At 44.6% G+C, this 71,078-nt stretch overlaps 3 protein-coding genes and 1 long non-coding RNA gene across 8 annotated transcripts in view; 2 read left to right on the top strand and 2 right to left on the bottom strand.

The window, feature by feature from the left end:
- Positions 1 to 14,200, bottom strand: part of LOC142856579 (uncharacterized) — a 16,147-nt gene extending 1,947 nt beyond the window's left edge. Inside the window, exons 1-4 of the mRNA XM_075984199.1 lie at positions 14,085 to 14,200; positions 1,257 to 1,383; positions 1,014 to 1,071; positions 1 to 38 (exon numbers count right to left, since the gene is read on the bottom strand). The exon at positions 1 to 38 is cut by the window's left edge and continues 1,947 nt beyond it. Of these exons, the coding sequence (XP_075840314.1) occupies positions 1 to 38; positions 1,014 to 1,071; positions 1,257 to 1,383; positions 14,085 to 14,105 (244 nt within the window). The 5' untranslated portion in view covers positions 14,106 to 14,200. The remainder of the gene's footprint in view (positions 39 to 1,013; positions 1,072 to 1,256; positions 1,384 to 14,084) is intronic.
- Positions 14,201 to 26,110: 11,910 nt separating this feature from the next.
- Positions 26,111 to 31,533, bottom strand: LOC142856581 (uncharacterized). Its single transcript, XR_012911660.1, has 3 exons — positions 31,186 to 31,533; positions 30,351 to 30,469; positions 26,111 to 29,466 (listed from the first exon to the last, which is right to left on the bottom strand). It is a non-coding gene; the product is annotated as an uncharacterized LOC142856581 (long non-coding RNA).
- Positions 27,852 to 57,409, top strand: LOC142856580 (cytochrome P450 4F6). Of its 2 annotated transcripts, none has more exons than XM_075984201.1 (13): positions 27,852 to 27,979; positions 28,295 to 28,493; positions 32,999 to 33,143; positions 38,490 to 38,543; positions 38,632 to 38,759; positions 41,079 to 41,200; positions 42,355 to 42,625; positions 42,942 to 43,008; positions 43,179 to 43,302; positions 49,865 to 49,998; positions 50,085 to 50,149; positions 50,298 to 50,380; positions 55,273 to 57,409. In XM_075984201.1, the coding sequence occupies exons 2-13, from the start codon at positions 28,296 to 28,298 to the stop codon at positions 55,277 to 55,279; spliced, it is 1,398 nt and encodes a 465-aa protein (XP_075840316.1). In that variant the 5' UTR covers positions 27,852 to 27,979; position 28,295; the 3' UTR covers positions 55,280 to 57,409. The 2 variants fall into 2 exon arrangements, with proteins under 2 accessions (XP_075840316.1, XP_075840315.1); XM_075984200.1 differs by lacking the exon at positions 55,273 to 57,409 and adding an exon at positions 50,752 to 51,501.
- A 2,328-nt stretch (positions 57,410 to 59,737) lies between these two features.
- The window catches only part of LOC142856582 (cytochrome P450 4F1), a 16,696-nt gene continuing 5,355 nt past the window's right edge, over positions 59,738 to 71,078 (top strand). The window contains exons 1-6 of one of the 4 annotated variants that reach the window (XM_075984203.1): positions 59,738 to 59,760; positions 60,155 to 60,421; positions 66,658 to 66,802; positions 69,355 to 69,408; positions 69,497 to 69,624; positions 69,799 to 69,920. In XM_075984203.1, coding sequence (XP_075840318.1) covers positions 60,224 to 60,421; positions 66,658 to 66,802; positions 69,355 to 69,408; positions 69,497 to 69,624; positions 69,799 to 69,920 — 647 coding nt within the window. In that variant the 5' untranslated portion in view covers positions 59,738 to 59,760; positions 60,155 to 60,223. Of the gene's footprint in view, positions 59,761 to 59,928; positions 59,959 to 60,133; positions 60,422 to 66,657; positions 66,803 to 69,354; positions 69,409 to 69,496; positions 69,625 to 69,798; positions 69,921 to 71,078 lie in introns of those variants that run through there. The other 3 variants (XM_075984204.1, XM_075984206.1, XM_075984205.1) reach the window with 3 other exon arrangements.

Below are 71,078 nucleotides of genomic sequence, written 5' to 3' on the forward strand. Positions count from 1 at the left end.
CATGATCATATTTACTGAGCCTCTCAACCACCAGGGTTCTGAAAAAAATAAAGAGTAATATTAATTATACTAAGAGGTTGTGGCAGGAGGAAAGCCTGCTCGAGGCCCAACTGGACTACACAAAAAGAACCTTTCCCAAAGAAAGAAATAAGAGTATTGACTCAATTTCCAAAGAATGTATAAACTTTGGGGAGGTGGTGTGGGAGGTCCTTCTGTCTATGTGTTGCTCTTATTGGTTAATGAATAAAGAAACCATCTTGGCCTGTAATAGGGCAAAAGAACAGAGCTAGGTGGAGAAAACTAAAGTGAATGCTGGGAGAAAGGAGGCAGGGTCAGAGAGATGCCATTTAGTCCCACCAGAGACAAATGCCAGAACTTTAGCCAGTAAGCCACAGCCACGTGGCAATACACAGATTAATAGAAAGGGTTAAATTAAGAAATTTAAGAGTTAGTCAATAAGAAGTTAGAGCTAATGGGCCACGCAGTGATTTAATTGATATGGTTTCTGTGTGATTATTTCGGGTCTAAGCTAGCCAGTTGGCCGGGAACCAATAAGTGGCCTCCTCCCACTACAGGGAGATGAGATGGCTCAGTAGATAAAGGCATCTGCTGGCAAGTCTGAAGACCTGAGTTTGAACCCTGAGATCTGCAAAGAGGGAAGGAGCCCATCCCTGAAGGTTATCCTCTAACCTCCACACTGTACCACTTTAAGCATGCATGCACCAATGCACACAGACACAAATAAATACACATTTAAAAAAAGAATCATTATGAATATTAAAGGGTTAAACATTTAACTAGAGGTCCTGAGGATGGCAATACAATCAAATAAGGCTCTGTAATCTTTCAGATATTATACAAACATTAACTGTATATGACACTAAGCCAGTAAGCAGTTGAACATTCATAAGGCAAAATGGTTTTTGTTATGGCATCTTTCAATATTCTAAGTGCTCAAGATTTTCTTTCACCACCAGATACTTGATGCATATCTTTCTGTAATGGTAAATTACCTCAAGTTTCCCTTATACTTCTGATACTCCTCTTCAATATCTTCTTCTTCTGTTTTCCCTAAAAGTACACCCAAAAAAATTATGCAAAGATTTATTCAAAATTACACTTTTCTGCTATAATATGATCAAGCATGTGACACAACAACATTGTTCTTTCACTTTTTAAAATCACGCAACTACACAGATGAACAAGAAACAACTGTGATGATCAAAGTAAAGGAATCTGAGTGGTTTTGAATTTACCTATGGAGATCAGGTTCATAAAGGTTTCCTTCATCACATCTCTGTAGAGCTTCTTTTGACTAGAATCCAACATAGTCCACTCTCCTAGAGTGAAGTTCACAGCCACATCCTCAAAGGTCACTGGCTCCTACAATAATCCACATACATTTACAGGAAGAATAGTGGAAAAGCACAGGTGATACATAGTCACATGACTAGTTTACTTCATGCTTTATTCCTCAAAAGTCACTGTGTATCTGGATGCCCCCTTTCATTCCTACCTTCTAACCTTTTACTTTTCCCATTCCACTTTCAGGTGTGTTTTCTACACGCAGAATACAATATATACTACTTACCCTTCTCCACTCCGGCTTAGTTATAAATGATGGTGGCTAGAGTTCAAAACATTTTGCTGAAAATGACAAGATCCATTTCTTTTCTTTTAAGATGTATTTATGTGTGTGTTTACAGGTTAGTATGCCGTGCAACTGCAGATGGCATTAGGACACACACCCCTCCCCCAAAGCTAGAATTTATGAGCTATGGGGCACATATGCTGGAAATCAAATGGTCTTCTAGAAGAATGGTTAGCTCTCATAGTCATCAGGTCATCTCCCCAGTCCCTAGTACAATACAATTTACCATAGAGTTTACATGTGTGTATGTGTACAGACATATACATAAATCACACACTAACATACACAATTTAATAAACCAACCGATCAAAATTTATCAGCTTATTCACTGATATTTTGTAATGATATTTTGCTTGTAGTCTAACCAATCAAGCTTGCCTGAAGATCAGAGTGCTGAGCTAAGCCATTAGTTAGCCATAGAGGCCAGGCAGTGGTGGCACACAACTTTAGTCCCAGCACTCGCTGATTCTCAATGTAGTTCTAGGATTGGCACAATGATTAAAGATCTTAAATAGACTGTCATGTTATGCCTTTGCTGGTCACTTGACCTTCAAAAGTATGATTATTTAATTTGCCTGCTTATATAGATTTCAACTTTAATGCTTCCTCTGCTGAGTTCTTTATATACTCTAGGTATTACTCCCTCTCAGATGTCACCTAGTAGAATACTTTCCATTCTATAAATTGTCCCTTTATTCATTTCCATTGCCAGGCAGAAGTTTTTTCCATTTGATGAAATCCAATTAGTGACTCCACGCTTCCGAGTCCTACTCTGACAACCACCCTGTACCTCCGTCTGCTGTATTTGCTCTCATCTTTTCAGAGTCCAGAGGATACACATTGAGTTAATTATTGCATGAGTGAAGGTACGGGTAAATTCCACTATTTTTTTTAATGAGTAACCAGCTTTTCTACTTTTATAGCATTAAAAACCAAAATCTTATCTTCAATACTTTTATTTCTTTACATCTTTTTTGGGGTAATTGAATTGCTAGGGCCATCTGCTTGGTGGTTCTATTTACTTGGAATTTCATCCTTTCTCTTCTACTCCTTGCAAGTTTCAGGAAATTAACATTTTTGTGAAAAAGAATATAAAATTTAAAGTCAATTAAATAGAATATAACAGCTTATAACAGCTTTATTCTGCTTGGATAAGCAGAATAAAGACTATGTGGAGCTTGCAATCATCAAAATATAATCAAATATCAATAGACAAACCAAAAAATTAGCATCACCACAACAACCATGATTCTTAAGACAGGATTATGAATCAAAACCTAATTTTTTCATAATATTTTTATTGATTATTTGGAAATTTCACATCATGAACACCAAGCACATTCACTTTCTGCTGCTCCCTGGGCTGCCCCACAAACCTTGGAACCCCTCCCCCCAAAATGAAAAGTGGAAGAAAGTTTTTAAAAGAAAAAGAAAAGTTCAATTTATAAATTTATATTGCCCAAATACTCACTGGAGTACGGTCGAACTCCCTGTGGCCAGCCTCTTAAAGAAAACAGATTCCTTCCCCACTCACATGCCCACCAGAAGCATTCAGTTCTAGAGAACTACACTTCAGCATCTTTATCACAATTTTTGTACTTTTTTTTTTTTTGAGACAGGGTTTCTCTGTTTAATAGCTCTGACTGTCCTGGAACTTGCTTTTGTAGACCAGGCTGGCCTTGAAGTCACAGAGATCTGGCTGCCTCTGCCTCCTGGGTGCTGCAATTAAAGGTGTATGCCACCATTTAGCCCCTTATAAATGGCTGTCTAGACTGTTATTGTGTTTTTTCTCGGTGTGGGGGGGTGCGAAGTGGCATGGGGTACAGGTTGTCACAGAAGCCTTCTCTGTTCCTCTTTCTCAACTTCAAACCTAAATTTGGGGGGGGGGGAATGGAAAGCTGAGGAGATGGTTTAACTCTTAACCTAAAATCCATGAGATGGGGGTAGAGATGAGATTAAAAATTAAAGGCGAAGTTAAATCTATTCAATGAAATCATAGCAGAAAAATTCTCAATCAAGACAGACATTCAAACACAAAGGGCACTTAAAACACCAAACAGATATGAGAAAAGAACTTCAGAACACACAGGAAAAATGAAGTAATATTATGAGCTGTAAGAAGAAAATGATAGTTCAGGAAAGTACACACTGGGAGGATATGCTGAAGAAGTCAATAATACATGCATCTGCATAAACTATTGTCCATGTGGGTACAGCACAACATAGAACACAGAAGAAAAGCGAAATGTACAGGGACTGAATCAGGGAATAGTTAGGAATGAAGACATAAAGCTAAGTTTTTCTAATCTGTCATGGACTTCGGGGTTTGGTGGTAAATAAGTGCATAAAATATGCCCAATACTGAAAGTATAAAATTTAACGTCAAGTTCCACAGCTTCCATCCAAATGCCAATCCTAACCATATATAAATTCATTGAGGTGCATAACTTTGGGTATGGTAATTTTGGTGTGTAATGTTTTTTTATTTGAAAGATTGTTTTGATATTAAAGTTTTATTTTTTTAAAAAATTTAAATTGAGCATAGTGGTACATACTTTTAATCTCAATTACTGGGATTAAAAGTATGCCTGCCTGCCTGCCTGCCTGCCTGCCTGCCTGCCTGCCTGCAAGGCAGATCTCTGTGAGTATGAGGCTAGCCTGGTCTACATAGCGAGTTCCAGGGTAACCAGAGCTACATACACTAGTGGGGGGGGGGGCAGGAAAGAAGATTAAGAGCTAGTTCCAGGACAGGCTCCAAAGCTACAGAGAAACCTTATCTCGGGAGGGAAAAAAAAAAGGAAAATCTTTAACGTCAATGGAGAAAGAACAATAAATAATCCAACCAAACAGAAAATCAACCAATAAAAAATCCAGGAATTAGTAAACATCTCAGTAATGACCTTAAACATAAACTAGATCCAAAACCTGGAGAAGTGGTTCATCAGTTAAAAGCATTTGCTTGCAAAGGTCTGGCTTCACCTCCCAGTACCCAAATGGTAACTAACAACCATCTGGATGGATGTCCAGTTTCTGAAGACCCAACACCACCTCTGGCTTCTGAGTGACATGCATGCATACACACAGGCAAAACACTCATACACATTGAAAATAAACTTTAAAATTAGGAACTGAGTGTGTACTGCTATTACAGAAGGCCTAGTTCAGTTCCCAGTACACATGCCAAGCACCTCAGAGTCAACTGTCATTCCAGTTCCAGTTCTGACTCTTAGGCACCCACCCATGCATGAAGACAAACACACATAAACACATAATAAAATAAAATAAATATTTAAATAATAATAATAATATAATAAAGATCTGGGCTGGAGAGATCGCTCAGTGATTAAGAGCACTTTCTGCTCTTCCAGAGGATTCAGGTTCAATTCCCAGAACCCACATGGAAGGGTTAAAGACCTAAAATCCTCAGGGAGACCAAGAAGCTCTGGACAGAAAAGTTGATTTCACTTGTTAGAATCCAAGAAGTGGCTTGGCTCTGACTGCACCTGGAGAAGTGACTGTGTTCCTGACCGGAGCCCCCCCCCCTCTAGGCCCTAGCCCCCACAGGCACATCCCATGCCCCACCCCCATCCACCAAAACCCCAGCGACCTGGGAGCAGTCTCTCCAACCCCAACCACATCTCCACCGAATCTGCAGCCACAACTACCAGAGCCTTGGCCACACCTGCACCTGAGGGAGCCACAGTGTCAGTGACCACAGAGGCACAGCCATGCCTGCCCCTGAGGGAGCCACAGTGTCAGCGACCACAGAGGCACAGCCACGCCTGCCCCTGAGGGAGCCACAGTGTCAGTGACCAAGAGGCACAGCCACGCCTGCCCCTGAGGGGGCCACAGTGTCAGCTATGCCTGCCCCTGAGGGAGCCACAGTGTCAGCGACCCCAGAGGCACAGCCACGCCTGCCCCTGAGGGGGCCACAGTGTCGGAGACCACAAGAGGCACAGCTATGCCTGCCTCTAGACAAAGAGTGACCACATAACCCACAGGCCACATCTGCACCAACTAGAGAAAAAGATATGGGTAGATGATAGTGTAAGAATATATTCAACAACATAAAGAACAGTATGGCATCACCAAAAACTAGTGGTTCTACACCAGCAAAGCCTCAACATCCCAATGCAAATGAAGTAGAACCAGCAAACCACAAAGAGAAACACACACAATACTGCCAACAACAAAAACTAACAATCACAGATCATTAATATCTCTTAATATCAGTGATCTCAACTTGCCTATAAAAAGACACAGGCTAACAGAATGGATATAAAAACAGGATCCATCCTTCTATTGCATACAAAAAACAATCCTCGACTTCAAAGACAAACATTATCAAGAGTAAAAGGTTAGGAAAAGATTTTCCAAACAAAGTTAGGCAGTAGTAGCACACACCTTTAATCCTCTAGCACTTGGGAGGTGGAGGCAGGTAAATTTTTGTGATTTCGAGGCCAGCCTAGTCTACAAGAGCTAGTTCCAGGACAGGCTCCAAAGCTACAGAGAAACCCTATCTGGCAAAAACAAAAATGGACCTAAGAAACTATCTCGTGTCCTGATCCTAATATCTAACAAAATAGATTTCAAACTATAATTAATCAAAAGATAAGGACATTTCATATTCATCATCACAGAAAAAAATCCACCAAGATTAAGTCTCAATTCTGAACATCTATGCTCCAAATACAAGGGCACCCACATTTGTAAAAGAAACATTACTAAAGTTTAAGTCACACATCAAACTCCACACACTAATAGTGGGAGACTTCAAATCCCCACTCTCACCACTGGACAGGTCTGCCAGACAGAAACTTAGCAGAGAAATAAAGGAGAACAGATGTTATGACTCAAATGGGTTTAACAGACATCTATAGAACATTTTACCCAAGCACAAAAGAATATACCTTCGTCTCAGCACCTCATGGGACCTTCTCTAAAATTAACCACATACTTAGTAACAAAGCAAATCTCAACAGAAATTAAAAAATTGGAAAACCACCATGGCTTAAAGTTAGAATTCAACAACTAATTTCAGGAAGCCCACAAACTCATGGAAATTGAACAATGCTCAACTGAATCACCCCCAAGTCAAGGAAGAAATATAGAAAGAAATTAAATACTTCCTAGAATTCAATGAAAATGAATGTACAACATACCCAAATCTATGAGACACTATGAAAGCAGTGCGAAGAGCAAAGTTTACAGAACTAAATGCCTACATAAAGAATGTATACAGAAATCTCACACTAGCAACCTAACAGCACACATGAAAGCTCTACAACAAAAAGAAGCAAATTCACCCAGGAGGACTAGACAGCAGGAAATAATCAAATTGAGGACTGAAATCAATAAAATAGAAACAAAGAAACATTACAAAGAGTCAATGAGACAAAGAGTTGGCTCTTTGAGAAAAATCAACAAGATAGACAAACCTTTATCCAAACTAATCAAAAGGCAGAGAGAGAATATCCAAATTGACAAAATCAGAAATGAAAAGGGGGACATAACAACAGACACTGAGGATATCCAGAGAACCATCAGGTCATACTTCAAAAACCTATACTCCATAAAATTGAAAAAAAAAATAAAGGAAATGAACAATTTTCTAGATAGGTAGCATATGCCAAAACTAAATTAAGACCAGATAAACAATTTAAATAGACCTATAACACCTAAGGAAATAGAAGCAGCCATCAAAAATCTCCCAACCAAAAAAAAAAAAAAAACCCAGGGTCAGATAGTTTTCAGAAATTACAGAATTCTACTGTTATTTCAAAGAAGAGCTAATACCAATACTCCTCAAATTGTTCCACACAACAGAAACAGAAGGAACATTGCTAAACACTTTTTATGGGGCTACAGTTACCCTGATACCCAAACCACACAAATATACAACTAAGAAAGAACTACAGACCAATCTCCCTCGTGAACACTAATGCAAAAACATTCAATAAAATACTGGCAAACTGAATCCAAGAACACATCAAAAAAATTATCCACCATAATCAAATAGGTCCATAAATTGAATCCCAGAGATGCAGGGATGGTTCAACATACAAAACTTTATCAACGTAATCCATCATATAAACAAACTCAAAGAAAAAAACATGATGATCTCATTAGATGCTGAAAAAGCCTTCGACAAAATACAACACCTTAGATGCTGAAAAAGCCTTCGACAAAATACAACACCCCTCCATGATAAAAGTATCAGAGGAATCATGGATACAAGGAACATACTTAATTGTATTAAAGGCAATAGACAGCAAGCCATCCGCCAATATAAAATCAAATGGAAAGAATCAAAGCGATTCCAGTAAAACCCAAAACAAGAGAAGGCTGTCCATTCTCTCCATATCTATTCAATAGTACTCAAAGCTCTAGCTAGATTAATAAAACAGAGATCAAGGTGATACAAATTGTAAAGAAGTCAAACTTTCACTATTTGCAGACGATATGATAGTACACATAAGTGACCCCAAAAATTCTACCAGAGAACTCCTACAACTGATGAACACCTTTACTAATACAAGATCTACTAAAAAAAAAAAAATTAGTAGCCCTCCTATATACAGATGATAAACAGGCTAAGAAAGAAACTAGAGAAACATTATGCTTCAGAATAGCCATGAACAACATAAAATATCTTAAGGCAATGTTTGTGGTTTCTGTCCTGCCCAGTTCCCGCAGTCATTAAGTCCTATAGAAATCACACAGAGGACTACATTAGTTATAAACTGATTGGCCTAGTAGCTCAGACTTCTTATTAACTCTTACAACTTATGTTAGCCCATTATTCTTGTCTGTGTTAGCCACATGGCTTGGTACCTTATTCAGTGAGGCAGTCATATCTTGCTTCATCTGTGATTGGGTCATGACTGCAGAAAAAGCTTTCCTCTCCCAGAATTCTCCTATTCTCATCATCCTGCCTCTACTTCCTGCCTGGTTGTCCCACCTATATTTCCTGCCTGGTTGTCCCGCCTATATTTTCTGCCTGGTTACTGGAACTCAGCATTTATTAAAATACAATTAACAGGGTACAGACCATGTCCCACAGCACTTCCCCCTTTTTTGTGTAGGAGGTCCTTCTTTGTGTTGCTTTCACTGGTTAATAAAATGCTTTGGGCCTGTTGATAGGGCAGAACTTACGTAGGCAGGGAAGACAAAACTGAATACTGGGAGAAAGAAGGGAGGAGTCAGAGAGATGCTATGGAGCTGCCTCCAGAGTCAAACATGCTGAATCTTTGCCAGTAAGCCACTGCCACGTGGCAATATACAGATTCATAGAAATGGGTTAAGTCAAGATGTGAGAGTTAGCCAATAAGAGGCTAGAGCTAATGGGCCAAGCAGTGATTTAATTAATACAGTTTCTGTGTGGTTATTTCAGGGCTAAGATAGCTGGGCAGCCGGGATGAACAAGTGGTCCCCTCGTTTCTACAGTGATGGAGGAAGGTCATTGATTAAAAAATAAAAGAAACTGCTTGGCCCTCATAGGTTAGAACATAGGTGGGTGGAGTAAACAGAACAGAATGCTGGGAGGAAGAGGAAGATGCCTCAGACAGACACCATGCAGCTCATCGCCCGGGCAGACGCGATGAAGCTCCGACCCAGGATGGACGTAGGCTAGAATCTTCCCGGTAAGAGTACCTTGGGGTGCTACACACATTATTAGAAATGGGCTAGTCCAGGTGCAAGAGTTAGCTGAGAAGAGGCTAGATATAATAGGCCAAGCAGTGTTTAAAAGAATACGGTTTGTGTGTTGTTATTTGAGGGCATAAGCTAGTCAGGCAGCCGAGAGCTGGGGTGGCAGGGAAGCGGCCTGCAGCAACCACAACACTACAGGGCAATTCTAACAAAACAAGTGAAAGACCTGTACGACAAGAAATTTAAGTCTTTGAAGAAAAAAAAAAACTGAAGATAACATAAAATAAAAAAAAAAGAACTCCCAGTCTCTTGGATAGGTAGGATCAACATAGTGAAAATGGCAATCTTATCAAAAGTAATCTACAGATTCAACACAATCCCCATTAAAATCCCAGCACAATTCTTCACAGACCTCTAAAGAACAATACTCAACTTCATATGGAAAAACAAAAAAACCCAGGATAGCCAAAACAATCCTGTACAATAAAGGAACTTATAGAGGCATCACCATCCCTGACATCAAGCTCTATTATACAGAGAGCTACATTAATGAAAACAGCTTGGCATTGACAGAAAAATAGATAAGTAGGCCAATGGAATTGAATCAAAGACCCTGATATTAATCCACACACCTATGAACACCTGATTTTTGACAAAGAAACTAAAATTATAGAATGGAAAAAGGAAAGCATCTTCAACAAATGGTGCTGCATAACTGGATGGTGGCATGTAGAAGAATGCAAATAGATTTATATCTATCCCCATGCACAAAACTCAAGTCTAGATGGATCAAAGCCCTCAACATAAATCCAATCACACTGAACCTCAGAGAAGAGAAAGTGGGAAGTAGCCTTGAATGCACAGGAGACCACTTTCTAAATATATCACCAGTAGTACAGACACTGAGATCGACAATTAATAAAGGAGACCTCCTGAAATTGAGAAGCTTCTGTAAGGTGAAGGACACAGTCAACAAAACAAAATGGGAAAGTATCTTCACAAACCCCAAATCTGACAGAGGGCTGATCTCCAAAATAGAACTCAAGAAACTAGACATCAAAAAAAAAAACCAAATAATCCAATTAAAAATAGAGTACAGACCTAAACAGAATTCTCAACAGTGCTAAAAGGCATTGAAGGAACTGTTCAACACCCTTAGCCATCAAGGAAACACAAATCAAAACAACTCTGAGATACCATCTTACACTTGTCATAATGGCTAAGATCAAAAACACTGTTGACAGCTTATGCTAGAGAGGATGTGGAGTAAGGAGACTTCCACACTGTTGGTGGGAGTACTAACTTGTACAGCAGCTTTGGAAATCAGTATGGTGGTTTCTCAGACAATTGGGAATCAATCTACCTCAAGACCCAGCAATACCACTCTTGGGCATGTACCTAAAGGATGCACACTCCTACCACAAGGACACTGGCTCAACTATGTTCATGGAAGCATTATTTGTAAAAGTCAGAATCTGGAAACAAACTAGATGCCCCTCAACCAAAGAATAGATAAAGAAAATGTGGCGCATTTATACAATGGAGTATTACTCAGTGGCAAAAAACAATGACATCTTGAAATTTGCGGGCAAATGGATGAAACTAGGAAAAAAAGAATCCTGAGTGAAGTAACTTAGACCCAGAAAGACAAACACAGTATGTGCTCACTCATAAATGGATATTACACATAAAGAATATGAGGGATTGGGAAAGTTGAGTTGGGGGAAGTTCAGAGAGGGAGAGCAAGGAAAAAGATAGCTTGATAGAGAAAGCCATTATGGGGTTAGCGAGAAACCTAGCACTAGGGAAATTCCCAGGAATCCACAAGTATGATCCCAACTAAGAATCTAAGCAATTGTGGAGAGGGTGACTTAACTGCCCTTCCCCTGTAATCAGATTGATGACTACTTAACTGTCATCATAGAACCTTTATCTAGCAACTGATGGAAGCAGATGCAGAGATCCACAGCTAAGCACTGGACCGAGCTCCTGGAGTCCAGTTGTAAAGAGGGACAAGCGATTAAATAAGCAAAGGGCTCAAGACCATGATGGAGAACCCACACACAGTGCAAGCTCACTGAGCCTGAATTGACAGCTGGGGAACCTGTATAGGACAGAACTAGGCCCTCTAAATGTGGGTGACACAGTTGTGTGGCTTGGGCAGTGGGGCCACTGGCAGAGGAACCAGTATTTATCCCTTTTGCAGGAACTATTTTTTGGAGCACATTCCCTATGGAGAAATTAGATTGCTCAACCTGGATGTAGGGGGTGGGACTTGGCCCCGCCTCAAGTGATGTTACAGACTCCGCACTGGGAGCCCTCACCCTCTCTGGCTCACAGTTAAAGAAGAGATAGAGGCTTCATCGAGGGAAAAGCATGATAGCACCAGCATGGGATGCATCTCACTACATCCGCAGTCAGGAAGCCAGACCAGGCTATGAAACTTCAAGGCCTGGCCACTCTTGTCTTCCCTACTCAGTCTGCTTCCTAAAGGGTCTAGTCTATCAAACAGCTGCATCTACTGAAAAACTAAGTAAACAAACACATGAGGCTGTGTGGAAATATTACACCATTCATGTAGTGATAGGAGCGGTGGGCTATGTTCCTGGCACCCGGCCGCCCGCATGGCTAGCTTTATACCTAAAATAATTATACGGAAACTGTATTCTTTTAAACACTGCCTGGCCCATTAGTTCCAGCCTCTTACTGGCTAGCTCTTACATATTGATCTAACCCATTTCTAATAATCTGTGTAGCCCAAGAGGTGGCTTACCAGGGAAGATCTTAACCTGCAGCTCTGTCAGGTGGGAGAATCATGGCAACTCCTGACTCAACTTCTTTCTCCCAGCATTCTGTTTTGTTTACTCCACCCACCTAAGGGTTGGTCTATCAAATGGGCCTAGGCAGTTTCTTTATTAATTAACCAACGAAAGCAACAGATTAGAAAGAAATCACTCCCACATCACATTTAAACCAATATACCAACTCAAGTAGAGGGGGCCAGTTAATGATAGTGACTGGCTTGGCCTTTAGTAGTCCTGAGAGTAACACCCTAACTCACACACACCTACCTCCTGTCTGCTTCTATTTTAGGATTTCCCTGTCAGAATCTGAGGAAAAAAAAAAAAAGGCCAACTTTTAAAATTGAACTACAAGGCTGAGGATGTGGCTCAGTTGGTACAAGGCCCTGGATTCCAAGTGTTGCATTAGGCCTGGCTTGTTGCTTCCTTCATTCCTGTAGGTCCAGCACTGGGGAAGTGGAGGCAGGAAGATCAGAAGTTCCAGAATAGTAGGCTACCTCAGAACTTAACTAGAAAAACAAAAATGCTCTGAACACCAAAATCAACTTTCAAAATGTTTTCTGTAGCAGGTAGAAAACAAACATGTTGCCTTTCTTTCTGACTGACAAACCCAGATTTCCAACCGTCAGAAATCACACTGTCCAGAGTTGGTGAAATCACTTAGCAGTTATGAGTACATATGTCCTTCCAGAGGGCCCAAGTTCAGTTCCCAGCATCCACAAAAGCTACTGACAACTGCTTGTAACACCAGTTCCAGGAGATCCATGCCGTCTTCTGGCCTCAGCAGGTACCCCCACACAGGCAGCAAACACTCACACAGCCATAAATATTTATATGCATGCATTAAAAAAGTTTTTAATTTAAAAAATAACAAAGAAATTACACTGTCTACAAAGACTTAACCACTTGAAGATAACAGGAAGAAACTGAAGATATTAATATTTTCCCCAAGGACTATAATCCTGGTGTTCTGTTTGGTTTTTGTTGTTGTTTATTTGTCTGGGTTATATGAAACAGGGTCTCACTGTGTGGCTCTGAGATAGGTCTGTCTCTGCCTCCATTGGGATTGAAGAAATTTCTCCCACTCACATACATTTGCAGAAATAGCTTAGGGCTAGCTATACAACAGAAATAAAATTATGCACAGTCGGGGGAGAATCACGTATAATCCCAGGACTGTGGAGGATCTCAGTTCCAGGCTAGCTTGGTCTACATAGCTAGTTGTGGGCCAGCCAGCGCTAAACAGTGAAACCCTGTATGAAAAAAAAAAAAGAATTACATAATCCCTTACTCCCTGGGCTTTTTTCAGAGCTACCATGGCTGGAAAGGTTTCCCAAAATCTCACATACTGCGTCGGAAATGATCAGTACAAATAAATTAAATTTCGGAGTAACTTTAAATTTCTCTCCTTTCTCCTTGGGTGATTTTTGTCTACACAGAGTCAAGTCACTGCTACATAAATCCAGCTTTATTCGCACAAAACAAACTCAGGAAGAGGGGTGAAGGTACAAGCCTACGGTAAAGCCTTCGCCTAGAGTGAGACCTGAGATCGCTAGCACCTAAAAAAGAAAAGGTTTAAGGAGAAAAAAACAGGTGACCACAGTGTAAAACTAAAGCAGGGAACAAGGAAACGAAAAAGTGCAAAACAGCGTGCACCACCCACGTGCCCTCGCCGCAGAGTCTGCACTCGGCGTCACCGACCCGCCAGAGCTGCAGCGTCCGCGGAGGCGCAGGTTCGCGGCGCAGCCTCATCGCGGGAGCACTGCGGACCAGGAATGCTGCAGGGAAGGGACAGACCTGGACTGGATGCCACACTCACGACTGCCGGTACTGCTTTCCACCATCCAAGCGCCCTGGGGACGAGGGGCCACACTGGGCTGCACAGTGCCAGACTCGGCTGCACAGCACCAGGGAAACCGTGTAAAGCCGCAGCAGTGTCACAACCCCGCCGCCCGCCACTCCAGGAGCCCGGGCACACTCACCATGTCCTGCTTCGGATGCATCCAGGTGTTCCCCACCTAAGGAGCCCGCAACCAGGACAGAAGCCCAGGAACAACTCTCCTCCCTTCGGCTACCCGGAACTCAAATATGGCGGCAAGGGTGCCACCGTCCATTATCCGTGCTCCTCATTGGTTAGCTCAGGGGAGTAACCGTATCGCTGATTGGTGAATAATACCGAGCCCAACTCCTTAGAACTGAGTTAGCACGTCCAGCAGCATTTACCAGCCCAGTGGCTCTTTAAGTGCAGATTGCAATTTACAGCCCCGTCTCTGGAATAAACCTGGTTCAAACTAGAGGGTTCCACATTTAAGAACACGTCCCAGGCCGGGCGTGGTGGTGCACACTTTTAAAGCCAGCATTCGGTCAGCAGAGGAAGTCTCCAAGTCCCCCGCTACCTTTGTCTACAGAGTGAGATCCAAGCCAGCCAGAGCTGTCTAGCAAGCCTGCTCTCCTCCGCACACACGCTCACTCATCCAGGGCTTTTGAAAGACTTATTAGTTTTTATTTTAACTTACGTTTCTGAGTGGATGGATCCGAGTTTGAGTGTGTGAGACTTCACGGAGACCAGAAGAGGGCATCAGATGCCGTCTCGCTTTTCCTTTTTTTTTTTTTTTTTTTTTTTTCCACTCATCACTTTGGCTCCGGCTCAGATTTCCCTGGCTAAACTGAAGGAAACCCGCTAACCACAGCGATCCTCTTAGTGATGCGCCCTCATAGATAGGATCTCAGGCGTGTATAGGGGACCTCTAACTTGAGTGCTGGGATACGAACTCAGTGCAACTCTCCAACTTCATCATCCTATTGTGCTCAGTGGGGCCTTCCTGTTTTTCCACATACAAATAGTGTCACAACAGCCTTCTGGAATAAATTCCATCTTAAATCGTTTGCTCCTCAATCAGAATAAGCCAGAAAAAGACATGACATAGCACACCAACACTGATTCTTTTAAATTCCTCTACGCAATAACTTTGATTGTGTTCACTGATGGCATTTTAGAAATCCCTCCTCCTGATATTGTCTTTCTCTTCCTTAATAAACTTCCCTTTATCTTCATATCATCTTCTATTTAGAGTCATCATATAAGGGCAAACATGTAATATCTGTTGACTTCCTCCAGTTCCATCATTTTTCTGCAAACAACATTCTTTGTGGATGAATAATTCTTCACTATCCATAATTACCACATTGTTTTATCCGTTTATTCATCTATTGACCTAGGCTGGTTCCACTACTCGGCTGTTGTACTTGATGCTGCAATAAGCGTGTGTGTGCAGGAATCTCAGTTACGTGGTAACATTTATTCTGTAGCGTGTATAGGAGGCTAGAGCTGGATAATGAAATAATTTGATTTTTAGTTTGGAGATGGATGCTAAATGCCCCCCACAAAGTCCATGTGTTGAAGGACATGATCCATAAGTGCTGTTTGGAGGTGATGGATGTGTCCTCGAAGCAAGTATTGGAACTCTAGCCCTCTGCTGAGGACCCAAGCATTAGCCTTTATCTCTACCTCCCTGCCACTGTGAGCTGAACAACTTGGCTTTCTCTTTGGGCTTCCCACCGTGCCTCTCGGCTTTACCTAAGGCCTAAGCCAATGGGACCAGCTGACAAGGGCCTAAAACCATGAGCCAAAATAAGCTCCTCCTTTTCCCAAACTGTTTTTCCTGGGTGTTTTGTTTAAGCAACTGATTTCTGACTAAAATACATTTTACTTATTTATCTGAAGGTATGTAGCACATTTATATCGAGATATAAAGCCCAGGTCCACTTTAAATATATGCTCCTTATGCCTCAGCCTCCCAGATGGGGATATAATTCACGTGTGCCATGCCTAGCTTCTTTCTATCTTAGCAGGTTTATTTTAAGAACTTGGTCCATGTGGTTATTTGACAGACAAGTCCAAAATCTGTAGAGCCTCTGGCTCCAGGCACAAACAAAACAAAACAAAACAAAAACAAGATGTTCAGGTTGTAGGCATCTCTCCAACAATCCTTTCTGTTTGCTGCACATGAGTGTGTATGCATGCATGTGTCGTGTGTCTGTGGGAACACGTATGTGTGAACATACATATGTGTGCATGTATGTGGGGTATGATCACATGTGAGAACGTATACATGTATGTGAATGTGTGCAGGTTGTGGAAGCCTGGATTTTATGTCAGGTGTCTTCCTCCAATGCCCTCCACCTTGTACAGTGGAGTAGGATCTCAAATGAACCCTGAGTTCACAGATTTGTCTAAACTTGCTAGCTATCTTGCTGTGGAGATCCTGTCTCTGTCTCACACTGGGATTATAGAAGAAGGGGGAAACAGAGGAAGAGGCTGCCATTCCAGCTTGGTATTTATGTAGGTGTTGGGAATCCAGACTTCATTCCTAAATTTGTATAGCAAGAGCTTTACACACTGAGTCAATTCCCAACCCCTTGTGAAAAGGGATGTGGCTTCAGACATATGTAGTCTTCAGACGCGGGTCTGGAGAATACCTTCGCGGTTAAGAGTTTCCCTCTCACACTTCCGTTTCTTCATCTCTAAGATGCGAATAATACTCTGCACTTAAAAGTTATGGGAATGATGCCATGGAGTCATGCTCCTTGCATACCAAGGAGCTCAGCAAAGAATACTTTCTACTCTGCCACACAGTAGTCCTGGAAACTCAGCATGTTTATTAGTTCATTTTTTTATTGCTGTAAAAAAATCATGACCAATGCAAGTTAGGATAGGAACGGTTTTCTTGGTTTACAGTTAGAGAGGGCTATATATCCACTACAGCAGGGAAATATGACAGCAGGCATCAGGTATGGAGGGATATTGCTGGGTCCTAACATCTTCCCCAGGCGAGGGGGTGAAAAGCTGCGACATTAACGGACACAGGTGCTGAGAGTCACATAGAAGGTTTACAGCAGACTTGTTTTTTAACAGCTTGGAAAAACTTAGATACCCTCCCAGCACCCAGGGGTTCTCATCCATTGACCGTTGGCATTTCATGCTGGTCTCTCATTGGCTAGACACGATCAGAACCTCTGACAGCGCCTGTTGCTAGGCACTCAGGAAACACCACTTGGTCGCTCCTTATTGGTTAGGCACAGATAGGACCTTTGACAGCTCCAGGAAGACTCCAGTTTGGCTCCTTTTGGCCTGGTAGGCCTTAACTTCCTAAAGAGGCTAGAGTAGAAACTGAGAGTTAACATCTTGAAACCCATGTACGAAGCCTAGAGAGCAAACACAAAATGGCTTTTAAACTCTCAAAGCCTGCCTCCTGTGATATATGTCCTCCAACAAGGCCACACCCAAGGCTCCACAGACAGCATCAGCTAGGGACCTAGCATTCAAATGCCTGAGATATGGCACACATCTCACTGAAACCACTACATTAATGTCAAGCGTATTAATATCTCTTTCTAATTACCACACCATTTAAAGTCACTGGCTTTAAATTGGGCAGGGTGACAACACACACCTGTAATCTCAGAATGTGGGTGACTGTGCCAGATTTATGGGTTTCAGGCCAGGCTGGGCTATATAACAATACCTTCTCTCAAATAAAGGTCTCGGGCATAGCTCAGTAATAGGGGGCTTGTTTAGTGTGCACATGTTCTTGAGCTGTACAGACAACACTAGCAAAATAAAAAAAGAGGCAAAGCAAAACAAATAGAAAAAGAACTTTACAACCTTGCTGGGCCAGCTGGACTTTTCCTTTGTCTCCTTTCTTCCTTGATGGGAGTCTGGGTTTTCCAGCAAGGAAACAAACTGTAGGGCTCCAAGAGAGAAGGGGCAGAACATTTAGGATCTCTTCAAGAGCTTAGCGTCAGAATTAGCGTTTTTACAACACTCCTCAGTCCAGAACAAGTAAGTCCCCTTTTCAGCCCAGGTTCCCCGCATGGAGAGACAGCCCCACCTTCCAATAAAAAGAGCTGCAAAGACTCATTGCAAAGCCAGCCTGGGCAACACATTGAAACGCTGCCTCAAAATTACAATTCTTTTTTGAGTAAGGATATCTTCATGTAGTTAGGCTAGCCTCAAGCTATTCTCTACCCATCCCTCCCCCGCCAAGCACTGGGATTACAGGAGTAAGTCACCATACCTATCCTTATTTCCATTTTTAAGTTGATTAGTTTGTGATGCAGTCTTGTTTTATTGTCCAGGCTGGTACCAAACTGATGGGTTCATACAATCACCTGCCAGTATTTCTGTCCTGTTTTAACCTGAACTGGGCAAAACTCAGGCAGAGAGAAGGAGGTCAGTCTGGCTGATGGCACAGTGTGTGAGGATGCCAGCTCTTCAGGAACAGTTCTGCTGTGCCAGGCAGGGAGCATGCACAAGGCAGTGTGACCTTCTTAGAGGGCCACAGGGAGTCACAGGGCCAGGTACATTCAGAATGTCCAATGTAGTGACCATGGAACCTTCCAGAGAGGCTGGAACTGGGGATGGAAGCCCTGTTTCCAATGTTTTGAAACTGTTAAGAGTTTGAGCTTTGCTAGGCAGGGGTGGCGCACACCTTTAACCCAGTACTTGGGAGGCAGAGGCAGGTGGCTCTCTGAATTTGAGGCCAGCCAGGTCTACAAAGCAAGTTCCAGCAAAGCCAAGGCTACACAGAGAAATCGTGTCTCAAAAATCCAATAATTAAAAAAAAAAACCCACAAACACTTGAGCCTTAACCAAATGTGTTAAGTCAAAGCCTTTGGAAGCCTGATATTTTGAGGAGGAAGAAGGGGAGCACAAGTAACATAAAAATAAAGAATTATTGCCAACAATATACCATGAACCAAGTGAGAATTCAGACAAAAGACTGAGAGATGTCTGCAATCAACACACACATCTAAAATAAACAAACAATTTGTAAAAATCAACAAGTAAAGCGCATGAGACCCGAGAGAAGAATAAACAAAAGATATAATCTAGGACAGCAATTCTAACCTTTCACAGCAGTCACCTAAGACCATCAGAAAACACAGATGTTTACACTGCAATTCATAACAATAGAAAAATTACAGCTATGAAGTAGCAGCAAAAATAATTTTCTTTTTTATGTTTTTGGGGTCACCACTGTAGCACAATTAATAAAAACTCAGAGACAGAAATTGGGGTTCAACTGAAGATCAGAAAAGCAAAGCAGCCAAGACACTAGAGAGCTCTTACCTCTTTGAAATCTTCAGACTGAAAAAAGAGCAAGTTCCTTATAGCCTTCTCTAGTGCTGGGATTAAAGGTGTGCACTACCACTGCCTGGCCTCTATGGCTGACTAGTGTGGCTGCTTTGCACTGACCTTCAGGTAAGCTTTATTTATTAAAATACAAATGAAATATCACTACATTTCCCTTTTTGTCTAAAATAAGACAAGGCTCTAACTAATTTAAGAAAAATGCTATACAATAAGTAAAATAACTATATACAATATATTACAGGCAATAAATACATCAACAATGTATACTCCACTTGCATTTGACAAATTCAGAGAAAATATTCTTTATCTATCCTATCTTGGTGAGTCCAAGTCTTGTACCGAATTTGATTTCTATCATAACTTGATATCTGCTTCTGATAAACAAGGAAAGCTCTAACTAACTAGATGGGAATGTGTTACACTTGTAGAGTTGCAGACATATCCTGACTTATCGGGAAGCCAGGCTAAGCTTACAGCTGCAATAGGACAGCTCTGGAGGGATAAAGCCATGATGGTACAGCTCTGGAGACTGGAGCCACAATAGGACAACAGCTCAGTTCTGGAGGCTGGAGCCACAATAAGACAGCTGTGGATGCTGGAGCTGCAATAGGAAATCCCAATGCTTCAGAGGAACTTTGGGTGACTGTCCAGGTAGCCAGCTGTTCCTTTCATTTATCACATTTTTTTGAAAGTTGCTTTCTTGCACTTCCTGCATACTCAGTTAATATTACTTCTTTCTTGGGTCTCTGAGGGAGTTGAAGACTAGATATTTGTAGTTATTATAGGGTAAAGGGGAAACCTGGAGCAGGAAGCCTATGTCTATCAGACCTTCAATGACAACTTCTTTTGCTCAAATTTTTAATTGTTGTCTTTGTTCACTTATAAAAGTTTGTCAAAATACTTGCTTTTTATGATTTCTCCTGAATTTTTGTTCTCTCTTCTATTGCTGTTCTATTATCCAGAGCAGTATGGCTTCTTACAATAGGCTTAGGTTCTTTATTGCTCTGGGAAGGGGTTTCTTCTAAGATGGCAGGAAATGACTGAACGAGATTTGGCATAGGGGCCTACAAAGAGGCCCCTTGTGGAGTTTCCTGACAGCAAAGGAGTACCTTGAATATTCCTTGTTGACCTGCAGTCATTAGTTCAATGCCAGCCTTTGCCACACCTTCTGCATAATCCAGAAGGGAGAGATGTTCTGAATAAATTATTCATAGGAAAAAGCTTGTTTCTAGGAACTTCCTAGCTATAGTCACTTTAAAAGGTACACAGGTACTCCATTGTCACCGTGGACCAGGCTCTAAAACACCACTAACCAACTCTATCCAGTCTTTAGGGATAATTCTATAACAAAATGACCATGAGTTCAACATTTGCTTCACAAAAAAAAAAGAGTGCATGCCATATGAGGCTATTGCTTCCTTGAATCTCCTTAAATCTAACTTTGGCACAGGAATTCAGTTAACCATAACAGAGCCTCTGCCATCTGGCAACTCCTGTACAGTTACTGGATATATTAAAGTTGGTTGTCTAAAAACCTTAGGCTGTTCCTCCCTATTCTTTTTTTTAAAAAGATTTATTTACTTATTATGTATACAATATTCTGCCTCCATGTATGCCTGCACACCAGAGGAGGGCGCCAAATCTCAGTATAGATAGTTGTGAGCCACCATGTGGTTGCTGGGAATTGAACTCAGGACCTCTGGAAGAGCAGCCAGTGCTCTTAACCTCTGAGCCATCTCTCCAGCCCCCCTCCGTATTCTTATAATGCTGAAATTGGCTCTACATTAAATTCCTCTGTCTGGATTTGAATATCTCTGTGATCTGTTTTATTTGGTTTTTCTAAGGCCTGTATCTTAGCACTCAAATAAATCAATTTTTTTAGTGATAAGACAAAAATTAAAAAGCTGATAATATTTACAAGTGACATCACATAAATCCCATGTAAATTAGACGTCCTGTCATTTAATAATTCCATTTTCAAACTGTCTATCATATCATCATACAAAGACCTAGATTCCTCCATTGTAGTGGTTTTTCCAATTTTTTTAAATATTTATTTATTTATTTATTATGTATACAATATTCTGTCTGTGTGTATGCCTGCAGGCCAGAAGAGGGCACCAGACCCCATTACAGATGGTTGTGAGCCACCATGTGGTTGCTGGGAATTGAACTCAGGACCTTTGGAAGGACAGGCAATGCTCTTAACCTCTGAGCCATCTCTCCAGTCCGGGAACCCAGCAACGCCAGGACAAGGGAGGAGGCGGGGTGGTAACATGAGAAACCTGACTTCTGCCTGTTTCTGGAGTGGGGACTGGCTGGGTGTGCTGAGAAACCTGAACCAATCTGTCTAATTTTGCCCCTCTCCCAGGTCTATAACCCCTTTTTCTTTGACCCAGAAAACCCGGAGAGGTCCCTTCTCGGCAGGCCCCAGGTGAAGTCAGAGGGTTTGGGGTGTCAGGATGTTGTCTGAGGCTGCTGGTGAGGACAGACGGTGGGTGGGATGGTTGGGGTTCCGGATCTCCTTCTCGCCCTCCACTTAGATTACCTGCATAAATTTAGGGAGTCGGGATTGGAAGGTGAGGGGTGACCGCATCAGAGTTCTTCCCTCCTTCTGCTAATTATTGTGGAAGTCTGAGCTACATTATGAACCTACAGTATGCAAATGTCAAAATGGAGTCTCAGGTAAGGCTGTGGCGGACGGTCAGTTTCGGTCCGAGGACGCCTGTCTGGGTCCCAGCGCGGTCAGAGTCCCCACCGGGGCTCTCCAGCAGGAACTGCATAGGACAGACTTTCGCCAGGAGCAAGATGAAGGTGGCGCTGGCGCTCACACTGCTATGCTTGCGCGTCCGGACCGACAACAAAGAGCCACGCAGACAGCCAGAGCTGATTCTGAGCGTGGCGGACGGGCTGTGCTTGTGGGTGGAGCCGCTGAGCTCCGACACGAAGTGACCAAAAACCTGGCCTGGGGCAGCCTCACCTACTCCCTTACCTCTCTGGGATCCCAGAATCAACAGATACTCCAACCTCTCCGAGCACCTGCAGGGGGCGCTGCGAACCACCCGCGCCTGGATGAGAAGAGGCGGGACTGGTACCTTCCAGCCGCCTAGAGGGCCACAGGGCTTTCTTCCTGAGCTCCAGGGTAGATTACTCTGTAAGATCTACAGTAGATATCTAAACAGAAGAAACAGATCTGAGGTTCTGTCACCGAAGCAAACACTGCATTTTTCTTTTGTTTTTGAAACAAGGTCGTGCTTATGTAGCTCTTTGTGGCCTGGAACCGACCTTGTGGATTCTTATTACCCCAAAACTCTGGAAATCCTGAGAGTGTGCTGAAGCAGAATTCAGTGAAATAGTCTACCCCACTACCCCTCAAAACACCAATGGTGTACCCTCACTGCCCATACAAGAGCTGCCTTAACAACATTCTACGGGACCAAACCCAAAATTCATCTGCCCTTTTATTTTGCTCCAAGGTCAAGACCTCTGGGTGATGTGTAATGCCCCCATCTTGTTCTGATGTGGATGGCTGTGGTCCAAAAATCAAATGTAGTTACCACCTCAACGTATCCACAAGTCGATCATGGTCATTTAATCCGGTCTCATAAAAAAAAAGAAAGAAAAGAAAAAAAGACACCTTCATTAAGAGGAAACAAAGTGGGCATATTTTTATTTCTGAATAGTTTTGGTGCTCCATGTCCTTTGTATGTTCTTATGAATATCATAATCAACGTGTCTGTCCATACAGTGAGCTCGCCTGGGACTTTGATTGATAAAAAGATTTTTTTGTTGTTGTTGTTTTTGTTTTTCAAAACAGGGTTTCTCTGTATAACCCTGGTTATTCTGGAACTCACTCTGTGGAACTCATGTGTTCCTGGCTGGCCTCTTATTTTTTAATTACTTTAATTATTTTATATTACTTGCATGTATGTAAGTGACCATGTGTGTGTGGTGCCCATGGAGATCAGAAGAGGATGTCGACTCCCTTGGGACTGGAGTTGCAGGTGCCTGTGAGCCACTGTGTGTGTTCTGGGAATTGAATCCAGGCCATCTGCAATAGCTGCAGGTGCCCTGAACCCTGAGCGATGTCTCTGTGTGTGCAGATATGCACTGCTCGTGGTCATGTCGGAGATCATCAGGTGACTCAGCGGATCAATGTCTCTTCCTACTGCTGTGCCTTTACATGTTCGCTGCTGCCATTCTTCTCTGGTATTTGGCATGATGTGAACTGACGTTGGGAGATCCCCACTGACCTTAATATAGTGTAATTATCTCCTGAAAATATCCCATTCTACTGGGCATTTTTACAGGAGGATTGTTATGAAGATGATTTTCTCCTAAGCTATACTGTTTAACTGAAGCAACAATTTTTTTATACACTAATAGTGTTAATTTAAATAGGATTTTTGATTATGGGGGTCTTTAATAAATATAATAGGGGATTATGAGAGTGGTTAGTTTAGTGGGGAAATTAATATAGGAAAAGGTAGACTAAAATGTTGCCCCTGTGCTGTGTGATAATACTTCTGTATGCTATAAACTTGTATGTATTTCTCTCATTGGTCAATAAAGAAGCTGCTTTGGCCTATTGCAAGGCAGAATAAAGGCAGGCTGGGAAGCCTAATGGAAATACAGGGAGACAAAAGGGTGGAGTCAGGGAGAGATGTGAGCAAGCCAGCAGAGAAGCAAGATGCATGAAAACAGATAAAGCTGCAAAGCCACGAGGCAAAGTGTAGATTAATAAAAATGGGACAAATATTTATCCCTCGGGCATGAACTGGCTTTTTGGAGCCTATTCCCTATGGAGGGATACCTTACTCAGCATAGATACAGGGAGGAAGGCCTTGGTCTTGCCTCAAGTGATGTGACGGACTTTGTTGACTCCCCATGGGAGGCCTCACCCTCTCTGAGGAGTGGATGGGGTGGGTGAGGGGAAGGTGGGAAGAGAGGAAGGAGAGGAGGGAGAAGGAACTGGGATTGATATGTAAAATAAAAAAGATTGCTTAAAAATAATAAATAGAAACAAAAAATAAAAATGGGTTAATTTAAGTTGTCAGAACTAGTTAGTAATAAGCATGAGTTATAAGCCAAACAATTTGCAACTAATATTAAGCCTCTAAGTGACTATGTCAACTATTGCTGTCACAAGCTGCCATGACCAGCAGCGACTTGGGAAGGAACGGCTTTACTTCCATTTATAACTGCAGTTCACACTCCAGCTCTGAGGGAAGTCAGGACAGGAGTTCAAGGCAGGAACTGAAGAGAGGCCATGGGGGAGTTCGGCTTACTACCTTACTCCTCATTGCCTTCTCAGTCTGCGCTCCGTCTGCACTCCTGCACACTCTAGGACCCACCTGCCCAGGGATGGCATTGTGCTAGTGGGCTCGGCTCTTCCCACATAAGTCTAGCTTGTGTCAAGGTGACAGAAAAATAAAAACAAAAAATTAAAGAACAACCAGGTAACCAGGTTAACCACCATATCTGGTGTGTGTGTGTGTGTTGTTGTTGTTGTGGTTTGAGACAGGATTTCTCTGTGTAGCCCTGGCTGTCCTAGAAGTAGCTCTGTAGATTATAGACTGGCCTCGAACTCAGAGATCTGCTGCCTGTGCTTCCCAGGTGCTGCCCAGTCATGCCTGGTTTCATGTAATTCCAGACATTGAACCTAAACCCTGTACATGCGAGTCAAGTACTCTCCCGATTGAACTGTATCCCTGGCCCTAATTTTATTTTTTTGATTTGGTGACCTGTTCTATTTACTTTTAGCTGCTGTGATGAAACATTGGCCAAACCAACTTGCGGGGCGGAAAGAATTTATTTGAGTTACATGTCCCAGTCACTGCCCAACATTTAAGGAAGTCAGGACAGAAACTCAAGCAGAAACAGAGCTGGGAACTCTGCAGAAAAGCTGCTTGCTGGATGGCTTCCCAGGCCACATCAGCCCTTTTTTATATCTCACAGGACCCTCCCACTGTTTTATGCCCCACAGTCCCACAATGGGCCGGGCCCTTCCACATCAGTCAAGAGTGACACACAGATATGGCGTCCTGTGCTGCAGGCATCTCCTCAGTTCAGCTTCTCTCCTACTAGAAGACTCTATTGAGGCCAGTCGACAAACACTAGTCAGAACATTCCTCAAAGGCTCCTGTGCTGCAAGCAGGCTTGTTCCCAAGCCAGAAGTGCTAGATAGAGGGTGGGAGCTGTCAGAGGTAGAGCCCAATAGGTGGAAATTGGGTTTTCCCCTGCCATTATTCTCTGTTTGGTCATAGACCCTAAACCTATAAAAGCTGCTCACTATGGCCTAAAACTTCTGAAAGGGTGAGCCAAAATAAAAACATATCCCGATAAATCATTCACTTCATACACTTTACTACAGTAACGGAAGGGCTGACTGTATTAGTTACTTTTCTCCCGGTGACAAAAAAAAAAAAAGTTGTCAAAAAGAGCTTAGGGAAAGACTGGACTTGGGGGTGGGCCTGCAGGGAACCAATGCAGTCCTGGATGTGTGTGGTGTTGATAGAGCACAGCCTCATCAAGGATCCCGAGGCCTCAGACTCACGGAAATGGCGAAGGTCAGAGAGATGACAAAGCCTTCCCCGGCTCCAAACATGAGTACTGACTGACTATTAAACTGTAGCTAAAACCAGTGTGTGCAGAAACTGCCGATCACAGCTCCCCCCTCCCCCCAGGTGGATGTTTACCCTCCCAAACCTCCCCCTGTAGAAAAGTCCAGACCTACACCAGCTAATCCCTTCTCCTCCGGCAGTGCATCATAAATGCTCTGCCCGCTCGCGGTGGAAAGAGAACTGGCTCCTATAAATTGTTCTCTGACCTTCACAGGTGTGTCTTGGCACACACACACACACACACACACACACACACACACACACACACAAGAAAAAAAACGTAATAAAGAAAATTAAATACAAACTAAAAAACCCTCCTATAGCCTTACCTAACTGTCTTTTCCAGTAGATACCTGGGTGGTGCTATTCAATTAACACAGAAAACACAATCGCTTTTCAGTGGGAGAGGAAGCATGGTTGGTTTTTCCACTATGCTTGGAAGGGGGCTGATTTTACAAGGCTACATTTCCCAAGAGTCCCTTCGTTTTAATTTTTAACGATTTTTTAAATTAATTCTCTGGGAATTTCACATCATGCACCCCAATCCCACTAATTTCTCAGTCCTTCCATATCTGTCCTTGTAACTTCCTCCCCATAAGTAAGGAAGAAAAAGCATCTCGCCAACCCCTCTGGGCACGACCTGCTCCTGGATCAACTGCAGTTTTCTCTCAACTCCATCCATCACAGTTGTGGCGTCTCCAGTTCCATTGTCCATGTGTCCTTCCACCTCTCCAACGTAGCTGAAGGATTTCCATAACTCAGCACAACAGCAGGTTATCTATCTGAGAGGAGTCTCATCCGGGTCCAGTACTGACGGTGTAGCAGAAGCCAGAGGCTTCGAACTCACTACACTAAATGTTTGCAAGTAAAGCTGTTTGGGTCCTAGAGTCTTCTGCGTGACACGCGGCAGCTTCCAATGCCGCTATGACCAACGAATATATGAAGGGACCCTTCTTTAAGAGTTCCTTTTCTAGCTTGGGATGATTGATGTTTTTCAGGGTAAGTTTTTGTAAGGGAGGAAAGGAGGAAGGGAAGAAGGGAGTAGGGGAGAGAAGAAAACCAGAGGAGTAAGTAGAAGGAACACTCAAGAAGAGAGACTGACTGAGGGATTTGGCACACTCCGAATCCAATCTTGCCTTCAATATGCCCTCAGACTTGTGTGGACCCCTTCTAAAATACCTTTTTTTTTTCTTTTTTTGAAACAAATTCTCCCACATATCCCCGGCTGGCCTTGAAACTGTAATCCTCCTCGTGGCTTCAAAAATTATCTGGGCCCCAATACTTAAGGAGCGTCTGTGACACCAGCCCAGGCCAAGCTCTGCCCACACTTCCTGCACTTCCTCTGCTCGTGGCCCCGCTTAGCCTGACCTTTACCCCAACGCTTTCCCGCGGACCTCTGACACCTCAGCCTCCAGATGGGTTTAATCTATAGACTCTGACCCCGTTGAGTTTAATCCATAGACTCTGCCCCCTCTGGTTCCAGCAGGGCTGCATTATTTGTTAAAGCCCTGGGAGTCTTCGGTCAACCTAGGACCTGGGGTGCAAGAAGGAAAAACTGATCTCTGCCAGGCTGTGCAACTGGTGGGCGGGAGCGGCGGTGGGGGGGGCGCATTTCGGAGCCTCCTGGTTCTGCACTGAGAGATGCTGCATGCTCTCCCCTCCAGCCCGCAGTGCAGAGGAACTAGAGAGGTGTTCTCCAATAGGCCTGGCTTGAATCTGGTACGGTGGACCCTGAACTTTGGTGTTTGTGTTTTTATCGGCCAACCCTTGGCCTTGGGAGGGCAGGTACAGTTGTAAATTTGGAGTCTCAAGGCGCTTCTGTCCCTGGTTGAGACGGAAAGTGTTGAAACCTGAGGATCCCCGGGGCTGCCGGAGCCCGAGACTCCCGGCCTGTTTCAGTCTGTTTATGGCTGGACCCGCCCCACTCACATTGGCCAACTGCCAAGGCCCTGGTTGCAGCTGGGCCTGGTAGGGATTGGCTGGCTCAGTCCAGCCCCAATTCCCCTCGCAGCTTAGCTTCCGGCAGGTCAGACGCCAGGGACAAAGACAGTTCAGAGAAGACAGGAGGTCCTGGAAGAATCGCTGCTCTTGAGAGAAGGTGCCAGGCTGGGAGGCCACAAAAAGGGTTCTGGTCCTGAACTCTGCCCAGGGCTGGGAGGGCTGCAGGGTGTCTGCTGGCCTTGGAGACTTCTGGTTTCCTGGTCATTGCACCCAGGGCCTGTGCTTCAGGCTGAGCTATTCTACAATGCAAACTGTTCCTGTCTGCTGTCCCTCCCTCTCCTGTCGTTTCTCTTCTCTCCCACTGTGTGGTCCTTGCATTTCATCCCACTCTGCCCCCCAGTCATTCCAGTCTACAAGGCTATAACCCTCTCCTGGGCCTCAGAAGCTCACTCTCTGCCCATCTGCCCTGCAGGATGCTACAGCTGAGCCTGTCCTGGCTGGGACTGGGGTCCACGGCTGCCTTCCCATGGCATCTCCTGTTGCTGGGTGGGGCCTCCTGGATTCTGGCCCGAATTCTGGCCTGCATCTACGTCTTCTATAACAACTGCTGCCGCCTTCGTTGCTTCCCTCAGCCTCCTAAACCAAACTGGTTTTGGGGTCATCTGGGCATGGTGAGTGTGGCAGTAGGTGGGTCTCGGGTGTCAGGATAGATGTGTTCTCAAGGAGTGAGGAAAGGCGCTTATAGAGAGGTCTGGAACACCAGGACTTTAGAGAAGTGAGGGAGGGCCTAGGGAGCACCTCTCTCCTCAATCCCAGCATCCCTTGGTTCCTATCCACTCCAAGCTCTGAGGCTCTTCTCTCTCTCTCTCCCTTCCCTGACCCCAGTCTACTTTAGGTCACATTATACCAGGACTCATGGTTTGAGGTCTCTTTTATATAAATAAATATATACATTTATATATTTATACAAATCTGTCCTCCATAGGAGCTCCCAGGGAGGGGAGCACGCAGCATGAACATCCCTGGTCCACTTAGTTTCCACTGATGGATTTGAGGCAGCAGTGCAAAAGTCTGGCCCCTGCCTGGCCCATCCTCGTCCTTAGGCCAGTACCTCTCTGAACTGCCATTTGCCCTTTAGTAATAAGCTACGATCCCCATGTCCACCTTCAGGGATTCTAAGGGGTGGAAGAGAGATGTGAATAGATCTTCAACTGCTCAGTCCCTGCTCTTTCTGATCTTCCCCTCCCCTCTCAGGATGCATCAGTGGACTCCCTTGTCCAACCTGAGCACTTTGTTTGTTTGCGGTACTGGGATGAAGCAAGCTTTTCATCAAGGACCACGCTGGCCGCCCCCATACTAGCTACCCTTCCTAGGAAGGCTCCTTCCTCTGCATCCCCCTTATTCCCAGCACTCCTTACTCCATGCCGCACGGTGACTATTGCAGAGTCACACATTTCTATGTCATCTGTAATCACGGGCACCATCTCCAATGCCATTGGTTCACGTGGTGCTTTCTCTCCATACAGACAAATCTTCATCCAAAATCCTTCTTCGCCCTTGGCTTTCCAGGCTCCCCCAGGACCCTCTTCCTTTCTGCATTGCAGTCCAGTTGCTTCCTTCCAATCCTTCTGACTAAGTCGAGTCCTGTAGGAGAACAAACCCGGAAATATATGTATATACATACATACATATGATATATACATATATGCATATACATACATACATACACACATGCATATACACAATACATATACATACATTTATATACATAATACACATATACACAATACACACATATATACATACACAAACATATACACATACATATGTATACATATTGTATAAATCATACAGGCATACATGTATGCATACATATGCATATATACAATGCACATATTCATATACACATACATAAATATGCACATACACATGCATACATATACATATATACACACATACATATATACATACACACATGATTTGCTAGAGTGGTTCCCAATCAACAGTGGCCATCCGCACACTGGAGAGAACACAACAGTTACACATCTATAAAACTGAAGGCTTCCGTAGTCCCAGTCTCATGCTCAAAGGTCTGAAAGTCTCATAGAAAATTTCTGCTCTTCAGTTCACAAGGGAATGTCCAAGAAGCAGATGTTGATGTCATTAAAGATGGATGCACTCATGTGGAAGAGGCAAAAGGCAGGCAGGCAACACTTTTTTCCTCAAACATTTTTTAATAATTTATTTTTATTTTATGTTCCTTGGTGTTTTGCCTGCTTGTATGTCTGTGTGATGGTATCCGTTCCCCTAGAACTGGAGTTACAGTTGCGAGCCTCTGTGTGGTTGCTGGGAATTGAACCTAGGTCCTCTGAAAAACAGTCAGTGCTCTTAACCACTGAGCCAATTCTCTAGCCTCCGTCTAGCCCCTCTTCAATATTTTTATATTCAGGCTATCCATCAGAAAGTGCCACCCTCTCAAGATCTTCTCCCCTCAGTGTGTGTTTTTGGAAACATCCTCACAGACTTACCTTGAGGTTCGCCTCTTAGTTTCAGATCTTATCATATTTGCAATCAAGATTAAATATCACACGTCCACTCCTTATCATCTTGACCCCAACCACATATCCTTCTGTCATGGTTAATTTATCTAAAACAATACAATAATAAAGTCATAATTCCACCTGATGTAACTATCCTACACACAGCCAATGATACGTTAATTCTTTCCTCTCCCCCAAATAGGTTGAAAACCTCTTGAGGAATACTTAGCCTTTTAGTAGAGTAAAAACGATAGTACAGGTTTGCAATACTTAATTACTGATATTTCTTTTCTTGTTTTTTGTTTGTTTGTGGTTTTTGAGGCACAGATTCTCTTTGTGTAGCCCTAGCTGTCCTGGAACTTGCTCTGTAGACAAGGATGGCCTCAATCTCACAGAGATCCACCTGCTTCTGTCTCCCAAGAGTGGGGATTAAAGGTGTGTGCCACCACTGCCTGGCTATAAATCTGTTCTTCACAAAGTAAGAAAGACCTACTCATAACAATTGTAATCCTTGATTTTTTCTTTTACTTGTGACACAGCATTGGCTATGTTTTAAAAGATTTATTTTTAATTATATGTGGGAGGGAACATGCATGCATGATTGCAGGGGCCTGCAGAGTCCAGCAGAGGGCGTCAGATCTAGAACAAGAGTTACAGAGGGGTGTGAGGGGCATAACATAGCTGTCTTATTAGGAAGCAGAAGATAGGATTAACTGTTGTGACCCACTTCCTGAGCATATATAACTTAAGTTCCCAACAGGACTCATGGTCTGCAGTTTCCTGCCCATTAGGTTTTCCTTTATCAATATTTAGAAATCTTTACCTTGAATGAATTCAGCCAGCCATAGTTTTCCAGGTCTTCTTCACAGCAATGTTGGAGAATATGATAAAACTGGAGACTCCCCCATCCCCGCCCCACCTCCAGCATGTCTCCTTCTGTGCGAAACCTCCCATCTGCTTGCTCTGTCATCTCCTTGTGGACAGAGTCATCTTCACTGGTTGTCTCCTGTTCCCTCCCTACTCTTGTGATTCCCTGAATGGCAGCCCCATGTCATCTCTCTCCCCACTGCTCTCCATGGCAATGACGTCCAGGAGTCTCCTTTCTTGGTTCCAAGAGACACCCACACTGCTCTCCCCTGAGCTCTCTGCAGGTCCCTCTGTGTCTGCTGCTGGTTTCTCCTTCCCCTGACATTTTCACACAGAGTTCACCGAAACCCTAATCCTTCCTTCTTCTCAAGTTCCCAAGGCTGCCTTCTTGCCCGGGAGTCCAGCTCCTAAACTGGCCATCAATTCCCTCTTGAAACGAGGTCTAAGTTCACATCCTTTCTGAGCTGGGGATCAGGGAGGCAGCTGGTGGCAGGAGCGCTGCTGGGGTTGGAATAAAATTAACTGTGAGAGCACTCTGAATGGCAACAAGTGACAAGGTGTTGAATGTGGCGGTGGGGAGAGATGAATTGGGAAGAATTCAGTGGAAAGAATCCAATAGACACAAACAACAAATAGTAGAACAATGCATAATACGTGATTTTAATAAATAATTTACTAAGTGAAACGTCTTCAGATAACATTTTCATACATATTTCATTTTGGTTGGTTCTCCCCCACCTCCCCACAGTACTCTTATACTCTTCCCACTGGCTCTGTTGTCTTCCCCATTCCCTCCAGTAAAGCCTTTTCCCCATTCTCATGGTCCTCTTTCCGGTTTCCCAAACTTTTCTCATATTTACTCCTACTTAAGCACATTTATTTAATAGTGAAAGGCTAGGATCCACAGAGAACACACAGTATTTATCTGAGCCTGGACTACTTCACCTAATACAGTGTTTCTTGGTTAGATTCATTTCCTGGCAAATTGTACAGCTGAATAAAATTTAGTTGTGTGTATTCCACATCTTCATTAGCCAGTCATGTGTTGATGAGCATCTAAGCTGCTTTGTAGCAACAGGCTGCTTGTTCATCTTGGCCACCCAGAACCAAAATAACCGCACAGAAACTGTATCAATTAAATCTCTGCTTGTCCCATTAGCTCTAGCTTCTTATTGGCTAATGCTTACATATTAATTTAACCCTTTTCTATTCATCTGTGTATCGCCACATGGGTGTGGCTTTCCAGGTAAAGTTCCATACTGCACCAGCGGGTCTACATGGCTTTTCTCTGACTCTGCCCTTCTTTCTCCCAGTATTCAGTTTAGTTTTCCCCACCTACCTCTATTCCCTGTGCAGGGCCTGGTGGGGATGTTTCTTGTAGTTCTAGGGTTCCATTCAGAAATTTCTTACACCTGCATTATCTGAGTTTCAGTTCTAGATACTATTTCTTAGCCCTGTACCATTTACCATCACATGTCCTTGTAACAACTTTGTTATCTATCAAGTGTCATATCTATAAATCATTTGTGTGGATTTTCCTATTGATTCATCAAGCCACTGTTTAAGGTAAGAAACATAAAAATGGAGAGAGTGAGATGTCAGAAAGAGGCATGTAGATTGAAAGTTGAATATTGTAAGAGAAACATGGATGAACTTGAGGTGGCTTAGCAAGAACCATAGATTAGTGATGCGAGTAGAAGGGATGAGAGAGGTTGGGAGTGATTGGCAGAGACCCTTCCAGGACTACCCTCTGATTTCTCATTTCCTAGATGAGGAGCAACGAGGAAGGCATGCAGTTTGCAGCACACTTGGGCCACTACTTCCGTGACATCCACCTCTGCTGGTTTGGACCTGTCTACCCTGTCCTGAGGCTCATCCACCCGCAGTTCATTGCTCCCCTGCTCCAGGCCTCAGGTATCTCTCCCAGGATCCCAAGCCCTGGCCTCTCCCCTCCTTCTTCTCCCAGTCCTCCTCACACGTACACAGACCAAGCTGAGCAGGGGGTAAAGCCGTAGGGAACAGATGTCATGACTCTGTCACCTGTCTTCTGGATGACTGTGGACCCCGTCCTGGGTCTCCTGGGGTTTTGAGGTCTGTCTAAGTTGTGAGTGATGGACATCCAATCTTATCCAACAAAGGGAATCTACTGTCTAGGGGTGTAGCTCAGAGACAGAGCACTTACCTGCCATGTACAAGATCTGAGGTTGCATGTGTAGCACAGAAAAGGAAAGTAAAGGCTTCTATTGTTGTTGGGGTCAAGGAGGGAGATATTCAAGATCTTCAAGCACGACTATGCAAAGGGAGTAAACAACAGCTCCAGGAACCTTCATTTCTTAGCTCTGTTTTTTTTTTTTTTTTTTTTTTTTTTTTTTGGTTTTTCGAGACAGGGTTCCTCTGTGGCTTTGGAGCCTGTCCTGGAACTAGCTCTTGTAGACCAGGCTGGTCTCGAACTCCCAGAGATCCGCCTGCCTCTGCCTCCCGAGTGCTGGGATTAAAGGCGTGCGCCACCACCGCCCGGCTTTAGCTCTGTTTTTGTGGTGGTTTCACAGATAACTCTTAGAAACTCAGCACCCTTCAAAAAAACCGTGTAGTACTGGGCAGTGTTCTAGCGGCCTTCCAATTGATTTTGGTGGTAGGACTGGCTACTTCCTCTAATCACGATAGCTTGATCACTGAGACTCTGGGCAGGATGGCCACCTTTCCAAATAGTGGCATCAGGATCTGGAAGGTGTGGTGAGGTTGTTGACCTGAGAGAACAGAAATGTGGAGGCAGACAGCACGAGTTGTCCATCTGTTATAGAACACTGACGCTATTTCTGTTCATCAGTGCAAACGACGACGGTGCGCAGAGTTGCTCGTTTGAGTTGCTCTTTACTCGGGTACCTGGTGACCTAAGGAGGCACTAGTTTGATTAGTTCCTTTTCTATTGCTGGCTTAAAACACCATGACCAGGACATTTTGCAGAAAGAGGGCTTTATTTTGGGCTCACAGTTCCAGAGGGATGGGGCTGTGACCCCGATGTTGCGGAAGTACAGCAGCAGGCCCGCACGGTGACCGATGCTGAAAACTGAGCGCTCTTACGTCACACCACTAACAAGAAGCAAAGAGAGAAAACTGGGGGTGTTGAGAGACTTGTACCTCCAGTGACTCACTCCCTCCAGCAAGGACACATCTAACTTAACCTGCCCCAAACAGTGCCACCAACTGGGAACCAAGAATTCTAGTGCCTAAGATATGAGGGACATCTCACGTAAAACACCGCCTTGCTAAAAAGCTGGGTGTGGTGGTGCATGCACTTGAATTTCCTGTACGGGGGAGGTGCATCCTGGAGCACACTGGCTAGCTAGCCCTGTCAAATTAGTGAGCCCTAGATCCCAGTGAGAGACTTTGTCTCAAAAACAAACAAACAAACAAAAAACCAAAGTAGATGCCTCCTCTTGAGATTGACTTTTGATATCCACATGCACAGACACCAGCCCCTCACTCCCATGCATACATCTCCCAAGCAAGCAGCTTATATAGGGAAGGAGAGAAACAAGACAGTCAATATTTCCAGATCTCAGGTTTGCCCCTTTGGCCTGGGGTTCAGGGTATTAAATCCTGTATAGCTAGGCCAAGACATTCACTTGGATGTTGAGTTTTGTTAGTGTCTGTGGTCTGTGTTGCATTCTTTTTTACTGTTGCCTAGGCTGAGAGCAGTTACTTCAGAATGAACAAGTCATTAACTGTGTGTGTATACAGATCTGTTTACAATGTGTAGATTTTTTTCCTCAATATGGAGTGAAAATATTTCCTTATAATACAAAATATAAAGTCCCCCTAACCAATCCTTATATTTGTACCACTTTTCACTACTAATAAAAGTTGTTACATCTTAGCTGCGTGGCGGTGGCACACACCTTTAGTCCCAACACTCAGCAGGCAGAGGCAGGTGAATCTCTGAGTCTGAGGCCAACCTGGTCTACAAGTGAGTTCCAAGACAGCTAGGGCTCCACAGTGAAACCCTGTCTCAAAAAGCAAAACAAACAAAAATCCCACCAAGTAGTTTTTGCTGCCCATATATTCTTGAATGGAGAGTGGTCCACTGGAGACCGTCAGATCTTCTGTGATGTGTTTAATTCGCCTGGTTTTATCTTTTACCATTTTGAGAAAATCCAGTCATTTTATCTTCAGTCAAAATCTTATTTTTCCATGCAAAAAAAATTTTCTTTAGAAATGCTTTTTAAATTTTCTTACCAAAATATGCATTTCTATTTTTTCTTGCGCATCTATCTCCCGCTAAACTGTTTTGTGGTCGTTACGCTTTGTAGTTTTATTTCTTCTCTCAGTATCATGAGACCCAGCAACATAACAAACAAATTTGTCAGCTTCTTAGGAAACTATTCCATCTAAATCACATTTATTACATAATGTAACAGATTAAGGTCACTCACCCACATTTTATTGAGCTATAAAGTTCCTGACTGTGCAAGACCCAAGCAGATGTCACTGCTGCTCAAAATTTTTTAAAAGTCTGTTTTACATGTTTTTCTTTTGTCTCACTAATGCTTGAGGGTTACAGAATCTTACTTTCCAGCAGAGGCTCACAAGCTAACAGAGCCTTCGATGATCTTGGATAGGGAGCCATATTGTATAAGCAAGAAGGCATAAGGGAGGGGGCCAAAAATCTTTATGCCAACCCTGTAATTTCAGCATGAGATACAAAAGGTATCTGCTACCATGAAAACTGTGGGAGAGGGAGAGCAAACATCTGGCTTTTTACTGAAGAAATAAAAGGCAGTGGGTATCCAGTAGTGCAGACTAGGCTGTTGGGTCTACCCACCACAGGTCGGACTCAGAAAGTTTGTTTATTCATTATAAAATATAACATATAAAATAGAGGCTGTAAATCTGCCACTCATTGATAATCAGAGTCTCTAAGGCCATATAAATTTTATCACAAACTGTTAAAGATACAAAATGATACATAGAAACGATTACTTTAGGATGGGTGAGGTAACTTGGTGACTAAAAACACTTATTGCACAATCCTGATGGCCTAGTTTGACCCTGGCACCCACGAACAGTAAAATATCAAAACTGACTGTACAGATTTGTCCTCTGACCTCCACACGGCTGTCATGCATGCACACACCCGCACATCACACATTACACATGCACTCACAATAAAAATAAAATAAATTTTGTAAACAATTCTACTAATTCAAAGCGTAATCTTTAAAGGAAACAAGGCAGGAAATTTACATCTTTTGCATAGAACTTCCTGAAATGAAAGCAAAATAGTGAGACTGTAAACTCATTATGTGTACTTAAGGTAATATCTTTCTGTTTATTGGTTAAATAACTATAATTGTAAAGTAGTATATGACAATGAGAGAAACAGCTAATGGCCACCACCAACCCCTGGAATGTAATACATACAGTGGTCATAACTTTTACAGTGAAATATCATTTTCATTTTCTTTAAAAGATTTATTTATTATGTATATTGTCAGTATTCTGTCTGCATGTATGCCCGCAGGCCAGAAGAGGGCGCCAGATCTCATTACCGATGGCTTTGAGCCACCATGTGGTTGCTGGGAATTGAATTCAGGACCTCTGGAAGAGCAGTCAGTGCTCTTAACCTCTGAGACATCTCTCCAGCACCCTCATTTTCATTTTCCTATAGCAAGCTTAATCAGGCCAGTTGTCAGGATGCTCCTCCCTGAGTGGTTCCCACTAGGAGTGGGGTCCGTGTAACCCATTATATCAGACAGAATTGTGAAGTAGATCAGAACAGTAGAGCAGAACAGTGCCTTTAAACCAGATGCCTCATGGGCCATAACCTGGGAGAGGGAAGAAACTGCGCTAGAGCACACTTTTAAACCAGAAGCCAAGCGAGCTGTCACCCAGGAACAAAGCTGGAAGCACAGCAATTCAGTTCACTAAGTGACAGTGACAAGGAGTGCCTGGAGCAGGGACAGCGTCTAGGCCGTCATTGAGATTTCTGATGAGTTGGTAACTACCTGGAGAGGCCTGAGCCATCCAGGCAGAGCTACCAGAGGAGGTAACCAGAACACTGAGGTTCATACGGCCTGTCATTGTGAATGCCAATGATTGGAAATTATAATTTAATCTTTAAATCATACTTTATTCAGAGAGCTTGCAAGCAGAGAAGGCAGGGAGTCCTACCCGCCTCCCAGCTCAGCTCCAACCATCACATTGTACAGCAGGGGTAGGAGATGACGGAGAACAAAAGACCGTCCTGTGAGAGCTCAGCCTTTCTCCTCTGGCCACAGGCTCGGTCGTTCCCCTGGGGCTCATGATGGCGATGCTGCTTTCCCTGTCGTGCCTTGCACTTTTCCCTTGTTGTTCATCTGGACCCAGACGTTTCCAAGGATGTGACAAGGACTTAGGGCCAAGGACTCCCCATCCTCAAAGATACCACAGGATGCTTGCCCATGTGCCCTCCACTTAGGGTTGCCACTGCCCCCTCCAGCCCCAGGGTCAATGAGACAGGACTGGACCCATCAAAGCTATGGTGGAGCTTCCCCTGCAATGCTCTGCACGCTGTCTTCCTCTCAATCACCCCCCAGCTTGGAATCCCTTCATCTCAGCTGGTTGGAACAATGACGAGTCACTGAATAGTGAGGGGTCCTTCATATACCATTGTCTTCTCTTAGCCTCAGCCTCCTCCTTCAAGAATTCTCCATCTTGCCAGAATGCTATTGAATGTGATGGGAGACAGGGAATATCTGGGAGATATCTACGTCACACTGGGGACATTAATAGGACTGTATTTAAATTTTGTCTGAGGTGTATCCGAAGGGCACAATTTGATCATGTCAGACTAGTTTGTGCTGTGTCAAGGAAGACCATGTGTGTGGTGTGCAAGACAGGCCGTGATAACACATGCCATATGTCCAAGTATGTGTCAGTGAGATCAGAGAGCTGCAACAGACACTGTGTCCCAGGTCTCTGGGAAAGCTCGTGGAGTGTTGTGCTGTGTTCAGACATGGAGTGTTGTGTCAGACAAAGTAGGAGCCACATGAAGGCGTGATGGTCATGTGTGCCATGTTAACCTGACCTTTGCTCTACCTGTTGCTATGCCTGGTCTGGTCCCTTCCTGTGCCCCATCCCTGCCCTGCATCCCTATTTACTTTGTCTTCATCCCCTTCTTGTCATGCTGAGCTGGAAGGGGAAATGCACAGCCCTTGCTGAGAGTTCCCACCCCTCCTAAAGTCCATTGCCATGGGCCCTGATTGTTCTCCTTTGTGTCAGCTGCTGTTGCGCCCAAGGAAATGACTTTCTATGGCCTCCTGAAGCCCTGGCTGGGTGAGTAACTGAAGGCGAGGGTCAGGGGACTCCCTTGAGTGTTAAAGGGGGGCACTACCCTTGCCTATTGTCATGGCTTCCCTACCAGGGGATGGGCTCCTGCTGAGTTCAGGTGACAAATGGAGCCGCCACCGCCGCCTGCTGACGCCTGCCTTCCACTTTGACATCCTGAAGCCCTATGTGAAGGTTTTTAACAAGAGTGTGAACATCATGCATGTGAGTTTCTTGAGCATGGGGTCCTCCTGGAGCCATGTAGAAAGGAATTTGCTTTCATATGTAATCTGCAGGCGTGGGTACCACAAAATTCCCTTTCCAAACTTCAGTTTTCTTTTTCTTTCCTTTTTTTTTTCTTTTTTAGTTTTTCGAGACAGGGTTTCTCTGTGCTGCCTTGGCTATCCTGGGACATGCTCTGCGGACCAGGCTGGCCAGGATCTCAGAGGAACTACCCCCCTGCCTCTGCCTTCTGAGCGCTGGGATTAAAGGGATGCGGCACCACTGCCAGGCAATTTTCTATCTGTAATGGGGAACTAATAATCCATTCTTAAAGGGTAGCCAAGATGACACCATGGAGTCATGCTCCTAGCATACGAAAGGGGCTGAGAAGGACCTGTATCTAGTCACAGGAGCTTTGGGAAGTCAGCACGTTCATCTGGCTATTGCTCAGTAGGTCTTTCTACAAACTACACTGTAACAGGCTTGTTCTTTTAGGCCACCAAACAGCTCCCACATCAAGACACAGAGACTTGTTGTTAGTTTTAAATGCTTGTCATAGTTTTGACACTTTTTTGGCTAGCTCCTTTAACTTAATCTGTTTCTCTTTATCCACCTTTTGCCTTGGCCTTTCTTACTTCTGTATATCTTACTTCCACTGCTTTTGTGTGTCTGACTGGCTGGTGTCTGCTGCCTTCTTACCCTAGGCATCGCTCTTGCTCTCTCCTCCTTCTCTTGTTCCTTTAGAGCCTAGATTTCTCCTCCTATTTATTCTCTCTCCCCGCAAGCCCTACCTGTCCGTTTCTCCTGCCCAGCTATTGGCCATTCAGATCTTTATTAGGCAGGCAATGTGAAACAAATGCAACATATCTTCATAATTAAACAAATGCTGCACAAGCAAGTGTAACACATCCTTGCATCATTAAAAACAGATGTGACACACCTGTACACAGTAAGAGTAATATCCAGCCACATAAACAAGTGTAACACATTCTTGCCTACTTAAAATAACAGTCTACAACAACATACCACTCTAAACTCACTGGCCTTACACTCTGCACGGTGACAGATATCTTTATCCCAGCACTTGGGAGACTGGGGCAGAAGTATAGTGAGTTCATGGCTATATAGCAAGACCCTGTGTTGAAAAAACCAGTTCTTGTGCTAGACAGTCTTCTGAGCATGCACAAAGCCCTGGTTTCCATTCCAGTATTAAAAAAAATATATAAAACATGGTTTGGGGGAGTGTTTGTTTTCATGTATGTGTGTTTTAGGTTGGATTTTTGTTGTTGTTATTTTGGTTTGTTTTTTTTTGTTTTTTGGGGGGTTTTTTTTGCTTTTTAGGGGGCAGTTTTAGACAGGGTCTCTATATCTCTGGCTGTCCTAGAACTTACTGTGGAGGCCACGCTGGCCTCAAACTCACTGAGATCTGCCTGCCATCTGCCTCCCAAGTACTGAGATTAAAAAGGTGTGTGCCAGCATGCCTGGCTAAATAAAAGAAAAAACAACAACTTCACTGGCTATTCCCTAAGGAAGTCTGGGTCTTCTAGCATGGAGAGGCTGGGTTCTGAAAGAGAGAACGAGGAGAAAAGCTCAGTAACTCTCCAAGCTTAGAGTCAGAGATAGCACACCATCATTTTTAAAACACTCCTCAGGTCCGAGCAAACAAGCCCTGAGTTCAGCTCAGATTCAAGACATGGAGAAACAGTCCTACATCCCAATGGAAATGCTACAAGGGCTTGTGGCAAAGACTGAGGGTGGAGGAATCATGAAAAAATGAAGACATTTCTGAACCTCCTGCCACTATGCTAACAAGGATGGCAATGACAACAGACATTTATTGATCACTTACTAGCTACAGAAATATTATGGCAGTTCCATGATCTAAGTCATATGATATAATTTCCACACTGCTCTAATGTAGAGATCACTATGACGACGACATTATGGATGGTGAAACTGAGGGCCAGAGAGGTCAGGGAGCATGTCAAAGTTCACCAGCAGTAAGAGAGTAGAAGCAGGGAAGCAAGATGTTTATGTATAAAAATCAAGTCAATTTAGTTATTACTAAAGGTTTAGGTGGTGGGACTGAGGAGAGGGTGATAAGCTGAACAAAGGTGCACAGAGGTGGACGCGAACTCGGATCCTGACTTCCAGGCCTGCATGTTTGTCTCATACAGTAACACCGCTGTTCTCACCCAAGCCTGGCCTACCCTGGGGTGGAGTGCCCAGGGCCAAAGACCAGAAGGCTGGCTCAGAGCAGGGTAGGGGACTCTATTCAAGTTTTGGAAGATTCAGCCCATCTCAGTTTACTTCTCTGTCCAGGCCAAGTGGCAGCACCTGACTGCCAAAGGCAGCGCCCGTCTGGACATGTTTGAACACATCAGCCTCATGACCTTGGACAGTCTGCAGAAATGCATCTTCAGCTTCGACAGCAACTGTCAGGAGTGAGTCACTGTCTTTGTCGGGGAACCTGAGCATGGACCAAGGCAGGAGGCTGGGGATGGAGGGACTGGCCAGAGGGAGAAAAGGTGGGCTATAACTGACATTTAAGGACAGTGAAAAGAAAGAGTGACCCTTTCAGATAGGTGGGGTTGTTTAGATAAAGCAGGGAGCTGGAGACATGCGTTGCCATTAACAGGCAGTTTGGAAAAAAGACATCTGAAAACGAAGTTGGGGGGTTCAATTTGTTGTTGTTGTTGTTGTGACGAAACACCTGAGCAGAACAGCTTAAAGGAGAAGAGGTATGTTTGAGCTCCTGGTGTCGGAGGTTTCAGTGCTTCCTGGTGGGGAAGGGGGTGGGAGAGCACCTCCCATCATGATGGCGAAGAAGCGAAGAGTGAAGATTGCTTGTGCTTGCAACCAACCTTCCCCTGTTGTCTCCGTGGGGCCCCAGCCAATGGGATATGCTGCCCACATGCTGAGCAGGCTTTCACCCACTTAGTCTGCCCTGAAATTGCCCTATAGATTCACACTGAAATATGCTTCCTTCAACTCCTCGATGTGTCTTAATCGAGATTAACTGTTCTGATCCCCATAAGAAGAAGGGAAGTGGGCACAAAGTCCCACCCTAGCTAAAAAGCTATTTCCATTGGTATCTTCTGGGAAAGGGAGAAATCAGTTTTCTTCAATCGAGTGACACTGGGCATATCTACCACACTCCAGGGCAGACCTCATGCTCAGCACAAATCAGACACCATTTGTGTGTGTGTGTGTTCTTTGGTTTCATTTGGAGTTTTTTTGTTTTGTTTTGTTTTAAGAGAGAGGAAAAAAAAAACAAAGTTGGATGGGTGGGAAGATTCAAGAAAGAATTGGCAGAGGGGAAAGAATATGATCAAAGGTTAAAAAATTATTTTAAAAAAAGATTTAACTGTCACCAGGCAGTGGTAACCAATTCCTTTAATCCCAGCACTCAGAAGGCAGAGGCAGGCAGATCTCTGAGTTCTAGGACGGCCAACTCTACACAGAGAAATCCTGTCTCAAAACAAAGGCGTGTGCCACCACCGCCAAGCAAGAGGGAGCTAATCTTAGCCCTGGGTCTCTGCCTGGGCAGGGGGTTTATGTGTCCTAAAGTTTGCCTTCTCTCTGGCCTGCCCTACAGGTCTCCCAGTGAATACATTGCTGCCATTTTGGAACTCAGCTCCCTCATAATGAAACGGCAGCGCCAGCTCTTCCTGCGCATGGACTTCCTGTACTACCTCACTGCTGACGGGCAGCGCTTCCGCAAGGCCTGTGACCTGGTGCACGACTTCACAGATGCTGTCATCAGGGAGAGACGCCGCACCCTCCATAGCCAGGGTGTTGATGAATTCGTAAAGACCAAGGCTAAGTCTAAGACTTTAGACTTCATTGATGTGCTCTTGCTGGCCAAGGTGGGCTTTTCTGGGGTCTGAGTTGCATGGATCCTAATGTCCAATGTTAGCTAGAAGTTGAATTTAATCTAGAGAGTACTAGGGAGTACAGTGGTTGTAAAAAGGAGGAAAAGGTTAGAGATAAGTTTTAGAGGTGACTGCTGGATGCTGTGTAGAAGAAGCAAATAACAGTAAAAAGCCAAGGACAAAATTGTGTGGAAGGCCCTGGAGATAATACAAGGGAATCCTGTGTGCACAGTGAGTGTCAGGCCTTGTCTCAAGACAGGCTTATTAGTGTTCAGTCACTGTATGAGCTGTGGTCTTGCTTTGTCTACAGGATGAACATGGAGAGGAGCTGTCTGATGAGGACATTCGGGCAGAGGCTGACACCTTCATGTTTGGAGGTGAGAGTCCCTATGTAGGGTTACAGAAAGGGAAAGATCTCCTAGTCCCAGAGTCATCTGTCAGGGGAAACCCAGGATCTCTCCATTCCTTGCATCCACCGGTTCCCCAGCCTTCCTGAGGACCTTGCTGCCTAGACACTGCCCAGCCTGTCTTCCTGTTGATCCTGCAGGTCATGACACTACAGCTAGTGGGCTCTCCTGGACCCTGTACAACCTTGCGAAGCACCCAGAATACCAGGAGCGCTGCCGGCAGGAGGAGCTGCTGAGGGACCGTGATCCAGAGGAGATTGAATGGTGAGCGTAGGTCCTTGTGATCTGTTCTATAGCCCTTCTCTTTGGCTCTGCTCCCCAGATGGAGAAGAGAATCTCCTTTGGTTGATTTTTCCATTATTGCTTGGTGTACATAGAAGCTGAGCTCAGGGAGATGGCTAGCAAAAGAAAGACTGTGCTTAGTGACGGAGACCTCTCAAAGCCCACAGTTAGCTGGGCAGTTGTGGCGCACGCCTTTAATCCCAGCACTTGGGAGGCAGAGGCAGTCGGATCTCTGTGAGTTCGAGGCCAGCCTGGTCTACAGAGTGAGTTCCAGGACAGGCTCCAAAGCTACAGAGAAACCCTGTCTCGAACTCTTCCCCCCAAAAGCCCACATTTACCACCTCACTAATTTGCTAGTCAAAATTAGCAAACTTTTATAAATCATCTGAGTGCACTGTAGACAGGGGATCCTGGGAAGTGAGCTGCCTTGAGCTTCTGAGACCTCAAAGCTCTCAGCTCCTTCTCCAACACCATGTCTGCCTGCACACCACCATGCTTCCTATCATGATGATAATGGACTAAACCTCTGAAACTGTAAGCCAGCCCCATTGAAATATCTTCCATTATAAGAGTTGCCATGGTCATGGTGGCTCTTCACAGCGATAGCTACCTTAAGACACTAGGGTGACCTCAGATCCATCTATTGGACCCTGAAGTCCAATCACTGAGGAGGAGTTGCCCCAAGAGACCACCTCTCACACCATGATCTGTACTTTAGTTGATGTAAAAGCATGAGGATTTTATTAATTCTGTCACAACAGGGTCTTTCAGCATTCGAGAAGCCAGAAAGACCCTGAATAGCTGGTACAGGCTACTTTGGGGGTTGTTTTCCAACTATTGAGATTGGCTTATTCAAATGGCTATTAGCAATGATTGGTCTGAGCCATGATGAGAGAGTGGTTGCTAGATCAGGCGGGGTAAAGGGGAACATCTGTGAGTCATCCTAACCATATCTGAGGAACTGAGTCAACATCTAAGGGTTATCTTGCCCCAATTCTAATAACTGAGTTCTATCTGGAGAACATCCACAAGGACAATCCCCAACATTCCAGTGTAGTAATAAGAGCGGCGGGGCTGCGTCCCCAGCACCCCGGCCGCCTGCTAGCTTATGCCCGAAATAACAACACACAAACTGTATTCATTTAAACACTGCTTGGCCCATTCTCTTCTAGGCTAATTCTCACATATTAATTTAGCCCATTTCTAATCATCTGTGTGTAGCACCCCAAGGTGCGCTTACCGGGAAGATTCTAGCCTACGTCCATCCTGGGTCAGCGCTTCATTGCGTGTGCCTCAGAGAGCAGAGCTCTCACCTCCTCCCGGGAAAGGGGAGCATGGCGTCTCTCTGAGGTGTCTGCTCCTGAGAGGAGAGCTGTCAAGTCTGAGCTCACTTCCTCTTCCTCCCAGCATTCTGTTCTGTTTACTCCTCCCACCTATGTTTTAACCTATGAGGGCCAGCCAAGCAGTTTCTTTATTTTTTTAACCAATGACCTTCCTCCATCATTCCAGTATGTGCATGTGTAGTTCCCAGAGGAGGGGGAGCACTAGTGCTGAGAGGCCTCAGCTTTAAGTTCTACACATCCTCATGCCCCTTCTTGAGTGCTGGAATTATAAAATCATGTCACCGTGCCCATTCCTAGATACGTTTTTAAGTTGGTCAGTTTGTGGTGGGATATTTGCTATACTGCCCAGGCTGGTACCAAACTGACGGACTCAAGTGATCATCCTGCTTCAGTCTGCAGAACGGCTGATCTTAACTGATGAAGCAAAATATAAAGGAAGCCAAGCTGCTTGATAGCACAGTGAACGAGGCACTCAGAACTTCTTCAGTTTAAGGAGACATCTTTGCTATACCAGAAAGAAAGCATGCATCAGACAGTTTGACATGCTTAGGGGTCAGGGAGAGTAATGTGCCTGGATGCTTAGAAAATGCATGTGAGGACTAGGGAGGTTCCTCATGAGACTGGAGCTGGAAATGCAACATTTTAAAACTATTAAGAGTTTGAGCTTCCCAGTGGGTGGTGGCACACACCTTTAATCCCAGCACTTGGGAGGCAGGAGGGGGCAGACAGATTTCTGTGAGTTTGAGGCCAGCCTGGTCTACAGATTGAGTTCCAGGACAGCCAGGGTTACACAGAGAAACTCTGTCTCAATAAATCAACAAATAACTTGAACTTTAATCAAAGGTGTGTACACTGAAGACCTTTGGAAGTCAATGTAAGATCCAAGATAAACATGAGTGGGAAAGCCTTGTGTGGAAATTCAGGCTGCAATGTCAGAACTATGGAGACTGCTGCAGATTATAGTGTGTAGACTGGGCTACAAATAAGACTTTACTCAAGGTTAAAAAAAAAAGAAAAGGAAAATGTGTGCTGTGCTGTTTAAGGCAGCCAGAATGTATCATGATTTTATCAAAACATTCCCAACTTAATGAACGTTTGCCTAGCTTCCAATCTTTTTCTTTTATTTATTTATTTATTTATTTATGTATTTATGTATTTATGTATGTATTTATTTATTTATTTATTACTGTGTACTTGTGGGTTGTGCCTTACCCTCTGAGCCTTCTTGCTGGTCCTTCAGCCTTTCCATCTAACAAACACAATGCAGCGAGTATCTGTGTACTTCAGTTCAACCCTGTGTATAAAGTGTGAATACCTGTGCAGAACAAATTCCAAGACTTCAGTTGCTAAAGTCAGACCTTTAGAATATGAGCTGTTAAACTGCGTATTTAAAAAATGCTTTGGGATTAGAGAAGTGGGATCAGCATCTAAGAGCACTTGCTGTTCTTGCAGAAGACCAGATTTTGGTTTCTAGCACCCACGCTGGGTGATTCACAACTGCCTGAAACTCCAACTCCAGGGAATCTGTTGCCTTCTCTGGTCTCTGCAGGTACCTTCATGGACACACACACACATACACACACAATCACACATACACATAAATAATTTTAAAACATCACTCATGAGTTCTATAACGTAGTAGCTCTTGGAAAATCCCCTTCCACACAGAGACCCGGAGAGTGCTCACTTCTTTGTGTCTTCAGTATGTGTGTGGAACTTGGAAGTGTTTGTGAATCTGAAAAGTTGTAGCTCACTCTGCTACATGAATAAATACCACTGTACGTGCTAATGGTGTTAGACATGGCATTCATCTTTTGATCAGCCGTGCATATGTCTTTTTCTGTGACAAATTACTTTGTTTTCCTATCTCTGGAATTTTTATGGTTTTTATTTTTCTTACTGATCAATACATTTTAAAAATGTTTTTAATTTTTGTTTTGAGACAGCTGTCACTATGTAGCTTAACAGCCTATACAATGAAATGTCTCTCTGTACTTAGTTCATTCACAGTCAAAAAACTCAAAGAAAACAATAATATACATAATCTAGACTCTCTGTGTATTTTTCATCTTTATGTGGCTTATTTTTCTTATGCTATTACTTTTTCTACAAGTTTAATATATTTTTTTATAATCTTTACTCCTTTAACCTATGACTGTCTGTGATCTTTTATATCATAACTGTCTCTACTCTTTTTTCTTTCTCTCTCAAGCCTGCATACATTTATTCAACACTGTGACCCATTTATAGGTTTTTTCATCTGAATCTGTCTTTATTGCATATCTGTAATTATATTCTGACCAGAAGCACCCTTTTTATTTATTATTGCTAAGCAGGCATGTCTAGGACCAATTCCATGGTCCTGCCTGCTTGCTCCACACAGTCCAACATGGTGGAAGTCCATTCACTGCCTCTGAGACTGCTGAGTGGGAGCCACACTCACCACCTCAACTCTGGTAACCAGTTGGCCCATGCTGCCACCAAGTGACTTGCAGCATGCTGACCACAAACCCCATTCAAGTGCTTGGCCTCCTAAAAAAAAGCCAGAGTTTGTTCTGGGAAGCTTCCATTTTGAAACTGCATGTTTTTGGAGTATTTTGGTTTCTTTTTTCTGGTACCACTGAATCAGAAAGACCTCTCTTAAAGGAGCCATGGTGTTCCTACTTGCCGCAAGCAAACAGAGCCCATCCAAGGGAAAAAATAATGCTCTCTCAGGTTTTAAAGATGTAGTCACCCACATTGGCACCAATTTGTTGGGGGGGCTGCTTGTTCATTTCCTGGCCACTCAGACTCCAGAAATTATCATACAGAAACAATATTATGTGCAACACTGTTTGGCTAATAGCTTAAGCATATTTCTAGCTAGCTCTTACTTTCTAAACTAACCCATCTCCATTAATCTGTGCATCACCACAAGGTCATGGCCTACCAGCAAAGTTTCAGCAGCTCCGTCAGAGACATCTGTCTCCTGTGGCAGCTACATGGCTTTTACTGACTCTGCCAACTTTCTCCTAGCATTAGGTTTAGTTTTCCTGCCTAGATGTATTCTACCCATAAAAGACTAGAGCAGCTTCTTTATTTATTAATCAATAAAAGCAACACATATATAGAAGAAACTTCCCACACCAATCTAACAATTATTTAACCTTTAATTTTTATACATTTTCATATATGTGTATGGTTGCATGAGTCTCTGCCGTGTGTGTGTGTGTGTGTGTGTGTGTGTGTGTGTGTGTGTCAGAGATGACAGAAGAGGGCATCAGATACCTTGGAACTTGAGTTAAAGACCGCTGTGAACCAGTTAACGTGGGTTCTGGGGACCACACTCAGGTCATCTGGAGGAGCAGTGTGAGTGCTGTTAACTATTGAGCCATCCTTCCAGCTTGAGAATTTTAAAAGTATGTGTATGATGTGTGTAAGAGGGTGGACATGTGTGTATGGGTGTTTGCATGTATGCTGACAAACGTGTGTACATGTGTATGGAGGACTGGTGCTGACATCCGATATCTTGGCTTTTCTCCACTTCCTTTACCTACGGTCCCTCTCTGAACAGAGCTCTCCTGATCTGCCTCTGGGTCAGCTATGACCTCCTGGTTGGAGAACAAAACTTCACTCTTCATGCTTGCATGGCAAGCATTTTATCTAATGAGCCATTTTCCCAGCCCCCGAGAACTCATGACATATTCAGTCTCTTCCTGGTTCTTCTTTATTAGAGATGGAAAAATCATTCTGGTCTTATCAACCATCTATAACCCTAAGAATGTTTAGTTTACTGCTTTCTCTTTTCAGTGCCAGGGATGGAGCCCGGGCCTTGGACACAGTAGGAAGTGCTATTGCTTGAGCTTCATCCCCAGCCCTAGCTCATCGTACAGACCTTGTTTTTGGGTCCCTGGGCTACCATCTGTCCATTATAGGTAACCTCTGTACATGTCTACATCCCCAGGATCAATGCATGCGTCCCCTCTACCACCTCACACCTCAGCCAGTCTTCATACCTTGTTAATTCTTACCTGGAATAGATGTGAAATAACATCTCTGTTAACTCGTAATCTGGTGTATTTACCCCTCCCTCCTCCTTCCCTCCCTCCCTCCTTTCTTTCTTTCTTTCTTTCTTTCTTTCTTTCTTTCTTTCTTTTCTTTCTCCCTCCCTTCCTCCCTCCCTCCCTCCCTCCCTCCCTCCCTTCTTTCTTTCTCTCTTTCTTTCTTCCTTCCTTTCTTTCTTTCTTTCTTCCTTTCTTTCTTTCTTTCTTTCTTTTCTTCCTCCCTCCCTTCCTCCCTCCCTCCCTCCCTCCCTTCCTTTCTGTTTGTTTTTTGAGACAGGGTTTCTCTATGGAGCCATGGCTCTCCTTAAAGTCACTCTGTAGACCAGGCTGGCTTCAAACTCACAGAGATCCGACTCCCTCTGCCTCCCCAGTGCTGGCATTCCCCATTTTCTTTGGTTACCACCTTGCTCATCTTCTTGACAAGCTCATATTCTGTTGACCTGTTAGCCATTGCATAGCCTAGGCTGGGCTTGTCCTCCTTCTGCCTCAGCTTCTCTGCAGGAATAATAGTCCCAACTTGGACACCTCTTTTTAGATATATTATGCTTGCCCCCCTCCCCCGAATTCTTAGTTTATACCCTTTCTCTACTTTTCTCCTAGGTCATATGTTCTTTATCTGTTGATTTTCAAGATTTCCTGAGTGTGTGTGTGTGTGTGCGCGCGCACACTCTTTATTTTACCAGATATTAACTTCTCATGTATTCACGAGCCTGTCTAGAGTGCACTAATATCCCTTTCATTCCAGCACTTAGAAAGTGGAAGCAAGGGAATCAAGGTTAAAGGTCACCCTTCATTACATAACTAGTTCAAGGTGAACATCGGACCTGAGAAAAACTAAAGCCAAGGGGATACAGAGAGGGCTCAACAATTAAGAGCCCTTAACTATTTTTCCAGAGAAATCTAGTTTAGATCCCAACACCAACAACAGACAGGTCACAACAACCTATAATTCCACCTCCAGGGAATCTGACTCCCTCTTTTGGCCTCCACAGACATAAGTGGAAGACACATGCACACTCATAATTTAAAAAAATTAGTTATTTTTTAAGAACAATAGTTTTGGTACAAAACTGTGTATGGATCAGTCTCACCGAGTGGCAGAGAGGCTGGGCAGGGCTTAGGTCTTGCTCCTGGTTAACTATGTGTTGGCTTCCTCAGGGACGACCTGGCCCAGCTGCCCTTCCTGACCATGTGCATCAAGGAGAGTCTGCGCCTGCATCCTCCGGTTACAATGATCTCCCGATGCTGCACCAAGGATGTTGTGCTGCCAGATGGTCGGGTCATCCCCAAAGGTGCCCTCCGTATCAGTGGGTCTGGTTAGGATGGTGGTCCCCAGAAACAAAGTGGACCTTTTCATCATTGTCCCCTTACTCGACAGGGAATGTCTGTGTCATCAGCATTTTCGGGGTTCATCACAACCCTTCCGTCTGGCCAGATCCTGAGGTGTGACCCTGCCCTTTCCCCAACTCTGGGACCTGGGGAAGAGGCCTACCTGGGAAACCATCTGGCTTTTTCTATGTTTGTCTTTTCTGCGGCCAGCAGAATGTGGCGAGAGACACGACCCTTTAGCATAGTCTTGCCTGGTTTGCAGGTCTATGACCCCTTCAGATTTGACCCAGAAACTCCACAGAAGAGGTCGCCTCTGGCTTTTATTCCCTTCTCTGCGGGGCCCAGGTAAGATCGGTGATCTTGGGGTAAAGCGGGGGCGGGGATATCTGGGTCCGATGGTGGGTTCAGGGGACAATTGGGTCAAGATTCTGGGTCTCCTTACCGACCTTTGCTTGGATTGTGTGCAAAAGGCTGCAAAACCCGGGGTTGCAAGGTCAAAGGCTCTGTACTCGGAGTCCTGCCCTGGTCTGAGTTGGCACTGAAGCTATGCCCCAGTAATACTGAAGGCCATGCAGGGTCCCAGGCACATCAGTGCCCTTCTGCCTCTCACACTGACCAGGCGCATCAGAGACCCGGTCAGATTGGGTCCGAGGGTGTGTCTGGCTGGGGAGTGCCTGCCTGGGTCCCGGTGCAGTCCCCACCCTGTCCTCCCGCAGGAACTGCATAGGACAGACTTTCGCCCTGAGCGAGATGAAGGTGGCGCTGGCGCTCACACTACTGCGCTTCCGCGTCCTGCCCGACGACCAGGAGCCGCGCAGGCAGCCGGAGCTGATCCTGCGCGCGGAGGGCGGGCTGTGGCTGCGGGTGGAGCCGCTAAGCACGGGTACACAGTGACCTCCACGCCTGGCCTGGTTCCACCCCACCCACCCGCTTACCTCTTTGGATTTTTGACTAAGTAGAACTGTCTTCTATGCCTGGGCGGCGAGCACCAATTAAGAATTTGACGCTAAGATCCTCACTGTCTCTTGCTGATGCGTGTTTTCCTGGAGCTCAAGCCTAGACTCCATCCTATGAGAGCTACCACAGGTGTTTTGAGTAGGAGAGGGGAACAGTCTTTCCGGCAGAATTGAGTCTCTGTGGTCATTGAGGCAAACCCTTAAATTCACTACTATTTGCCAGCCCCTGGCATCCATATACCCAAAGAGTCTGGAATGTTCGCATGGAAGCTCCAAGCCCCCTTCTCTGGTGCTGCCTCAGTCCAGACTCCACTCCTGAGAAAGTCCGCCAAACGATGACCTCCTCCCCAGGGATGCTCAAAACTACTTCCACAGGGTATTAAAACGCGCCCCCCCCCCCACCCCAGAGAACAAACACATGGGTTTTCAGTCTTCCTTTCCTGTCTCCTCTCTGCGGGGCTAGAAAGCCATCCCGGAGCGTGATATCTATTAAACCTGGGCTTTTTCTAATTTGGCCTGATTTGGATTATTGCGTTGGCGGAGAGGCTTATTGGGATGCAGAAACTTTCCAACTACGTTTCCACCTTTTTATCCTCATTCGTCAAACTTAGCGCGATCCTCCTGCTTCTTCTGTCTTCTTGATGCTGCACTTACAGAAGTGGATCGCTAAGCGAGACCAGACTTGATAAGGGACAGTTGTAGATTCGGAAGACTATTGTTCCTCAAGCTTGGAACACTGGAGGATGGTGTTAAATAATTTTCAGGGCTTGTGATAGCTAAAGCAGCTAAAATTTAAATGAAATCATACTGACAGGCTACCCCGCTTGCTTTTGTCTTTTCAGCAACCTTGCTGAAATAGCAGTCTCTCGCTGTTTGCAGGAGGCTCTGACAAGCTTACCTTATCGAATCATTTCCGGGCTTTGACTTCTCTTTTCCCGTCACAAGACCATTAAAACTGAAGTTCAGGGGCTAGAGTTCAGAGGTTAAGAGCATTGGTGGTTCTTCCAGAGGTCCTGAGTTCAATTCCCAGCAACTACACACATGGTGGCTCACAGCCATCTATAATGAGATCTGATGCGCTCTTCTGGTGCTCAGGTAAACACGGAAACAGAACCTTGTATACATAATAAATAAATTAAGTCTTAGAAAAAATTAAGCCTTGGCTTTTGCTCTAGGCATGCTTAGTTTAAAAAAATAATTGAATTTCAGCTGGGCATGGTGGCACATGCCTATCCTTCCCCCTACTCAGGAGGCTGAAGGAAAGGATCATTAGAGACCAATGATTGAAGTCAGCCTGGGCTACACAGTGAAATACTGTCTCAAAGCTGGGCTCAGGTCTATTGGTAGGATGGTTGCCTAGCGTGCAGGAAGTCCTGGGTACCAAACCCAGCATCCCATAATCATGTTACAAGACTAAAATTTAGTACTTGGGGTCTGGAGGTAGAGGTCAGAAATTCAAGGCCATCCTTGGCTACACAAGTTCCAAGCCAGCCTGGGATACACAAGCACTGCCTCAAAAAAAAAGTTATTGAAAATAAGTAGTTTTACCACACAGTGGTTGCACACACCTTTAATCCCAGCACTTGAGAAGCAGAGGTAGGCCTGGCCTACAGAGCAAGTTCCAGGACAGCCAGGCTGTTACACAGAGAAACCCTGTGCCGAAAAACAAAGATAGATAGATAGATAGATGATAGATAGATAGATAAATGATAGATAGATAGGTAGATAGAAGATAGATAGATAGATAGATAGATAGGTAGGTAGATAGAAGATAGATAGATAGATAGATAGATAGATGATAGATAGATAGATAGGTAGATAGAAGATAGATAGATAGATAGATAGATAGATAGATAGATAGATGATAGATAGATAGATAGATGATAGATAGATAGATAGATAGATAAATGATAGATAGATAGATAGATAGATAGATAGATAGATAGATAGATGATAGATAGATAGATAAATGATAGATAGATAGATAGATAGATGATAGATAGATAGATAGATAGATGATAGATAGATAGATAGATGATAGATAGATAGATAGATAGATAGATAGATGATAGATAGATAGATAGGTAGATAGAAGATAGATAGATAGATAGATAGATAGATAGATAGATAGATGATAGATAGATAGACAGCTTTTTTTCTTTTCTAATGTGAGAAATGGCTTTAGAGCAAAATTCTATTTCAAGTCCATTTAATTTTAGGTTTCTTCCCTTTTCTAAATTGCCTTTGGTTTTTTTTTGTTTGTTTGTGTTTTGTTTTTTAGGGGGTTAGTGATGGGGTTGGGCCCAGAGCCTAACACATTCTCGCCTATTGAGCTACACTCCCAGCTGAGTCTGTATTTTATTACCTTTTCATGTCATATATTCACTTAAAGAATTGGAAAAGTATTCACGTTTGAGAGTTAAAAACAGCTAGAAACATAACGAAATAACTTACCATAAACAGAAACAAGTCTCGCACGAGGTTGTTTATATGTTTGTTTACAATTATTTGAGACAGAGCCTCACTGTGGAACCCTGGCTCACCCGGTACTTGCTAGGGAGAACAGGCTAGCCTCAAACTCACAGACTTCACCTGTGTCTGCTTCCTTGGTGCTGGGATTAAGTTACATGCCTCCACACGCCGCCATTATTGCTTTATGTTAAAGTACATTTACATGTTCATTTTCGTGGGGGAGGGTGCACATGCCACCGTGCATATGTGGAGGTCAGAGAACAGCTTAAGGGAATCAGAGCCACTGCCTAGAACCCTGAACTGATGCAAGCCAGCAGGTTTGGAACAGACTGCCTTCCCTACCGACTCACCCCACAATCCCGCAAATGAAATTTTAAATGGTCTTAGTACATTGGTGACTCTACTCTTTGGTGTATCGCAGTGATAATTACCTTTGACTTTATGCCTTTCAGCCCGCACTCACCCACATCTGAACTTAGGGAGCATCGCACAACAAGAAAGATCTTAGACTTTGAGCAAATAAAGGAAATTGGTGAACTCTGGGTAAAACTCCCTTGGGAATGTTGCTGTGTGCCCTTTGTCTGGGAGAATAATAGAAACTTTGTATTTTGGTAGTCACTGGGTGGACTGTTTCAAGTGACTGCAACTGCTAGCTAGCTTTTGGCCACCATACTCAGTATTCCCATAATATTTATTTATTTAGAGATTATAATGTAGTTATAACACTTCTCCCTTCCCTTTTCTCCTTCCAAATTCTCCCATATATCCTTCCCCACCCTCCTTCAAATTCATGACCTCTTTTTCATTAATTGCTACTATATGCATATATGTATATTCATATATATTCCTATATATCCTGCTAAGTCTGGACGGTTCCTTGTGTGTGTGTTTTCAAGGCTGTCTGTTTATTTATGACAGGTGTAGTGGTGCAAGCCTTTATCTCATCACCCAGGAAACTGAGGCAAGTGAGTCTTGTGAATTCAAGGCTAGTCTACACAGCAAGTTCCAGGACAGCCAGGACTATATAGAGATATCCTGTCTCAAAGGAAAAATATTTATTTTTATTTTATGTGCTTGTGTACACTGAATGCAGAAGCATACATGCCAACAGAATCCAGAATTGGGCATTGTGACCCCCAGATCTAGAGTTACAGACAGTTGTAAGCTGCCTTGTGGTCCTGAGGACAGAACCCTGATCCTCTTCCATATCAGCAAGTGCTCTTAACATCTGAGCTGTCTCTCCAACCCCATGATTCTCATAACTGTATAGTGTGTTACTTTTATTTTCAAATAAATTTTGGCAGTTCTGTGCCCTTTGAGTTTTCACATAAATGTCATAATCAACTGAACACAGTAGTACACACCTTTAATCCTAGCACTCAGAAGGCAGAGGCAGGTGGATATAGGGAGTTTCAGGACACTTTGACCTACATGGTGAGAACCAGTCTCAAAATTAATTAATTTCAAGATGGAAGTGTCTACCTCTACAAAGAATGCTGCTTGGATTTTAAGATTTTTTTAAATCAATAGGTCAATTTGAAGAGAATCAGCATTTTAACATTGTTGAGTTATCCTATCCATGAACATTGTATGTCTCTCCATTTATTTGGTTCTCCTTGAATTTCTCGCACCAGTTTTCATTATAGATGTCTTGCACATATTTTGAACAACCGAGTGCATTTTTTATGGTGCCCATCAGTTTTAAAAAAAAATGGTCCTTTTCACCAGGAAATACTCCATTCTTTGCTTTATGGTGGAGCAAACTGTTTCTTAGAGTAATTGCTACATTTCATTTCCTGCTCTGAACAGGTTTTGAAGATTCTGCCTAGCATCGCAATGCTCATGAAGAGTTGGGGGACCGGGTTTTGCCGATCCCTGACCTCCTACAGATGCCTGTGTAAATCCTGGAAGACTCTCGGCAGGGCTAGTGAGGGTCCCTTTTGTCTCCTGACCTTGGAGAATGCTCCCTCTGTAGGACAGTTTGAGAACAGCAGGCACAAAAGAGATGGGTTCAACGTGTCCCTGACTGCGGTGGGGATTTGGGCAAGGCGCACAAACCGCCCTTCTGAGGGCTCTAGAGGCAGCCTCCTGATGCTCTTGCTAACTGAACTGAGATGACGGTGAGCAGGCAGAGGGAGGTGAGGCCGTTCCTAACATCCTACAGCGTCAGGAACCCTGACTCTACCCACATACCCTCTCTGGTAGCCGCTCTGCTAGGAGTCTGACTCTTCAGCACTTGCTCTCTGGAACCAATCACAGAGTAAGTCTGGACAAAGTCCAGGGTGGTTCAGGGGGATCATGTGATCTGGGCAGAGGCTTGTTAGTTCTTCTATTAAATAAATGTCTTTTCTCCTCTGGATGCCATCACTTGCGTCTCCCCCTGTGACATCAGGACTCTGGTCCAGACTGCTGAGGAGTGCACGGTAGGAAAACTTACCCCTTGAGGTTGCCTGAATGCAAGAATGGACAGACACACTTTATACTATCATGGTCATCACAGTCCTTTAGAGGAACAGCCAATACAATGAGAATATGTTCCTAAGGGTGCAGCATGTCTTCCGCAGTTCTGGCTGAATCTGTATGGCGCAGAGGCTGAGGAGTCTGAATGGCGAAGTTGAGAATTTGTACTTGCTCAGTCCGGGAAGCTGGATGCCTCCACAGTTCAAAACCTGGAGGGTACCTGAAGAACCATCGGTCTTCAGTACACATTGGAAGAATGGCGAATCTAGATTCCAGTGTCCACAAACAGCAGCAGATTCCAAATGGATCCACTTGCCAACAAGGCATGAAGGCGGGCAGGAAAAGGCAACACTGCTTGTTTTCCTTCAGGTCTCTCTATATCGAGGCTGCAGTCAGAAAGTGCTGCCTTCTAGGGGAGGACCTTCCTCTCCAGTTCATCTTTCCAGAAAGTAGCCTCATAAGCCTGTCCAGAGGAATGCACTACGGTCGTCCAGTATACAGTAAGCATATTTTATGTAGAAGATGCTGCATAATGTAGTACTTTCCTGTACCGGTTGGTTTATGTGTGTCAACTTGAGACAAGCTAAAATCATCAGAGAGGAAGGAGCCTCGGTCGAGGAAATGCCTCCATGAGAGCCAGCTGTAGGCATTTTCTCAACTGGTGATCAATGAGTGGGGCCCAGCCCATTGCGGGCCCATCCCTGGGCTGATGGTCCTGGGTTCCATAAGAGAGCAGGCTGAGCAAACCAAGGGAAGCAAGCCAGTAAGCAGCACCTCTCTGAAGCCTCTCAGCAGCTCCCATCTCCGGGATCCTGCCCTGTTTGAGTTCCTGTCCTGGCTTCCTTCAATAATGAAAAGCAATGTGGAAGTGTAAGCCAAATAAATGCTTTTTCCCCAACTTGCTTTTTGGTCATAGTATTTTGTCGCAGCAATAGAAACCCTAAGACATTTCTCTACACGCTCCACTTTCTGCACATAAGACTTGCCCACAGCAGCTCCTGTAGGAATCACCAGGCTCTTCCATCACTCCCTCTTCTTGGCCCTCCTTTCTTCTCCTCAAAGACCCTCCACGGACAGCTGCCTCCCCAGCTGTGAGATCTGCAGTCAAGAGAGCTGGCCATCCCCACAGTCAGATGTAGAAAGAGGACTCAGTGTCCCCTTTCTGCCCTCTCCTCGTGGACGCCCATCTCCTCAGAAGCCTTTTCAGTTCCACCCCACATGTCCCGCTACCCCTTGCCCTGCAGCTCAGCCCAGCCCAGCCATGTTCTGGCAGCTGGGCTTATTATCTTTGCAATCTGACCTGGGTAATCTCCAGCAGGGCTGGATTCTTTATTCCTGATCCTTTTTACCTGAGCCCTGGTCTTCTTAGACTCCAAGCCTTGGAGGAAGAACGTGAATTTTCCCAGGCTGTGAGGCTGTCAGGCAAAAGCATCGCAGAACCTTAGTGACACGCCAAGAAATGTTGCACAGATCCTTCCATCTTGCAAGCTGCTCTGGCACCGGGATTACCTGATCCTGGTCTCCTGGGCCTCTGAAATTCTATTCTTTTGCCTAATATGTCCTGTCCTTATAAGGTCATGGGTGTTGGGCACATGGTAACTCTCAATTACCATTGCCCACACCTCCATTCGTGTCCCCCATCCCAGAAGGGAGTGTCCAGGTTCTGAGGATCAAGTGCTTTACAACCCCAATTGCCTTACCTTTAAACAAGGCCAGCCCTACCCCCATATCTTGGCTACCTTCCCAGGCCAGGAGCAGGCAGTTAGGGCTGGCAGCGATTGGCTGGTGCAGTCTAGCCCCTCATAAACCCCTCCAGGTAAGAAGTCAGGGACATCTTTACCAAGCTGCTGGTGGTGGGTCTATAGGATCCTCTCAGGGTAGAGTGAACACAGCTGGAGGGAGCAGGTGGTCCAGGAGATGGGGATCGCTAGGCAACTGAGTCACGAGTCATACCCATTCAGTTAGGTCTGAATCCGTCTGTCTTTCCCATGGTGTCACAGTCTGATCTCCCTCTGTTCCTCTTCCTTCTCCTCAATATCATCTCCTCCCCTCTTACACCTTCCCATCCATTTCTATGAGTAGCCCTCCTCCTCTCTGCTCTGTCTCTAAAGACTAAGCGGTAACTGCTCCTGTCCACTGTCCCTTTAAGTCCTTGTTCCTCTCCTGAGCTTTTTTTTAAAATATAAATTAGAAGCCTGGACTGTAGCCCAGTGTGTAGAGTGCTTACCTAACACGGAAGAGGCCCGGAGGGAGGGTCCTACAGAGACGGCAGCATGGTTAAGAGCACTGGCTGCTCTTCCAGAGGACTGGGGTTCAGTTCCCAGCACACGCATAGCAGCTCACACTTGTCTCTAACTCCAGTTCCAGAGTTTCTGACCTCCTCACACAGACTTACCTGCAGGCAAAACACTAATAAATATAAAATAAAAATAAATTTAAAAAAAGAGGGCCCTGGGTTTGGTCTCCAATTCTGCAAAAACTGAGCACTCTGGAGCACACCTGTAATTATGGCATCAGGGCTGGATTAGGACGTTTAGAAGCATAAGTCATCTTTAGCTACATAAAATAAAACACTGCCTCAAAATAACAAAATGTACAAGTTATGATCATACAGGAGAGTGGATGCAGCTAAAGTGTTATTTGGGCTCCAATTTAGAAACAGAAGAAGTTGGTCTGGGTTTGGGAGTGCATATCTTGTAACCCCATCACTCAGGAAGCAGGGCAGGTGGATCTCTTTGGGTTCAAGGCTAGCCTGGTCTATAGAACAAGTTCCAGGACAGCCAGAACTACACAGAGAAACTGTCTTCAAAAGATCAGAAAGAAAGAAAAAGGGAGAAGGGAAGGAAGGGGTGGAGGGGAAAGGAGGGAGGAAGAAAAAGAAAGAAAGAAAGAAAGAAAGAAAGAAAGAAAGAAAGAAAGAAAGAAAGAGGGAGAAAGGAAGAGAGGGAGGGAGGAAAAAAGAGAGGAGAGGAGAGGAGAGGAGAGGAGAGGAGAGAAGAGAAGAGAAGAGAAGAGAAGAGAAGAGAAGAGAAGAGAAGAGAAGAGAAGAGAAGGACAAACAAAGGGAACCAGAGAGATGACTCAGGAGTTAAGAATGTTTCCTGCTCTCCCGGAGGGCCAGCTCCAAGCACCCATGCCAGGTGTCTTACCAGCACTCAAGCTATAGGGGAGCAGATGCCTTCTTCTGGCTTCTGCTGGCATTCACGCATGCGAGTTCACACTTACCTTTCCCTGGATCTCATATCTGCTCAAGCTCTCTCTCACTCCACACGGGACACCATACTGCCCAGCTCTAACCACCCCAGTCTCAGCTGTATTCTTGATCCCTAGCTTTGGACCTGGAAACCTCAATTGGGATTTCTTTGTGTGCCAGAAAGTCTTGTTTCTGCTGAGAAGACAGGACTTGCGCTCCACCAGGCTGAGCAACTGGTGGGCAGACTCTTTAGTTCCACAGCCTTCTCACTGGAAAACAGTGCCTGCTATCCTCACAGTCCTTTGGGCAGAAGCTCAGGAGATGATGGGGACCAGGCTGGTCAGATTCTGATTGTGGATTCCCAAATTCACCCTTTTACTTAGTGTACCACATCCACAGAGGAGCTGGAATGCTGGGAATATGTAACTCAGCATCAACCTTGTCCCGCAATAGTCCTAAGATTCATGTTTTGCCGGTCTATGATGATTCGTCTCTGCACCAAGCTAATTCTACCCCCATCTTGGCCACTTTCCCAGGCAAGGAGGAGGCATCCAGGCTTGACAGGGATTGGCTGGTTTAGAATGGCCCAGCCCCCCAGCCTCCAGAAGCCAGGGGGAAAGGAGTACCAGAAGAGGAGTGGAAAGGTATGGTAGATTGCTGTTCCTGAGAGGAAGTGTCAGGCTGGGGGGCGGTGACGTTGTAGGGACCTAATCTGGAGTAGGGAACGTACAACCCAAGGGCAGGGCCGGGCAGGGCAGGGCAGAAGCCAGCTGGCCACACACAAATGCCACAGGGAGCCAGCTGGCCTTGGGCATGATAGCTTCTGAATAACCAAACCCCTGGTTAGTTTTGCATAATTTAGGGAGGTCTTAAATCCTGATCAATCTCTCTTCTCCTTCTGTTTTGCTAGCCCTGGCCCTTCCCCCCATCACCGTGCTCCTCCTTCCCTTCCTCCTCTTCTCCACTCTTATAGCCCCTTCCCCTGCACTTCCCTGGATCTTACTCCTCCTCCTCCTCCCTGCTTTGTCCTCTGTCCAGTGTCTCTGGAGATTCCCGCGTCTTTCCTGGACCTCTGTTCTTCACTGTGCTGTTGATCCACCCAGCAGGATGTCACAGCTGAGCCTGTCCTGGCTAGCACTGGGGCCTGAGTGGGCCTCCCCATGGCAACTCCTGCTGCCCATTGGTGCCCTCTGGCTCCTGGCCCGAATTCTGACCCAGATCTATGCTGTGTATGGGAGCTACCGTCGCCTTCGTTGTTTCCCTCAGCCTCCCAAACAGAACTGGCTTCTGGGACATGTGGGCATGGTAAGTGTGGCATCAGGATGGGGAATGTCAGAGTGGACAGTCTTTTAAGGGGCCAGAAATGGGGCTCAGCCTGATGGAGTGGGTTAGCTGATGATCTTGGGTATGCCTTCCCTTCTCGTCTCTCTGGGCTCCCACTCCAGTCTGCTGTGTCATTTCCAACTGCCTTCCTCACACTGGGGGACACTGAGAAGTTCTCAGGATGGGATCTACAGAGTGAAGACCCATGACCTCTTCTCAGTGTCTGCTTGCTAGAGTTGAGGTCTCCGGGGGGACTGTGGCAGTTCCTTTGTGTGAGCCCATCTCTGTCCTACAGTTCTGTAGTATTGATCTTTGATCTTTGATCTCTCTCCCTAACTGCTCAGGTGGGGCACAGCTGGGCTATAGCAGAGTACAGGCTGACTCCCCACCTCCCTCCCTGGGCCATTTCCTCCTTATCATGTTCTTCTATAAGATAGACCAGTGTTATCTGTTGTTGTGTTACCTGGATAAAATCTGTCCACTCATCCTCCATGAACCTTCCTTGACCCCACCCTTTACCCCACATTTTGAACTTTGAGTTCCATCTGCTCTCCCATTTAGGTGGCTTAGCTGCCATAGTTTAGCTTGCAAATGGCCCAGTGTGGGCTGTGCACAGAGGTTCCAGGTGCTCTGAGACTGGTGGCCAACCAGTGGGTGCTGGTGGGTGGCAGTTGCTATCAATTCTACTCCCCCGGAACCTGGCAAGGCTGGAGGTCCCTGGTGTGTGGCCCTTTCTCCAGGGGAAGAACTGGAGATGTTGTGGCCCAGTCAGGACATAAAAGGTCATAGGTACACAACCTAACTTGTCCACTGGGCCTGAAATGTACACTTGGGCCTTGGGCATGTCCCTGGGAAGAACAAAACAGAAAGAGACAAGGGTTCCCTTCATCACTTCAAAATCGAGACACAGGTTCACTTATGGCAGAAGCTGTGTCACTTTCAGAGGCTGCAGAAGGCGCCTGCTGATGCTCCTGCAAAAGTGACTTAGTTATGGTTCTCTGAAGAAGGGGGACAAGTAGTACACACACACACACACACACACACACACACACACATGCGCGCAGAGAGAGAGAGAGAGAAAGAGAGAGAATGATACATCAAGGAGTGATGGGGACATTCTGAGAAATTTGTCCAGAACTGGTATTGCCATTGTGCTGACATCAAAGCCTACTAACACAAACCTGCTATGTGTGGTTTTCTGTGCACCTAGGCTATCTGGTACCAATTGTTGTACAAATCTGCACATCATGGTGCTTTCCTTAACATTGTAGGCAATTTGTTATATCATGGTATTTATGTATCTGAATGTATCTAAACATAGAAAAGTATAAGAAAAATAATAAGCAATAGGGATTCTTTTTTTTTTTTTTTTTTTTTGGTTTTTCGAGACAGGGTTTCTCTGTGGTTTTGGAGCCTGTCCTGGAACTAGCTCTTGTAGACTAGGCTGGTCTCGAACTCACAGAGATCCGCCTGCCTCTGCCTCCCGAGTGCTGGGATTAAAGGCGTGCGCCACCACCGCCCGGCGCAATAGGGATTCTTTAGCTTCATTGCAGCCATAAGAGATAAATTCACCTGTGCAGTCTATCTTTGACATAGGATCATGCATCTGCAGTCATGTGTACACACATACATATGTATACATATATATAAAGCAGGGTAGAATAGAGGAAGTCCATTGCATTATGGGAATTGGTTTATGTCTTTGTGAAGATGGAGGAATACCTCACTATGCCATCTGCAAATAGGAATCCAGGCTATGACAACTCAGTCTTGGAACAACAATGTGAAAACTCAGGGGTGTGAAGGGGTTCAGGTGTAAATACTTGAGAGTTGTACAGTAATCTTTTTGTACACTGTGAAGATGTGTCACCCAGATTGGTTTAATAAAAAGCTGAATGGCTGCTGAGCAATGCTGGTGCATGCCTTTAATCTCAGCACTTGGGAGGCAAAGACAGGTGGATCTCTGAGAGTTCGAGGCCAGATAGGTCTATAGAGCGAGTTCCAGGACAGCCAGAGCTGCAACACAGAGGAACCCTATCTTGAAAAACAATAAATAAATAAATAAATAAATAAATAAATAAATAAATAACTGAATGGCCAATACCTAGGTAGGATTTGGGGGGCAGAGAAGACACTGCGAAGAAGGCAGAGACGTGAAAGGACACAGCAAGAAGGTGGACACTACGGAGACGAGGCCATAGTCACAAAACAGAAAGTAAATAATAGAAATGGGTTGATTTTCTTTTCTTTTCTTTCTTTTTTTTATTGAGAAAAGGAAGAAAAAAAAAAAACAAGTTTCCACCTCCTCCCAGCCTCCCATTTCCCTCCCCCTCCTCCCACCCTTCTCCCCCTCCTCCCACCCTTCTCCCCTTCCTCCCCCACCTCTCCCCCTCCCTCTCCAGTCCAAAGAGCAGTCAGGGTTCCCTGCCCTGTGGTAAGTCCTAGGTCCTCCCCCCTCCGTCCATATCTAGGAAGGTGAACATCCAAACTGGCTAGGCTCCCACAAAGCCAGCACATTGCGTAGGATCAAAACTCCGTGCCATTGTCCTTGGCTTCTCATCAGCCCTCATTGTTCGCCATGTTCAGAGAGTCCAGTTTTAACCCATGCTTTTTCAGTCACAGTCCAGCTGGCCTTGGTGAGCTCCCAGTAGATCAGTTCCACTGTCTCAGTGGGTGGGTGCACCCCTCGTGGTCCCGACATCTTTGCTCATGTTCTCCCTCCTTCTGCTCCTCATTGGGACCTTGGGAGCTCAGTCCAGTGCTCCAGTGTGGGCCTCTGTCTCTATCTCCATCCATCACCAGATGAAGGTTCTATGATGATATGCAAGATATTCGTCAGTATTGCTATAGGCTAGGGTCATTTCAGGTTCCCTATCCTCAGCTGCCCAAGGAACTAACTGGGGACCTCGCCTTGGGCTCCTGGGAGCCACTCTAGGTTCAAGTCTCTTGCCAACCCTAAGGTGGCTCCCTTAACTAAGAATTGTGCTTCTGTGCTCCCCTATCCAACCTTCCTTTATCCCAATCCTCCTTTTTCCCCAAGTTCCCCCCATCCTCCCCTTCTCCCTTTCCTCTCCCCATCTCCCCTTACCCCCATCCTACTCCACCCCCAAGATCCCAATTTTCTCCCTGGCAATTTTGTCTACTTCCCATAGCCAAGAGGGTAACTATATGTTTTTCCTTTGGTTCACCTTCTTACTTAGCTTCTTTAGGATCACCAATTGTAGACTCCGTGACCCTTATTTATGGCTAGAAACCAATTATGAGTGAGTACATCCCATATTCATCTTTTTGGGTCTGGGTTACCTCACTCAGAATAGTGTTTTCTATTTCCATCCATTTGCATGCAAAATTCGAGAAGTCATTGTTTTTTACCGCAGCGTAGTACTCTAATGTGTAGATATTCCACACTTTCTTCATCCATTCTTCCATTGAGGGGCATCTAGGTTGCTTCCAGGTTCTGGCTATTACAAATAATACTGCTATGAACATGGTTGAACAAATACTCTTGTCATATGATAGGGCATCTCTTGGGTATATTCCCAGGAGTGGTATTGCTGGGTCCAGGGGTAGGTTGATCCCGAATTTCCTGAGAAACCGAAACACTGATTTCCAAAGTGGTTGCATAAGATTGCATTCCCACCAGCAATGGATGAGGGTACCCCTTCCTCCACAGCCTTTCCAGCAAAGGCTATCACTGGTGTTTTTGATTTTAGCCATTCTGACAGGTGTAAGATGATATCTCAAAGTTGTTTTGATTTGCATTTCCCTGATCACTAAGGAGGTTGAGCAAGACCTTAAGTGTCTTTTAGCCATTTGAACTTCCTCTGCTGAGAATTCTCTGTTCAGTTCAGTGCCCCATTTTTTAATTGGGTTAATTAGCATTTTAAAGTCTAGTTTCTTGAGTTCTCTATATATTTTGGAGATCAGACCTTTGTCTGTTGCGGGGTTGGTGAAGATCTTCTCCCAGTCAGTAGGTTGCCTTTTTGTCTTGGTGACAGTGTCCTTTGCTTTACAGAAGCTTCTCAGTTTTAGTAGGTCCCATTTATTCAATGTTGCCCTTAATGTCTGTGCTGTTGGGAGAAATGGGTTGATTTTCGTATGTTGAACCAGCCCTGCATCTCTGGGATGAAGCCTACTTGATCATAATGGATAATTTTCCTAATGTGTTCTTGGATTCGGTTTGCAAGTATTTTGTTGAGAATTTTTGCGTTGATATTCATGAGTGAGATAGGCCTGTAATTCTCTTTCTTGGTTGGGTCTTTGTGTGGTTTTGGTATCAGGGTAACTGTAGCTTCATAAAAGGAATTTGGCAATGACTCTTCTGTTTCTATATTGTGAAATACATTAAGGAGTATAGGTATTAGCTCTTCTTGGAAATTCTGGTAGAATTCTGCAATGAAACCATTTGGTCCTGGGCTTTTTTTTGGAAGGGAGATTTTTGATAACAGATTGTAGTTCTTCGCGACTAACAGGTCTATTTAGATCGTTCACCTGGTCTTGGTTTAGCTTTGGTATATGGTACTTATCTAAAAAACTGTTCATTTCTTTCATATTTTCCAGTTTTGTGGCATACAGGCTTTTGTAGTAAGATCTAATGATTCTCTGAATTTCCTCTGTGTCTGTGGTTATGTCCCCCTTTTCATTTCTGATCTTATTTATTTGTGTGTTCTCTCTCTGTTGTTTAATTAGTTTGGATAAGGGTTTGTCAATCATGTTGATTTTCTCCAAGAACCAACTTTTTGTTTCATTGATTCTTTGGACTGTTTTCTGTGTTTCTATTTTGTTGATTTCAGCCCTCAGTTTGATTATTTCCAATCTTCTGCTCCTTTATTTTGATTAAATTCAAGGAAGATTTTAATTTCTTTCTTAATTTCTTCCTTGACCCAGGTGTGGTTCAGTAGTTGACTGTTCAGTTTCCATGAATTTGTTGGCTTTCTGGGGGTAGCGTTGTTGTTGCCTTCTAACTTTAATCGATGGTGATCTGATAAGACACAGGTGGACACTGATATTTTTTTGTTTCCTTTGTTTCCAAGTATGTGGTCAATTTTTGAGAATGTTCCATGAGCTGCAGAGAAGAAGGTATATTCTTTCCTATTTGGGTGGAGTGTTCTATAGATGTCTGTTAAATCTATTTGCTTCATTACCTCCAATAATTCTCTTAATTCTCTATTAGGTTTCTGTCTGATTGACCTGTCCATTGGTGAGAGAGGTGTATTGAAGTCTCCTACTACTAGTGTGTGTGGTTTGATGTCTGCCTTGAGTTCTAGCAATATTTCTTTTACATAAGTGGGTGCTTTTATATTAGGGGCATAGATATTCAGGATTGAGACTTCATTCTGATGAATTATTCCTGTTATGAGTATAAAATGTCCCTCTCCATCTCTTCTGATTGATTTAAGTTTTAAGTCAGTTTTGTTAGAAATTAGTATGGCCACACCTGCTTTTTTCTTAGGTCCATTTGCTTGATAAGCCTTTTCCCAGCCCTTTACTCTGAGTAGATGCCTGTCTTTGTGGTTGAGATGTGTTTCTTGCAAACAGCACAATGGTGGATCCTGTTTTTGTATCCAATCTCTTAGCCTGTGCCTTTTTATAGGTGAATTGAGCCCATTAATATTAAGTGATATTAATGACCAGTAGTTGTTTACTCCGGATATTCTTATTGTTTTTGGTAGTAGAGTTTGTGTGTCTCCCTTCTTTGAGTTGTGCTGGTGAAGGGTCGCTAGATGCCTGAGTTATTGTAGGCAGTGTTGGCAATGTTGGGTTCCTTGGGTTGCGATTTTCCTTCTATTACTTTCTGTAGGGCTGGAAAATGGGTTGATTTAAGTTATAAGAGCTAGTTAGAAACAAGCCTGGGCTATTGGCCGAACTTTAATAATTAATAATAAGTCTCTGTGTCATGATTTGGATGCTGGCAGGTGGGGCAGAGAAAGACTTACGACACCAGAGCTCAGCATCACCTCAAGGACCTGAATTTTGATATCTGATGCCAGGAGAAGATGGATGTACCAGCTTTGGAAAAGGGATCAAATTTTCCCCTTCTCTGGTTTGGATGGTGTTGTCCACACTGCCTACCAATGCAAAGAATAATTCTTTTTGAAACATCATTGCAGATGCACCCAGAGGTCTTGAGCATCCCTACCTGGGCATCTCTCAACCCAGCCAACTTGATCCCTGAGATAAACCACCTCAGGAGATGACTGTGCCTGTGTTGCTTGCAGATAACTCCTACAGAGCAGGGCATGAAGACATTGACTCAGCTGGTAGCCACCTACCCTCAGGGCTTCATGCTGTGGATCGGTCCAATGTTCCCCACTATCACTCTGTGCCACACTGACATCGTCCGATCTATCCTCAATGCCTCAGGTACCCAGGGGAGCTGGCGGTGATGGGAATCGGAGGGCTTCCAGTTTTTAACCACATATTTCAGCATGGCTCCTATAGTGGTCCAGTCCCTCCTTTCTCCCATCAGCCTCTCTGCCCTCTTCATAGTTTTACCAGCTCCCACACAACTGTCCTTTCTGGACCTACCTAGAGCTTGGTGTTCTGGGATGTTCCAGGTTCCCAGGTGTCTTCCTCCTTAGATCCTATCCTAGAGGAAGTCAATTCTTGAGACAGAACTTGACGAGGATGCCAGGTGGTGGTGGTGGTTCACGCCTTTAATCTCTGCACTCAGGAGGAAGAGGCAGGCAGATCTCTGTGAGTTCGAAGCCAGCCTGGTCTACAGAGTTCCAGGACAGGCTCTAAAGCTATAGAGAAACCCTGTGTAAAACTCTCCTCCCAAAAAAGAAAAGCACTTGACAGGAACAACCCAAACCTTGTGTTGTCAGAGGGAGTGGGGCCCTGATAGCTAAGTGGAAGGGTGTGGTCTCTGCTAGAATATGTGCAAAGGCTTTCTTGGAAAGGAGTTGTTCAAGCCATGTCTGTGGGCATGAGTAAGAATATTGAAGGCAAGTCCAGGTGTCCCCATAGGCATCAGAAATATATAGACCAAGGCCCAGAACCAGAAAAAAACCTCCCCAGGTTCAGAGCAAAGAGAGCAAAGAGGCTATTACTTCTATACCATCCAACTCTGCTGAGTTGATCTTTCCACCCTGTCCAGTTGGTTGATTGCCTTATGTTGACTGGTGTCTTGTCAGGGTCCAGAAATCGCCCTGCAAGACACCCATCACAGCCTAGCCCCTTTCTCTTGCATTCTCGTCTTCCCATCTTGGGATAGACCAGGCTGAGAAGGGAAAGAGAAGCATCACCACAGCCTGTCCCTTGCCAGGCATGAGCCTGACAGCCTCTGGCTGCCAAATTATTTCAATTATTCCCTGGAACTTGAGCACCTGAATCGTTCACCCCACTTTACTTTTTAAAATATTCATGGAAGGTCATGTTTGTGTGTGTGCGTGCAGGCATGCATTTGCCGTGGCACATGTGTGGAGGTTAGAGGGCACCTCGGGTGTTGACCCTTGCCTTACATCTTGCTTGAGACACAGACCCTCATTGTCTGTTCCTGTATATACACACCACTTGGATAGACCTCAAACTTCAGGGGAAGGTGGACAACCCTCTTGTGTCTGGCTCCTATATTACCATGATAACACCGCGATTGCAGGCATGTGTTGTCTCATCTGGTTCAAGGGATTCGTGGTCTGGTCCTCAGACTTGTATGACAAGTGCTTTTATCCACCGAGTCACCGCGTCAGTCCAGACCACCCACTTTCACGAAGCCCATGCTCTTTACTCCAGGTGGGCACTGGGCTGCTGGATCCAGCTTGCCCACAAGTGAGGTCTCTAGCTGATAATGTAATTTGTATCAGGCAGACAGACTGGGCTATGAAAATGATGTTCCTACATCTTTCTAACCTGGACATGTCCTGTCTCATGTCTGATTGTGTTGCTAATGTCTGGGACCCAGGGTCCTTCTGAGAAATGATAGATGCTTCATCTGGCTTGTATCCAAGGCAAATTTTTAAGACTCTCCAGGTGAGATCAGTGGGTCATAACCTGGGCCACCCCTGGTTTATTAATTGAGCTTTTGCTGTTTTGAAGACAGTGTTTCGCTGGTTTTGCTGTTCAGTTCAGGCTAGCCTCATACTCTGGATTTTCTTTCTTTTACCTCTTGAGTGCTAGAAATTACAAGAGCCACAATTTCTTAGTTATTTTTCTGTTGCTGTGATAAAACACCGTGAACAAGGGAACTCATAAAGTGCAGAGTTTATTTTAGATTATGTTTCAGAGGGAGAGGCTCGGTGACTAGAGCAGGAAACCGAGAGGTCGCGTACTCTACCTTAAACTCAGAGAAGAAGGAGAAACCTAGAAGTAGCTAGAGTCTATGAACTCTTAAAAACCCAATGCAACTGAGGTATTTCATCCAGCAAAGCAACACCTGCTAAACCTCCCGAAACAGTGCCACTAGCTGGGGAACAAGCAATCACGTACATTGGCCTCTGGGAGACATTCTTATTCAAACACCATACATAATCATTTTCAGACCTTGTCAGCAGCTTGTCTGAGGTATACACAGAGGTCTGTCAGGTAGTCTCTGGTCCATGTTATAGCCTGAGGCATCATGATGCCAAGGTGGTTACGTGTGCTAAGGCCTTGCCATGTCATGTTAACCCTTTTGTGTCAATGTGAAGTGTTTTATATCTGTTCAGGAGGTGCCTAGATGGCAAGGACATAGGTTCCAATAAATATCACAGAGTGTTGGGATGGGATCAGGTATGGCAACATGTTAGACTATACAGAAGCCGTGGGAAGCAGTGCTGCAGCATGATGTAGCATGTCAGGTTGTACCTTTGACTTTCCTGCTGTTACTGCTGCTGCCTGGTGAGGGCAAGGGCAGACTCCTGGAAAGGATCGTAAGCCATCATCCGTGGTCTGCCCTTACTCACTCCATGACCCCTGCCTGTCTTTGTTCATGTTAGCTGCAGTTGCCCTCAAGGATGTGGTACTCTACAGCTTTCTGAAGCCTTGGCTTGGTGAGTATCTGCAGATGAGGGACAAAGGGATCCTAGGGAGTCAGGGAAAGGTGCTAAGTCTTGCCTAACACTATGGCCGCTCCTTCAGGGGATGGGCTCTTGGTGAGTGCTGGTGACAAGTGGATCCGCCACCGTCGTATGCTGACCCCCGCCTTCCATTTCAACATCCTGAAGCCCTATGTGAAGATTTTCAATGACAGCACCAACATCATGCATGTGAGTCCCTGGAACCCAGCTTCATAACGTCCCCCTCTTTCCCAAACCCTGGCTATTCCTGCGTCTGTGTGGCTAGAACCTAAGATAAGGAGGCTGGTTCTGGGTCACAACTTGAGATTAGAAAGAGTCTCAAGGAGTCAAGGTCTGATTCCAGTCCTCTGTCTTTCTGTCCAGGCCAAGTGGCAGCATTTGATCTCCAAAGGCAACACCCGTCTGGACATGTTTGAGCACGTCAGCCTCATGACTCTGGACAGTCTGCAGAAATGTGTTTTCAGCTTTAACAGCCACTGTCAGGAGTGAGTCCGTGTTCTGGGCCTCATAACCCAAAGGAGGAAGGACTGGTCAGGGGATCAGAGTGGCCTCCCAAAAATGTTTCAGAACCAACACTGAAAGACCTGAGAGAGGAGAAAGTGATTCTTCCTTCCAGGAAGTGGGATTGTTTCAATAAAGCCACAAAGATGGGGACAAGCAGAACTTGTGGGGTAGAAAGTGGGCGGCACCTTGGAAGTGAAACTCAAGAGCTTAGCAGTGGCTAGATTGTAAGACCAGTGTAAGACCAGGAAAGTTGTACTTTTAGCCTCTGGTCCCTGGGAGGCGATGAAGGTGTCAGTGCTTGTGTTAGTCCTATTTCCAAAAATGTGGCAAAGGTCTTGAGAGAACTTGAAATGAGGCTTATTCTGGCTCAGGGTTTCAGAAGCCTTAATCAATGATCCATCGGCTCCATTGCGTTTGAGCCAGTATAACAGCACACCACAGCCAGAAGCACCGGTTAAAAGAGTCTGATGCCCCATGGCATCCAGAAACAGACAGAAAGACAAAGAGGCAGACTGATAGACTATCCACACTGAAAGCATACTGAATGCCCTAATTCCTCCCTAGATGCCACATCTTGAAGTTCTATGGCCTTGAATGTTCTATAGGGGCCTTGGAGAGATGGTTCTTGCAAGGGACCTGGGTTTGATTCCTAGCACCCATAAGGAAGTTTACAACTATCTGTAACTATGGTTCCAGGTGACCCAACACACTCTTCTGCCCTTCAAGGGCACCAGGGTCCATATATACATCAGGCAAAACACACAAAATAAAAATAAATAAAGTTTTGAGACAAGTTCTCAATTTATGAGTTTCAGCTGGCCTGAAACTCATTATGTAGACTAGGCTGGCCTCAAAATCTATCTGCCTCTACCTCCAGGGTGCTGGGATTAAAGACTTGTGCCATCATGCCAATGAAATAAATAAATAATAAATAAATATGTGAGTTTTAAGTACATAAATATATGAATAAATAAATATATAATATATGCATGAGCTTAAGAATACACACACACATATACCTTAGGGAGATAATTCTAAGTTACAGCAGAGCTGATGATACTTCCTTCCTTAAGATTGGACCTCATTCTTTTCCAATATGGTCTAGGGTTCAGCTCACCTATTAATATCGGTGCTTCCAC

Source organism: Microtus pennsylvanicus, chromosome 8 (assembly GCF_037038515.1).
Source record: "Microtus pennsylvanicus isolate mMicPen1 chromosome 8, mMicPen1.hap1, whole genome shotgun sequence".
Classification (NCBI taxonomy): domain Eukaryota; kingdom Metazoa; phylum Chordata; class Mammalia; order Rodentia; family Cricetidae; genus Microtus; species Microtus pennsylvanicus.

Coding starts and splice junctions, on each gene's coding strand:
- LOC142856580 (XM_075984200.1), top strand. CDS start 28,296: ATGCTACAGCTGAGCCTGTCCTGGCTGGGACTGGGGTCCACGGCTGCC. Junction 28,494..32,998: donor TTTGGGGTCATCTGGGCATG/GTGAGTGTGGCA, acceptor CTCATTTCCTAG/ATGAGGAGCAACGAGGAAGG. Junction 49,999..50,084: donor TGGTCGGGTCATCCCCAAAG/GTGCCCTCCGTA, acceptor CTTACTCGACAG/GGAATGTCTGTGTCATCAGC.